At 34.5% G+C, this 71507-nt stretch overlaps 5 protein-coding genes and 1 pseudogene across 17 annotated transcripts; 5 read left to right on the plus strand and 1 right to left on the minus strand.

Moving 5' to 3' along the window:
- The first annotated feature begins 8942 nt into the window (after nt 1–8942).
- LOC132053221 (uncharacterized) lies at nt 8943–13235 on the plus strand. 11 transcript variants are annotated; one of them, XR_009414089.1, is made up of 5 exons: nt 9107–10351; nt 11027–11157; nt 11710–12019; nt 12461–12557; nt 13036–13235. XR_009414089.1 is itself a non-coding variant. In XM_059445146.1 (4 exons), the coding sequence occupies exons 2-4, from the start codon at nt 10216–10218 to the stop codon at nt 12620–12622; spliced, it is 399 nt and encodes a 132-aa protein (XP_059301129.1). In that variant the 5' UTR covers nt 8943–9074; nt 10101–10215; the 3' UTR covers nt 12623–13020. The 11 variants fall into 11 exon arrangements, 5 of the variants coding, with proteins under 5 accessions (XP_059301129.1, XP_059301131.1, XP_059301130.1 ...); XM_059445146.1 differs by lacking the exons at nt 11710–12019; nt 13036–13235 and adding an exon at nt 8943–9074 and having other exon boundaries at nt 10101–10351; nt 11027–11127; nt 12461–13020; XM_059445148.1 differs by lacking the exons at nt 11710–12019; nt 13036–13235 and adding an exon at nt 8949–9074 and having other exon boundaries at nt 10216–10351; nt 11027–11127; nt 12461–13021.
- A 5410-nt stretch (nt 13236–18645) lies between these two features.
- LOC132053224 (zinc finger protein CONSTANS-like) lies at nt 18646–20961 on the plus strand. Its single transcript, XM_059445150.1, has 2 exons — nt 18646–19792; nt 20662–20961. The coding sequence occupies exons 1-2, from the start codon at nt 19265–19267 to the stop codon at nt 20785–20787; spliced, it is 654 nt and encodes a 217-aa protein (XP_059301133.1). The 5' UTR covers nt 18646–19264; the 3' UTR covers nt 20788–20961.
- Nucleotides 20962–26420: 5459 nt separating this feature from the next.
- On the minus strand, nt 26421–32867 carry LOC132053225 (universal stress protein PHOS34-like). Of its 2 annotated transcripts, none has more exons than XM_059445151.1 (4): nt 32556–32867; nt 29386–29871; nt 28525–28616; nt 26421–26674 (listed from the first exon to the last, which is right to left on the minus strand). In XM_059445151.1, exons 1-3 carry the CDS (start codon nt 32770–32772, stop codon nt 28570–28572), a joined length of 750 nt encoding a protein of 249 aa, XP_059301134.1. In that variant the 5' UTR covers nt 32773–32867; the 3' UTR covers nt 26421–26674; nt 28525–28569. The 2 variants fall into 2 exon arrangements, with proteins under 2 accessions (XP_059301134.1, XP_059301135.1); XM_059445152.1 differs by having other exon boundaries at nt 28525–28613; nt 32556–32865.
- Nucleotides 32868–57313: 24446 nt separating this feature from the next.
- On the plus strand, nt 57314–62146 carry LOC132053228 (G-type lectin S-receptor-like serine/threonine-protein kinase At4g27290). 2 transcript variants are annotated; one of them, XM_059445157.1, is made up of 7 exons: nt 57314–58774; nt 59097–59207; nt 59374–59525; nt 60486–60696; nt 60783–61020; nt 61106–61256; nt 61610–62146. In XM_059445157.1, the coding sequence occupies exons 1-7, from the start codon at nt 57487–57489 to the stop codon at nt 61916–61918; spliced, it is 2460 nt and encodes an 819-aa protein (XP_059301140.1). In that variant the 5' UTR covers nt 57314–57486; the 3' UTR covers nt 61919–62146. The 2 variants fall into 2 exon arrangements, with proteins under 2 accessions (XP_059301140.1, XP_059301141.1); XM_059445158.1 differs by lacking the exon at nt 61106–61256 and having other exon boundaries at nt 57316–58774; nt 61610–61795.
- A 1337-nt stretch (nt 62147–63483) lies between these two features.
- Nucleotides 63484–71328, plus strand: LOC132054089 (calcium-binding protein PBP1-like; annotated as a pseudogene).
- LOC132053229 (G-type lectin S-receptor-like serine/threonine-protein kinase At4g27290) lies at nt 64724–68817 on the plus strand. The gene is made up of 8 exons (XM_059445159.1): nt 64724–65708; nt 65786–66294; nt 66391–66501; nt 66812–66963; nt 67272–67482; nt 67568–67805; nt 67891–68038; nt 68386–68817. The coding sequence occupies exons 1-8, from the start codon at nt 64951–64953 to the stop codon at nt 68698–68700; spliced, it is 2442 nt and encodes an 813-aa protein (XP_059301142.1). The 5' UTR covers nt 64724–64950; the 3' UTR covers nt 68701–68817.
- Nucleotides 71329–71507: the final 179 nt, after the last annotated feature.

Genomic DNA, 71507 nt, shown 5'->3' on the forward strand with positions numbered 1-71507 from the left:
CTAAAGGAGTATTGGGACCAAACTATTATATTTCTCCGGCTCTCAGACAAAATCCAGATAGAACCCCTCGGTACAATATACAAAAAGACACAGACAAGGTGATTTTTTGCGATCACTGCTCTACTATGACTGAGACCGTCAGAAGACTTAACCAGCAGAAAGAGACACTCATCCAAGAAAAAATGAAACTCTTGGAACAAGCAAGACTGTTAGAACAAAGACTACAAGCAGTTAAGTTTGAATTAGTACAATCCCGAGAGTTCTCCATCTCGGACAAAAATGGATGAGACGGGTGTGCATTCCCCAATGAATGCAAATAGATCCTTGTATCGGATAAAGATACAACTAGTCGGTTCAAACGGTGGCGGTAAAGACTCATCAAATTCGTTGATGGCTGTCACTTTGCCAAAAAGTGAAGATGAGGGATGTTCATCTCTCCAGACAAGACGAAGACTACCAAAGACACTGACGCAAGGAGCTACTTCTACCAAGAAAAGCATACTTGCAAAAAAGAAAAAAAATGACAACATAGAAAGTGTAGTTAAAGAGACTTTGGAAAGATTTTTCCAAACAAAAGCAGAACAAGACAAGCATGTAATCAAGAACCCTAGTCCGAATTATCTCCGAGTCCAAGGATGTCACCGATCCATAGTTCGGAAGAAGGAGATATGGTAAATTTTCGAGAATAGTGCATTTCAAGATTCACAAGACCCAAACGATTATGATTCGGGAATGATTTTTGATTCTATTGCACTACATAATTTAGAAACATAAATAAATAAATAAATAAATAAATATATATATATATATCTGTGTGTGTGTGTGTGTGTGTGTGAAAAGCAAAATAATCAGACAAAAGTAGTGGAGAAAATAGTCATGATAAGACAAAAGACTGAAAGATTCGTTGAACAAAAGCAACGGCTAGAAGACATCTGCAGAAAAAGAGAGCTTTATTAAAAGTAACTTTAATAAAGCAGCCACAGTAAATGGACAGATCAGCTAGCGGACAAGTAAATAAAGTTTTCTTTTGAAAAAGTTCACGTGACGATGGGGCCCAAAGAGCACCCGGCTGAACTCAAAAAATTCTTCAACATTTTGAAATCCGGAGTTGAAGTTCGCCAAGAGGCCTATAAATAGCAGCATTTGTGGAGAAGCAAAGACATCACCAATAAGAGCACCAACCACCTCTCTCTAGAACACTTCCATATTCCCCTTCTCTTTCATCAAATGCTCCAATCCCTTACCCTTAAGACCAAAAACCATGAAATATAAACTCCTATTGTAAAATAGTATTAAGTTTTTAATAACTACCCCCTAGTGTGAAGTAGTTTTTGGGGTTCGCCGAAAGGAAAACCTCTCTCCTTCTTCAAACCATGTAAGTTTATTTATTATGTTTTCTGTACTAATCTCCCTATTATGTAAATTATTTTGTGATTATTATGTTTAAGTAATTACTTCTTTATCATCATGAATTTGTTATTCTTAGTATATGGTTATTCTCTTAACTTCTTAATAACCTCGATGGATTAACCTGTAAATTCCTAGGTTTTAAAGAGGCCGTTTTAATGTCCAAATAATAAAGGACGATGTTGGCCGTGGTTACCGGGGTGTGGTTAAAGAAGACTGTTATTAAGAACAAAGGTTAAGAGAAAGAGATGAAAAGTATAACAAGATTCGTGACTGGACAGAAGTCTAGATTAAGTTAAAAAAAAAAACTACCGTTTATATTACTGCTCACTTTTTACTGTTCATTTTACTGTTAAAAAAACTACTGTTCATATTACTGTTCACTTTTTACTGGTCTAAATAGTTAATGTGTTTCTAGGGGCATATTTAAGTCTGGAATATTCTTTATTTTTTCTTTAATTTTTTGTACTAATCTAATATCTTCGGTATTAAAGTGTTTTTGACCATTTGATCCCGTTTTTGAATATAATGGCCCTGCTATTTTTCCTAAGTCTTTTATGAAACTTCTAGCATAATTTACTATTCCTAAGAATTTTTGTAATTCTTTAACATTATCTAGTTTATCTGGCATTTCTAAGGCCTTTTTAACTATATGAGGTTGCAATTTTATTTTGCCATCTCCTAATACTACTCCTAAGAAGTTTATATGGTTTTTACATAATTCCATCTTTTTCTTGCTAATTATTATTCCATTTTCTACAAATAATCTAAATACTTTCTGGAGGTATCCTAAATGTTCTTTCATGTCTTTACTAAATACTAATATATCATCTACATATACTAGGACAAATCTTTTGTGGTCTCCAAATATACTATTCATTTTTCTTTAAAAAATTGGTGGAGCTATCTTTAATCCAAATGGCATTACTAACCATTCGAAATGTCCTTCGGGACGGATGTAAATGCGATCCATTCTATACTTTCTTCATGCATTCGTACTGCTAATATCCCGATTTACAATCAAATTTACTAAAGATTTTTTTACTTTGTATTCTATTTATTAGTTTTGTTTTGTCTGGTAACTTATATCCATCTGTTTTGGTGTTATCATTAAGTCTTTTGTAATTTATTACCATTCTAGCTTTTCCTCTTACTATCTCACTATGATTTCTTACCATAAATGCGGCAGATCTATGTTTAGAAGTAGATCTTCTTATTACTCCTAAATTTAATAATTCTTTTATTTGTACTTTAAAGTTTTCTATATCTTGGTTAGTTGCTTCTATTGAGGCCGTTTTTAATTATATATTTGGATTTATTATGTCTAATTTACATACAATTTTGTTATTGTTCCAATGTTTTAAAGGTTTTTCACTTATAATTTCTATCTCATCTAGTATTCTTATTATGTTATCTAAATCTTTTTGGTTTTTTATTACTCCTATCCTTTCTATCCCTGTTTTAAAATTATATAATTCTGTTTCTATGTCTATTAAAGTATAATTTTTTCCTATTAGATTATCGTTGTCTAGTATTTCTTCTTCTTCTAGAATTAAATTCTTTATTTTTGTTTTGCTTTTACAGCATGTATTGTTATCTTGACAATCCTTACAACAACCCTCTTCTTTCTTTTGTAGTTTATTTTGGCGGGGTAGAGATCTTCTTATGTCGATTCTAGTTTCAGTTTTATGAGCTTGTACTGGTGTATGAGTAATATTTTTTAGAAAAATTACTCCATCTCTTGTAATCATGCAACTTCCATTGTTATGAAACATAAAGTCTAACCCGATGACGAAATCTATATTAATATTCAAGTCTCTTACCCATATTTTATCCATTTTATAACTAGGTTTATAAAATTCTGAACAAGTGTTGATAAAGCTAATGTATGCCTTATGAACATAATGTTTATATATATTACGAGTTCCATCCATTTGCATGCTGCAATGGTTTGTCTAGAACTTTTATTAAATTTGGTGGAACTATTCGTTTATTTATTATACATTTAGTACATCCCGAATCTACTAATGCTAATGTCTCTATTTCATAGTCATCTATTTTAATTCTTGCAAGTATTTTTATAGTTCCTAATTTTTTATCTTCATAACATACTAGGGCTCCATGGTCTTCTATACTCATTAGTTCATTTTGTTGAATCTTCGGTATTGTTCTTAGCGGTTGTATATTAGATAAACGTATTTCTTCATCTTCGCTATTTGCTTCTTTTTCTAATTTATGTAACCTGGTTTCTAATTCGTTTATTCTAGTTTCTAATGTCATTATTCTTATACTAATAGTAGGGTCTTCTATTTTTTTATGTCTTTCTTCTTTATGGATTTTTGTCTTAAATTCTTTTTCTATACACATGATACATCCTTCTATAAAACAATTTTTACATTTTGCTCTTTTATCTCTACTAGGAAACCATTTACAAGAGAAACATGCATTACTACCATGTATATATATATATATAAAGTCTGAATCAAAATTATTATATATATATATATATATATAAAGTCTGAATCAAAATTATTAAATTTTGTCTAATCTGTATATTAAAGTTTATATCCGAACGTAAACCGGTTGAGCAAATTATTGAAAAATGATGCATTTTGCCAACTGCTATTCCTCTTCAATGGCACGAACACGAAGCTATGATAATATGTGAATAATGATCAATAACAGATTTAGAGTATGATTTAAATTGCTCGGATGACTTGATACATATCTCCAAGTGTGATGGAATGAATGAAACTTTTTCGGGGCTTTCGATTCAAACCTAAGAATGGATAATTTTTTTAATAGTAGTGGTGGAGCTAAAAATTCTAATAAAGAAATTCAGAAAAATGTAAAATGCCACATCTTCAATTTTTTAACCGCTTTTACCCCTACACTAATGATATCTTATTTCATTTCAAGAGTATTCAAAAATATATAATACAAAAAAAAATAGTTTTTATTGCGCACTGTAACTTTCGGACAAAGGGATACAACATGTGACTCCATTACTGTTTAGATAGGATGTTTTTGGGTAAAATTCATAAATAATGATATTTTAGCTTTTATAATGGATTTCAAATTCTACTCGTGGAATTCCATGATATATTCTGAAGTTTCACTTGTAAAATTTTAAATTTTATAAGTGTAATTATTTTTCTCCTATAGAGTTTCAAATTTAATATTTTCTTTTCTCATTACTAATATAATGTGCAAGTCAATTAGCATTCATAACATAAGGGAAGGCATTTAATAATTTCGGTTCTATCATCGGAGAGTGTGAGCTGCGAAAAAATAATGTGATTCTTCACCCTTAATCCGATATCACCGTTATGAAACTTGAGAATGAATAAACCCTTAATAGGATGTGCATTTTTCTTCTATAGAGTTTCAAATTTAATATTTTCTTTTCCCATTACTAATATAATGTGCAAGTCAATTAACATTCATAACATAAGGGAAGGCATTTAACAATTTCGGTTCTATTATCGGAGAGTGTCAGCTGTGAAAAAATAATGTGATTCTTCACCCTTAATCCGATCTCACCGTTACGAAACTTGAGAATGCATAAACCCTTAATAGGATGTGCATTTTTCTCCTATAGAGTTTCAAATTTAATATTTTCTTTTCCCATTACTAATATAATGTGCAAGTCAATTAACATTCATAACATAAAGGAAGGCATTTAACAATTTTGATTCTATCATCGGATAGTGTGAGCTGTGAAAATATAATGTGATTCTTCACCCTTAATCCGATCTCACCATTACGAAACTTGCGAAGAATAAACCCTTAATTGGATGTGCTTTTGGTGTTCATAAGTTTTTGAAAATGAAGAAACCATTAGGGTGTGTTCGGTATGGGAGAAAACATTTTCCAGAAAATGTTTTCCAATTTTCTCATGTTCGTTTGGTCAAAAATTTTGAAAAACATTTTCTTTTGGAAAATATTTTTCTCAAAATTGGGAAAAATGATTTCCCTAATAAAAGTAGGGAAAACAAGTTCACAAGTTCAAACCACCAACCACCCTACCACCACCCAACCCAACCCCAACCACTCCCAACCCCCACCCACCCCACCCCCACCCGTCCCCCATCCCTCCTACCCCCCCCCCCCCCCCCCACAAAAATTTTTTTTTTTTTGAAAAAAAAAGGTTTTGACTTTTTTTTTTTTTGCACCCCCACCCCAAGAAGCACCCTACCCCCACCCCCACCCCCTCCAAAAAAAATTATTTTTTTTGAAAAAAAAGGTTTTGACTTTTTTTTGCACCCACCCCACCCCCACCCCACCCACCCCCCCCCCCCCCCACCCAAAATATTTTTTTTGAAAAATTTTTTTTTGACATTTGGTGGTGGGTGGTGAAAAGATTTTTTTTTTTTGGTAGGGGGTGTCTGGGGGTGTAGAAACCCGCAGAAGACAATAAAAAACTTTAAAAAAAATTGTTGGGGTTGGGGGGAGGGGGGTGTTGGTGTGGTATGGTGTTACACCTCGGCAATTTCATGTCATTGCGTCGGGAATAGACTAACGTCAGTTAAGTCGGACACGAGACCTTCACGACTACGAGAGGGTGACTAGCTGCCTTAATGTATATACGATAAGGTTTTTAAGTCATAGGACTTGGTGAAATCAGGTTCGTCAAGGAAATGGAGTACAAGTTATGTTTGGGAAGGATTTCATAGGTGTTGAACTAACGAATATTTAGTAAGGTCTTGAGGATGAGTTATAATGTCTGTTAGATCGTTAAGGATGTGTTACACGGATACCAAGAAGGTTCCCTAAGGATTCGAGATCAAACGAAGCGACGAGAACGAATTCGGGAAAACTGGAGATTATACGGTCATATATACGGACCGTATATTTTATACTGCCCGTATACCTGACCGTAGAACCCTTCCAGTGAAGGGTGATTTTTCTGGAGTTTTCTGGAGGAAACATACGGTCCAATGTACGGACCGTATAAATTGTACGGTCCGTATAGTGGACCGTATATTTCGGGTCGGGTCCGAGCTTAATTTTTATATATGCACGGTTTTCTCTTCTTTTTCTCACTTCTCACTTCTCCAACCTTCCTAAAACCTCTAGAAACCTCTCCATATCACACTAACACATATTCAAGAAAGAAATCAAGGATTAAACATCAAAAGTTGGTAGAATCAAGGGTATGAATGCTTCTTAAGGGTTGATAGAAGTTGAAAATCTCTTTGGTATTGGAGTTAAGTTCTTCTCAAGTGGAGTACTTGCATTCAAAGATCATCTCTACATAAACAAAGGTGAGTTTTACAATTATTTCATGTTAATAATGGTGTTGAGTAGTTGAAGAACTTGTATTGGGAGCAAGTATGGAATATGAGCTTAAGTATGCAAATAATGGTATGTTGGTTGGAAAGGTAGTTAAATTATGATTCATGGCATTATGAGTATCGTTGTGTTGTTGGGAGCTGTTTTACCTTATGAGGAAAAGTTGTCAAAACAAAGGGAATGCTGCCCAATTTTCGTTAGTCTTATTTGCGCTAGTTCAGACTTAAGTATACCTTCAACAATCTAACCTCCGTACGAACCCCTTTGTATGTAGAATTGTAAGCCGGAAGGAGAGCTCTTAGTTGACATCGTTAAGGAGAGACAAAGGTATGTAAGGCTATCCCCTTTTCTTCAAAGGCATGATTCTCGTTTCATAATTTCTTCCCTATACTTCCATGACCTTCTTACATCCCTAAAGATGAAGTTTGAAGAACTGTGAGAACTTCTTATGAGACACGTTCCATAACGATGAAGATGACAAGGATGACATCATGATACCGATGTTTCTATGCTAATGATTTCATTGATGCTATTCTTCGCCATGGTCTCACCTCATGATACTAGTCCCTTCAAGGTGGGACATAGCGATGATGATGATGCCATAATACAATCGGAGGTTCACGACCTTACGTCACTCCGATAGAGCGCACTTTTACTTGGGCTCTCATGCATGCTACGTATATTATATATGTATATGATATGTATATGTATATAGGGGACATGGGGAAAGGTGAGGCGCTATAGACGCATAGCCACTTGATCAGCTGGTATCTTATGATATCATCCCGGACACGGGATGCCCGGACGCGGGCTATATGGGTGATAGATCGGGCCGTACGTTCCACAGCAATATATTGATATATGATGATATATGGATCGGGCTGCACGTTCCGCAGCAATACATGATATGATATTTTACGAGTATGCGTACGCGTAGCTCGCCTTAAGAGGCAAGCAGTCACCAGTTATTTTCTTATCTTTACTTTATCTTCTTGTTCTCTTGTTACTTTATGATTCATGCCTTACATACTCAGTACATTGTTCGTACTGACATCCTTTTTCTTTTTGGATGTTGTGCTCGTACCCCGCGAGTGAACGGGAGAGACGACCCGGCTTCCAGAGCGGATCGGCTTGCGCAGCCTTTGTAGCCCGAGGTGCAATTTCTGACATATTCTTTTGTGTATATACTTGGACATGACGGGGTCCTGTCCCGTCTTCACGATTCCAGTTCTTCAGTTAGAGGCTCGTAGATACTCATGTGTGGGTAGCGGATGTCATGTGACCCTCATTGTATCTTCCGTACATTATTCTTTTGTTGCCATGTGGGCTTATGTATATATGCATATGTTTTACAGAATAACTGATGATCGGTCCACTGTAAGCGAGATTATATGTGCTCATGTTGAGACGATAGTAGTACGTTGAGCGGTGCTCGGTGGATAGCTCCGGGTACCCGTGATGGCCCCCTAATCGGGTCGTGACATATGGGTTCCACGCAAAGGGGGTGATGGGGGATGTGGTCGTGTCGAAAATTCAGAAAAAAAAATAAAAAACTTTAAAAAAAAATGTTGTGGGGGGAGGGTGGGTGGGGGGTAGGGTGTGCGGGGGAGGGGTGGTGTATGGGTTATGGGAGTGGTTGGGGGTGGGGGTGCAAAAAATAAAATAAATAAAAAATAGAAGGGGGTGGAGGCGTAGGGGAGGGGAGGGGGTGGGGGCGTAGGGAAGGGTGCGTGGGAGTGGGGTGTGGGTGGGGTGGGGGAGTATGGGGTTGGGTTGGAGTTGGTCAGGGTTGGGGGTGGGGGTGCAAAAAATAAAAAATCAAAAGAAATTTTTTTTGGAGGGGGGGTGGGGCCGTAGGTGGGTGGGTGGGAGTGGGGTGGGGGTATGGGGTTGGATTGGAGTTGGTGAGGCTTGGATGAGTATTTTAGGAAGAAACGTTTTTATCGGCTAAACGAACATGAGAAAATAAGTAAGAAATTGACTATTTTTCACTACTCAAACGAACATGAGAAAATAAGTGAAAATTCACTTATTTTCTGGGAAAACATTTTCCTCCATACCAAAAACACCCTTAATAGGATGTGCTTTTCTTTATTATTATTATTATTATTATTTAGAAAAGCTCAGGTTTCGACATGCCTGCTTAGCTGAATTTAAAGTTCTAGCTGAGGGCATTTTGGTCTAAAAGTCTCTAAATGAGCATAGACGTGGCTGCCAGGGCACGAGTATTTGTTCACTTTTCAAGGATTTCATTCTACGTGTCCATCATCCTCATTTGATCTGACCACTGGACAGACACCGTCTCTCCTCTTTTCCAACCTTTGTTCAATTCCACCATATTCTAGAGCTTGCTTGCTCTGTTGTAATGAACCGTAAGAATCTTCCTCTTCATAATCCATGGATCATATTTGTTTGCTCTTTCATTGAACTGATTCTGTACATGCATGTTCTCATTAAATATATTGTTTGGTAACAGTGTAGGAACTCAATCCGAATACAGAGGGGCTCTGTGAACAAAATTCCAACATAAATAATGCACTTATGTTTTGTGAAATCTTTTGGTTACCTATCAACTTACTTATGTCGTACATTGTAAGAGAAGTGCACAAATGAAGAAACAAAGACAAACCAAAGGATACTTTTGGTGAGTCTATAGCTTAATTCCTATTAGTATCCATGATACAAGTTGAATCCTAGATGTAGAAATAGACTAGGAGGGTGATTTGTTTACTGGGAAGGACCAACCATGTTACATGAAACGATTTATATTTACTGATCTATCAACAGCCAATTATAGTTTATATATATGAATATGATGAATCATTTGTGCGAACTGTTTAAAGTACACAAAAAAAGGTAGGGAAAAAGATATATGTGCACCTATAACAGAGTCCGTATAATGCAAGGGACCGATACCATGTAAGGGGTTGCTTTCTATCCAATATTCTTTATACTGGTTTGCCACTGATGATCCAATCTAAATTCTGACCTTGTTTGAAGGAAAAACTGCATTCTCTAGATTGAGTATCACGTGGTTCATGGACCTTATAAATCAAGTTTAAAATTTTATTTTGAGAAATTCCTTCTTCATATCCTGAGTCAAAATTGACTACTCTTACATACACACTCTGACTTTGTTTACTATAATCATTTCTAATCCCATTTAAATTATAATTGACCCGTGAATGTTTTCTCATGCTGCATGCCACCATATTGCTTGTTATCTTTTCCATCTTGTGACTCTGAATTTTCAAACAGTTGAGGTAGTCTAGGATTTTTTTAAGTGACATATGTAAGTGTATTTGAGATGAATAGTGCGGTTGTTCATTTTTGTTTTAACTTTAATTTGCAGGTGCAACAATTATTACTCATTAAGTCAATGCCTTATAACACACTAGGGAAAAGTTTAGCTTTCTCCTTGGAGTGTCCACTGGATGGTGCAACGTATCTTCCACTATAGAATTTTGATCAATTGGTTAAAGTGTCTCATATTACAACCATTGACTATGCAAGATGTGCCGTGTTGAGTTGTGTACAATCTTGCGACGAGCGAAGGGAGATGTTGTTCCAGATTCTATTTCTTTTGGCTTTGGCAAATCCTTAAATTTCCTTTGTTCTCGAAATGAGACAATTCATCCATCAACAAGAGGTTCATTCTTTTCCTTATTGTTTCCTTTTTGTGACTACTAGGCAATTTATTTATATGTGACTTTTTCCCCGTCACGTGGAAAAGGAATTTGTCCATTTTTCGGGGTCTCAAAGTGGCGTGGAAATGCATAAGAACTCTTGAATGGAAAAGAGGTGACCTTGATTATTTGTTAAATGGAGTTGGCTTTCAATGATTGCCATTAACTAACAAGATAATGAAACAAAATTGTTATTGACCCAACTTTGAGACAGATTAATTACTTAATACTTTATTTTAGTTTTCACTTCCCCTGAAGGTTATTTGATTTCAACAAGTTAAGATTGCTTCCAACTTATTTTGGCTACAAATTATTTGGAGAGCAACAACATTTAGCATTTTCTTTATATCTTTTGAATAAGCAAAGGACTTTACTTTTACATTGTAGAATGAATCCAAGTTAGAGAGTTATTACGCTCAAGTCAAATGATGTCATAGTTGATTACCAGAGAAAGTTATCTCAATGGACTGTTTTATGGCTCTTTAATGCATGACTACCAGTTTCTGAACTTTAACATTGTTACATCTTTCACTATTAGAATCTCTATTGCTATTTGAAGTTCTTTTATGTTTTTCCCTTTTTTGGTTGGAAGGGGGTGCACTATCTCAGAGCTCCACGTTGATTGTTTGTTTTTATAGGATATTACCACCCCGTTTTTCTACAAGGTCTACTTTCAGATGAGGGCAAGAATTTATGTTGCTTAAACAAGTTTGTTGATCTCCTGCCACATCTTGGAAAGGTCACCTGATGTTCAAGTCCATTTATATTGGTAGACTTGTCAATTGCTCCTTCCAGCTTTTTTGGAAGCGTAATCTTTCGCGTATATTGGTTAAGAATTACTCAGGAATTCGCTGATTTATGAACTAATTTATATAGATCCTTTCAACGCTGGTTCATATCAAACTCTTCAACACTTCTTAACTTCTAAGTTGCCACCTAGAAAGTTATTGCCTGATTTTCTAAATTCTTTTATTTTTCTTCAAAAGTCATCCTGATTTTTTATTACTTCTCTATGTGCCATATTTTCTGGCTTTAATTTCGAGCTTTTCATATGTTATGGCAATTGAATTTGAATATGTATATGGAACTAAACAAATGATGGTCACGTGCAAACAGTGTGGAGACTATGTTATTCAGTACGAGTGATTTAAGAAGATATAGGCGAACAGTAGGATCTATTGAAGGCGCAATTTTAAGCTTTACCCTCTGGGCCACATAGAGTAATTTAGTAATGAAAAAGGTTAAATTACTTTAGTGATTAAATGCTTAATGGAGTGCTCTCCGCAGTTACTGTATGACCTTTCTTGGTTTTTGTTTTCAGAATTAGAGTCCAGCAATGATTGCTCGACTACTGCTAATGGCAAATATTGCATCTGGATATATGTTCATGGGGACTAAGACTCCTTATATATTTACCTCATAAGTTGATGGATTGTCCTTCATCAAGAGGTGGTTCCAGAAGTTTCAGTTTGGTAGGAGATGATAATTAAGTGCAGTGCATCAAATTATCAACACCCGCATATGAGATAGTGAAGTGATTTATGCAAGTCATGTTTACAAACATTTAGTACAACATTCGCGCTCCAAATTTATGTGGAAGTATTCTGATGATCTGTTAATCTCCACTAAAGGTACACAAGAATAATTATTTGATTTAGTCGAAAATCATTTCTCCAACTGATAGGAAAAGCAACACCCCGCAAATCCTCAATGTATTAGCTTTTCATGATAAGAAAAGCTTCAGTTTAGTTGACTAATTAGGCATTATTCTGTGAAAGAAGAATAATATGGATCGAGAAAAAAGGATTTATCTTATGTCTGCCGCTATTTTGGTGTGTTCTCTAATACATTCAAAAGTTTTCATGAAGTATAATGGTTTATGTAATATGTCATGGATCTGGTTATCTTTGCCCTCCCTGCCTCCTTTTGAATTTCGTTATGAAATTCTGACTAATAAGTCCCATGTTAGTCTTTTCAATTGTTCTAAGATTAAATTTGTGGCACTAAGGAGCACTCAGAAGTGGCTTAATTTCCTCTTTGGAGGATTTCATTTTTGGTTTCTTCCATTGCAGGCAGATGTTTGGACCAAACCCAAACCAAGTGAGGCAAAAGAGTTTTTGGGGCGTTTACACAAAGCTAAAGTATTTAACATGACCAAGTACGAGAAAGGTAATTCAACAGTAGAATTTAAATTTGGACAGAAAAGAGAACATGGATATGTTGTACATTCTTAAGCTTTTTTGAGTGCTTTTCAACTTTGGCCAAGTGAACTATTCATCTTCTTGTGAAGTACACCAATCTTTTTCCTCTTATATTATAGTTGGTACAAATGGTCAGCTATAGCACCTTGCACGCAATTTCAAGCTATTTCCTTTTCATGTTTTGTTTATTTGACCTTCATTGGTTAGATTTAAGTGTCATGTAAGGGGCGAACATCTGTTTTAATACTGATGCAGTTACATGTACATTTGAGTGTACTATTATGGATCTAAACCATGATTTATAAATTAAGATAAAAGTTGTAGAGGAATGAATTGTATATCCAACAAAGAGAAAGAGAAACAAATATTGTCATTAGTTTGCATAGTCTGTTGAGATATGAGCACCATAAGCACTGGCAATTTATTCTTCCTTTATAATTATACAGGTGTGCTCAGAAGAAGACTAAACACAACATGAAGAATGCATCACCTTTTGTCAATATGTAAATAGTACTTCCGATAATTGAGCATCTAATAGCGCAAAGGTGTCATGGACATATGGAATGTGTCATTTCCCAACCACACAACTTCATGAATGTATATTTTGTTCCAAAATGTATGTGAATAATATCTAGCAATTATCATCTATGTCTGAATTGACAACTAATGTACACGTGACCACTTTTATTATCTTCAAATTCTTATCAGTATGAAGTTGATAGAAAAGTTTATAGCACGGGCGAGGTTTGCCTAGTCTTGTTCATAAGTTTTACACGACTCAAATCTATATTTCCATCAATTAGTTTTGAATAACGAATAATTAAATACTCTATTCTTTTCTTACCTTTCCTCAACTTGCCAGCTGACTTTAGCCAATAATATATAAACTCATGTCCATGTTTTTGTGTGGCCGTAATAAAAGGCCCCATTATTGTTGAAATTGGAACTTGGTACAATGTTATTGGTTATTGGTACCTTCATATCATAGAGAACATGTACCTCCCCCTTACTCTTTGGTCTTGATGCAAAGTATCTCCTATCCACAAGACCATTCCACCCCACCCTTCGACCACGCCCTCCAACCCCTCCCCCAAAACCCCCAAACACCCTCTTACTTTCTCAACCAAAGAATAAATAATATATTTTAAGAAAAAATAATATTTTTTATGTTCCAATATATGAGGTGGTGTTCGAATTTCGAGGGGCAAACGATTTTTTTCTATACCGTGATAGACTGATATGTCATTTAAATATTTTGAATTTTGTAATATATAGTACTTTTTACGTAGTTTTCAATTAGGTAAATTACATACTTTCTTATCTGTCACAAGGTAAAGATAGGTCTGCGTATACTCTACCTTCCCTAGACCCCACTTAATGAAATTTTAATGGGTGGTTGTTGTTGTTATTGTTATTGTTATTCAAAATCTTAAAAATCTATGTCTAAGTTTACTATTAAAACTAAGAAATTTGACTCTTAAAATCTGAATTCCAACACATAAATTCGAAAAGAGGGGGTACATTTCAATAAATAAAAGAGAACAAAATAATATAAAAATTCTCTCTCACACAGATTATCAAGATTTGTCCATGTAAGCAAAATCGTCGAGGATCCTTATTCGATGCCACATCAGATATGTTCACGTGGTCTAACTTCCACGTCATTAATTCAATCGAACAAAAACCTTGTCCACCGTGCATTTTTTTTCCCTTAGCCCATAACTATTTGTCTCAATAATTATTCATGATGTAGACCATGCTTTTGGGATACAATAGTTGGACTGATTTTTTTTAAAGTATTTAAAATAAACTTTAGGTTAAAATTTTATGGGCTGTTTGAGTTGGTGCAGATGTACCACTGCATTCTTTTTTAAGTATTTCCTCACAAGTATCATGTAAATTTATTTCCTCACAAGTATCATGTAAATTTGTCTTCAATAATTGAAGTAAATACCTACACATAGAGTGTTACAATTGAGATGTAAACATGATATTCCCTCCATCCCAATATGTGGTGATACATTTTACTTCTAGTTTGTTTTTAAATATAATAGTAATGGCGGATACAAATTCGACAAAATTCAATAACTTTTACTCGAATTCTATATATGTATTTAAAATTTATAAAATCTATCTAAAACCTAATAAGCAAAAAAAAAGCTGTGATCTAAAATTCATAAATTAAAAATTCTGAATCCGTCTCTGAATGACAGATTTTAAACTTAGAAATAATTTAACTTACACTTCTTATTTATCTTTAATGGCATTTTTATAGTCATGCGGAGGTAATAACTTAAGATTACACGTTTCAAAAGTATTTTTGACATGCATCCGTTCGTATTTAAAGTAAAAAAACATAGTAGATGCAATAATACTTCATCATGACCTACTTAAATTTATAATCTTCCTTCGTTAACATGTTTTATAAAACTTTTTATCCAAGATAAGATAGAGCAAGTGGATTAGGCTTACAAATTATTTTGACGCCCTTATCCAAGTCAATCTTTTTCTTTTCCCCTTATCCAAGACAATTTATTTATTTACTAATTGGCCAATAATCCAAGACAATAATCATAGGAAAGGCCCATATTCCAAAGACAGATAATGAAAATTTTAGAGCCATAGGCAGCAGGTGGGTTTCACATGGCTAAATCTGTTATGTGGGCCAAAACTGGCCATGTATGCAAATGTGACTAGAATCAAATTTCCTTGATCATTATAGAACGTCAGCCCCTACGCTATACATAGCCACTTGCCATAAAGAGAATATTTTATTTTTCTGTTATTTTATTTTTCTGTTTAGAGTTATGAAAGCTACCTACTATCTTCTTCTAATTTCAATTTAGTAGGCGTTTGGATAAATTTAGTTGAAATTTGAAAAAGAAGATTGAATAAAAGATAAAAGTTAATATCTAAAAGTTCTAGTTGTATTTAGATATATACTTTATAGTTGTATTTAGATATATACTTTATTTGAAAAAATCTAAATTTTGTGAGCGAGAAAGAACTTTTTACTTGAAAATCATCTTAAAAAACTAATCAAAAATTATTTCAATATACAACCAAATAATAGTTTAAAATAAGTTGTTGAAAAAAAAAAAAAATCTGATGTTCAAACGGGACACCAAAAAATGGAAAAATTCAGTCCCTCACAAAATAGGGATGAATTAGCACTAGGGGTAGGCATGGTATGGTAGATACCGATTACCATATCGAAATAAAAAAAAATTATACTGCGGTGTCACTATTATGGTATTTGGTATGCATTTTTAAAAAGTTTGGTATTCGGTATTAATAAAGAAAATACTGAAATATCGAATACCATACCGAAGTATATAATTACATATACAATTCATATATCTTAGTATTATAATACTAACAAATATATAAATTAGTATTATTAGAAAATTAATTGTTTAAACGTTGGAACTTTGACTACTCTATCTTGATTTAAATGTCTTTTTTGTGTAATTGATTTACGAAGGAGATTGCTTGTACTTTCTTTTGAATATTTTTACATGTGTAAGGTTTTTAGTACATAATAATTGAGACGTTTCTTAAGCAGTGGAAGTCATAATTCTCCACGATATGAGTATATGTACCAATTTAATGATTTACCGTACCGTAAAATACTGAAACAGAACTTTAAAATACCAAACCATACCGAATTAATTTGGTACGGCAATGGTATAGTATTTTTAAAAATCGAAAACCAAAATTACCTTACCGAAGTTTCAGATACCGTACCATGCCCACCCCTAATTACCACTAAAGGATGTGATGTAGCGGATGGGATTGCTCCTCCACTAACCAGAGATCTCGGGTTCGAGCCCTGGTTATGGAAAAATCCTTAGCAAAGAGCGTTTCCCAAAAAATAAGGCCTATGCGTCGCGAATTTGAATATAGTCAAGCTCTAATACGAATATCGAACACCAGATAGGGAAACAAAAAAAAAAAAAAATAGGGATGGATTGAATTTGAAGGGTATGAATTTAAAATGTTAGTTCCATTAAGTTATTGTTCTAAGCTAAAAATTTATATATATTAAATTAATTTCTTAAAATGGGTTTCATCTAATATTACTGAGTTCGGATGAATCCACAATTTTATTGGACGGCCGCTTCTACTCACAAACAACAAAAATAAGATATTCTGGAGCTCTTCCTCTTTGAACAAGTCCTATAAGATGTGAATTTAAATTAGTCGAGTCAGTGAATTTCGAATATCAAATAATTATTATTTTGAAAAAAATGTAACTATTAAAAAGGCTAAGATGGCAGAGAGATTATTTTTAATTATTTAGCAAAGAAAGAAAGTGAGACTAAATTATTTATCTTGACACTTATTAAAATTCTGTGTTCATCTTCAAGACTAACTTTTCCACTATAGTCCACAATATTTTTTCAGAACCAAAGATAAAATCTAATTCAAAGATGACCACTCCATTTTTGTTGTAAAGGAGTCTGTACCAATGGCTTTTACCTTTGTTTATATTTCATATACTTGTTCAAACAAATCTTTTGTCTGGCCAAAAAAGGGTGAGGAAAAGAATATTGTTATCACTTTATCGTCTCTTCTCCCTTATCTTTGTAAAATTATTATTTTATTTACCATCATTATCATTTCCTCTTAGAGCATTCAATCTTTACAACTAAAGCAATAACAAATACTAGTGAATTGCATGCTGTACCAAACTAATGACACAATACAGGATTTTAGCAAAAAAGATATTTGAACTTGTGTGCGGCACAAAAATTCATTTGTATTGAATTGTGAACATACAAACTAAAATATTAATTTTCTTAATGAAAATGACGTTTTTAAAAAAATATTCTATGCCAAAAGGCTGCAGATGACTCTCTCACTTTGCATAGAAGTCATCTTCCTTAACATAATATCACAATTTTAATAGACACTTATACATCATTATCAATCTTTCTAAACAGTAATGTCCAAACCTACCTGTGTACACTTCAACTAATTTTTCAGTATACCTATTACATGTCACCAACACAAATGTTGGGTGGTTGTGTCCATCGAGGCTTGGACAAATAGAAATTATTATCGATCTTCTAATATAATTGGGATCTTTCTATCTTCAGTACGACACACCTTACCTTTCCTGCGTCCTATTACCCCCCTAAACTTATTTAAAACGGAATAATTACTCCCCTACACTGCTTGATGCAACATACACTCTCTGCATACGTGTATTTATTTGTTTTTGTTTTTTATTTTTTAATTTTTTTTAATTTTTTTTTACGTGTCAATTGTTTTTAAAATAAAAATAAAAAACTGAATTTTCATTAAAAAAAAATGAGTTTTAAAACTTTTTTTTTTTTTTAATTTGAAAATTTGATTTTTTTTAAACCCATTTAAAAAAAAAAAAAAAAACTAAAAACATGGATTAAAAAACTGAATTTTCTTTTAAAAAAAGGATTTTTAAAACCCTTTTTAAAAAAAAAAAATTGAAAATTTGTTTTTTTTTTAAAAACCCGTTTTTGAAAAAAAAAAAAAAAAACTGAAAAATGATTTTTTTTTTTTAAATATGGAAAAATGGATTTGTTAAAAATATGGAAAACTTGATTATTTTTTTAAAATGTCTTAAAAAATCTTGATTTCATTTTCTTAGGACACTTTTATTTTTCAAATAAAATCGGGAAAACACAAAATGTGAAAAAAACTGAATTTTTATAAAATTTTGAAAAAATTAATTATTTTCTTAACATGTGGAAAACCCGTTTTTTAAAACTAAATGGAAGACTAGATTTATTTTCAAATTTTTAAGAAAACGATTTTTAAGAAAAAAAAATTAAGTTTTCCTATTTGTCTGAGAGATAATTGAATTACTCTTATATTAATTATAATTCATTAAAACATAATCCTATTTGTTGATATTATTGTTACTCTTATTATTATTTATTCAAAAAAAAAATATTTTTCACTCCTAAGCTAAACACGAAAATATTTTTCAAAAAGAAAATTCTTGGTAAAACAAGTCATTTCTCAAAACAAAAAAAAAAAAAGATTCTTAACATAACTTTCTACATACCACCTTAGCCTATATTTAAGCAACTTGATTGTTAGTATTTTATTCAAGTAGGTGCTAGGATACAGCACCTAGAAGTGTAATAGCCATAGAAATATTTATACAAGAAAAAAATAAAAAAAGAGGGAACCAAGCCCCAAACCAGGAAACACACATACCTTTAATTTTCAATTCCAACAATACAACTTATAAAGATCACCACTTAACAATCTTTCCATCTCTATTTTCAATCTCTCCCCATCCAAATTTCTAAAAAAAACTCCAAAATCCCTTCAACTTTTGTCAAAACCCAAAATCATTCAATCACAAATTTTCTCCAAAACCCCTTCAACTTTCAAAAAACAAATCATTCAATTACCAAGTACTCAAATTTTCTTCGAAATCACTTCCAACTTTTTCCAAAAATCCAAATCACTAAATTACTCCAATTTTCTTCAAAATCTCTTCCAACCGTCTTTAGAGCAGTATAGCTATCCTTCTTCTGACACAACAACGCAATTCAAATAATTTTTCTTTAACGCAATTTGAACTGGTATCAAAAGTAAGTACTAAATAATTTCTTTTTCAAAACCCCAAATCACTCAACTAACCAAATTCCTCCAAATTTCCTTAAAAAAATACAACAAATGAACAAAATGAATTGTGAGTTATGTGGAAAAAACAGAGCAAGAATGTATTGTGAATCAGATCAAGCTAACCTTTGTTGGGATTGTGATTCCAAAGTCCACTCAGCTAATTTCCTGGTAGCTAAACATTCAAGAAATCTGCTTTGTCATTCTTGTCAAAGCCCAACTCCATGGTCCGCTTGTGGCCCAAAACTTTCACCAACTCTCTCCGTTTGCAATTCTTGTCTCGAAACTTCGTGTCAAGTCAAAAACGGAGAAAGAGTTGAAGAAAATTATCAAACGGAAACTGATAATGATAACGATGACGATGATGATGATGATGAGGAGGAGGAGGAGGAATCTGATAGTGATGAGGATGAAGATGAAGATGATGGGAATCAAGTTGTTCCTTTATCATCTTCTTCTTCTCCGTTGCCGGCACGGTCGGTTAGTTCTTCCGGTAGTTATGGCGGAGACGGTGGTGCTATGGAAGCGGTTTGTTCTTCTCCGTGGAAGCGACCGAGGGAAAGTGATTGCCTCCATTCTGAGGTAAGTCCTCTTATATTTTTATTTTAATTTTGGATGCGATCATACCAGCACTAAGCGCGCTTGGACGAAAGTAGTATCATGAGAAGTCCTCGCGTTGCATCTCTCTTTTGTTTTAAAAAAAAAAAATTATATATTTTTATTTTTATTTTTTCATTTGGTGTCCGATACTTATTTGTTACGTGTCTAGTACTTGTTTTGGTACTGACTAATCTTAATTCGCGTTAGTAAATTTCACTTTGGAGGATCTAGTACTCAACTTTGAGATCCGACTAAGTCACATTCACGTCCGTAAGACCCAATGTAGAGTATGATTAATCTTAGATTCGCCAGGAAGAATCTTATTTTGGATGAAACACTCTTCCTCTTTTTTTTTTTTTTTTTTAATTACACAGGTGAAAGGGAGAAGAAATAAAACACTTTTTAAAAATGAATTTCATTTCAGTTTTGAAAATAGTTAAAGATGAAAAATTATTTACCATATGAGAAGTTATAAAATGGCCCATCACATTATTGGATTTAAAACGGGTTGAAATGCAACTCAAACTCGAACATATAAAGTCGAATTTGGAGATTGAAAATTATGTTTATTCTGAAAAAAAAAATGACTAAAGCTAATAATTTAAGTTAAAATACATTAACATTCACATTATTTTAAAAAATACAAAATAAAAAAGGAAAGTGGCCCGCTATTTGGTTCATTTTGACTCAAGCAAACTCTAGGGTAGATTGGATCATGACTTTAACTCGATCATTTGCCATCCCTAGTCTTGAGACAATTTGTGCACGTGCATTCTCTATTTATATATTGGATCCGCCTCAATTTTTTACTCATCACATTGTAATTAATATGTACTCTAATGTCGATGCAGGATGAAGAGACATGTTCCTCGAGTTTGAACTGCCACAATTTGTTGGAAGATAACAAGGAAACATCATCTTCAATAGGATTCTTGAGACCAAGGAAGATGCTTCGAACAAATGAATTTTGCGAGTAGTTTAGTCTTTATTTTTGCAAACTTTTGTTTCGCTACAATCGATCAATTGACTACTAGAGACATACAGAAATACAAGTTTATAATTTTCCATTCTTTTTTTCTTGATTCTCTTTGTTTGCACTTTTTAATTTTACTTAGAAGCATCACTTAACCAAGATTTCATTTTTATTTTTATTTTTTTGGGAACTTCCTATCGTGCTTAGTGTAGTCTCTTCTATCTCTAGTTGCTGCATTACAATCTCTTTCCAGTTTCTGATTATGCCTTGGGAAATGTTTTTAACTATATGGTATTTGGAGTTCACTTGCTCGGCTAATGGAGATTTGTGCTGCATAAGGCCTAAAAAGGGAAAAAATGCTTTCAAACAGGAATTTCTTCATTCTCACGTTTTGAACAGAGACCTTAGATATTTCAAATCTGCTTTGAAATGCTTTACTTGAGCTAAAGATCTTTTGGAAACAACCTCTCTACCTTCACAAGATAGAAGTAAGGTTTGCGTATGTTGTTATAAAGATTAATGTTGGATTCACAATTTTGAAGGTTTACTCATCTGACTTTAAGAGACCCAATATCGGGTAGATCATTAATTTTGATAAGCCTATCTCTAATATAATGATAAGAAATAGATTTTGAGCTTAACTCAATCACAAACTTAGCTCATGAGATGAAAATCGTCCAAAATTATATATGAAGGTAAATAGTTCACGTCCCTACCAATGTGGGAATTCAACACTTGTTTCGGGGAAAAAGAAAAAAAAAAAAAGAGAGGAAGAAACTTCCAATTAATGGTCACATATGAGAAAATATAAATTTTCTGCTAATACACGGGTTCTCCAAAAAGAATTTTCCTGCCAATTGCATAGAATTAGTCAATTTCTAACGAGTCCGTGTGTCTTCTAAGAAGACAAATAGGACAAATTGACTAGACATACATTCTATTTGGAGCTTCCATACAAGTTAAAATCAATTATTGAGAGTAAATTTGACTGCCTAAGAATTGGAGTTAAATATGGTTTGATAAATTCATTTTTCTAAAGATCATAGTCTAGAGATATTCAGGAACTACATGAAAATTAATATACTTTATATTTTTTGTCGTATCAAATTTACGTTTTAAAATGTTTGTTAAAATTCATTTGGTTTAATTCCGAGTAAACCAAAGGTAGGGGTAGGGTCTGCGTACATCCTACTCTCCTCAGACCCCACTTATGAAAATACAATGGGTATGTTGTTGTTGTTGTAATTCCGAGTAAGTCAAAATTACAAATAAATTAGAGGGAAGGGAGTATGGACATGAAGAAAATTAATTTGTTTAGGAAAACGAGTTATAGATGACTATGCTCATTCCATGGAATTTATTGTGAGCGATCAGCAGTTGTTTTACGAAAGGACAAAGACATTGAGCAACCTCCATCTTGCATTTCATTTTCTTATTTTGTAAAAGATCAAAGCTAGGAATAAATTTGCACTTGGGCTTCTGCCACAAATTATTGAATGGTTGGAAACTATCGAGAGGTATGACGGGATGAAAAGAATCTCTTCATTGTTAATCAGAGATCTCGAATTTAAATCCTGAAATGGTAAAAAGTCCTGATACAAAGCACTTTCCCTTTTAATAGGCCATATGCAGTGGATATCTAGATTAATTTGTTCAGAGAAAGAGTTGATATATTACTGTGTTTATTCAATGGAATTTGTTGTGTGTCACATATATATGGGCGCGCACACACACATTGACTAAAATAGTTATGTACAATCATAACCACTATAAGGTTAATCCTGTACGTGGCGCTGATTTATAGTTTGTTTAAAGTTTTGAAATCATTTCAAGCTACCTTTATACAAAGTAAACTTTTTTTTTTTTTTTTTTTTTTTTTTTTATACAAAGTAAACTTAAAATACAAGCATTAGATTTTTTATTTTTTATTTTATATTTTCCACTGCATATTCCTTCTACCCCATTTTATGTGGTGCACTTTCCCTTTTAGTTTATCTCAAATGAATGATACCTTTTCCTAATTAAAGATGATTTAATTTTAAACAAGCCATTATACCCTTAATGAAATCATTTATAACAACACAAATGTTTATGGCTTGTTTTAGATTTACTCTTATGACTTTAAGAGACCCACTATAGGGTAGACCCCGAATTTTGATCTTTTTTTTTGCGCGGATTGCCCTTCATTTGGGGTGGTCTTTTGAATTAGTATCAAAAGTAAGTACTAAATAATTTATTTTTTCCTTTACTTGTTGATGTATAGCTAAAAACGGATCGCCCCTCAAATCGGGTCAAGTATCTTTAAGTTTCTTTTTAATCCTCCCTAAGCGTTGGGTTCAAACAGTTCGATTAAAAAAAAAAATCGCATGCAGCATTAAGGCGAGAATTTGCGTAGACAAAGCGAATTTTGCCTTACGCAAATTCTGCAGCAGAATTTACAAAACTGTCTATGCAAAATTCTAGGCAGAATTTGGGCCATAAGGACAAAAGTTAAAGACCACCAATCTGAGGGACAAAAATTAAACCCCACCCCTAGTGAAGGACAATCCTGCAACTCTATGATAAGAAAATGGATTCTAAGTTTTAACTCAATCACAAAATTAGCTGATGAGGTAAAAATCGTTCAAAATTATATATGAAGGTAAGTAATTCGCGTCCCTACCAATGTGGAATTCGACACTTATTTCAGACAAAGAATAGGAAAAAGACTTCCAAGTAATGTTTGACACGAGAAAATATAAATTTTCTGCTAACACACGGGGTCTCCAAAAAGAATTTTCCTGGCAATTGCATAGAATTAGTCAATTTCTAACGAGTCCGTGTCTCTTCTAGAAGACAAATTTAACAAATTGACTCGACTTACATTCCATTTGGAGCTTCCATACAAGTTAAAATCAGTTATTGAGAGTAAATTTAACTTAGCGTTGGAGTTAAATATAATTTGATAAATTTATTTTTCTAAAAATCGTAGTCTAGAGATATTGAGAAACTAAATTAATATATTTTATATTTTATCTCGTATCAAATTTACATTTTAAAATGTTTATCAAAATTCATTTGGTATAATTCCGAGTAGACCAAAGGTAGGGGTAATTTCTACGTACATCCTACCCTCTTCAGACCCGACTGGTGGGAATACACTGGGTATGTTGTTGTAATTCCGAGTAAGTCAAAATTACAAATAAATTAGAGGGAAGGAAGTATGGACATAAGAAAATTAATTTGTTCAAAAAAACAAGTGATAGATGACTATGCTCATTCAATGGAATTTATTGTGAGCCATCAGCAATTGTTTTAAGAAAGGACAAAGACAATGACCAACCTCCATCTTGTATTTCATTTTTCATATGTTGGTAAAAGAACAAAGCTAGGAATAATTTCGTAGTTAGGCTTCTGCCACATATTATTGAATGGTTGGAAACTATCGAGAGGTATGACGGGATGAAAAGAATCTCTTCATTCTTAATCAGAGATCTCGAATTCGAATCCTGAAATGGTAAAAAGTCCCGATACAAAGCACTTTCCCTTTTAATAGGCCTATGCAGTGCAAATCTAGATTAATTTGTTCAAAGAAATGAGTTGATATAGTATTGTGTTTATTCAATGGAATTTATTGTGAGTTATATATATATATGGTGCGCATACACTCATTGACTAAAATAGTTTGTACCATCATAACCACTATAAGGCTAATCCTGTACGTGGTGCTGACTTAGTTTGTTTGAAGTCTTAAAATCATTTCAAACGACCTTTATACAAGAAAAACTCAAAACACAAAGAACTATGAACTTTTTATATTTTCTACTGGCATATTCACTCTATACCATTTCATGTGGAGCATTTTCCTTTTTAATTTATCTCAAATGAATGATACCTTTTCCTATTTTAAAATGATTTAGCTTTAAACGACCCTCCTTAATGAGATGATTTGTAACAATACAAATATTTATAGCTTATTTTAGGTTACAAATTTCAAAAGTCAGTCTTTCTTTCTTAAAACTTTGTGTCCAGTCAAATAGTAGCACATATATTGGGACAAAGGGAGTATAAAACAGGAAAATTCTAAGTTCATGGAATCTCTAATCCCCCCCCCCCCCCAACCCCCTCTTTATCTGTGGGTAGCACAGCAGTTTGATGGGGCTGTATGAGACAGGGAGTAATAGGACCACTCTATTCCAAGTGCAAGAGGGATGGCCTTCAGGTTCTAACAGTGATCAAAGTTGTGGTTATTATTAACTGGGGAAAGTGCAGCCCCTCTGCCCTGTATTCATGAACTTCTCTTTATTTGGCACTGTATACTTACTAGTCCTTTAGAAAAAGAATAATTCATTTTTTAGAAAAAGAATAATTCATTTTAGTATTTATTTAGTGAGAGTTTGACTTATTTATTTATAATAAAAATCATTATATTTCATTAAATTGGTTTTGTAATATATATAGAATATTTAAGATTGTGGGTGGGGGAAAGTGTATGGGTCGGATTTTTTATTAATTTGGTATTTAAAATTCTAGTTTAATTAAAGTTTGTATATTCGATATTATAAAATGCTATATAGAGTATTTAATTAAAAAAAATTCTTTGTTTATTGAACTTTACCTCAAGTCAAACGTTCATTTTAGTATTTATTTAGTGAGATGTTTTTATAAACAGTATTTAAGCAAAAGACCACAAAATATTAAAAGTTTATATCCACTCAAATGCCGTAGAGTATTTAATACGACAAAATTTAAATTTTTTCTTTGTTTATTTCAAGTTGACCTAGCATCTTTTATTTGTTGACCTCTGGAAAGAGTTAGTGCTTAAAAGCTATTTTGGCAAAAAATAAGCACCTAAAAGTTGAAAAACTAAAAAAAAAAACCAAACAGGCTCTTACACTGATAGTTATTTTTGCAGGCTACTATCTAAAGAGTTAGTGCTTAAAAGCTATTTTGGCTTAAAACACCTAAAATAAGCCAAACCAAACAGGCTCTTACATTGATAGTTATTTTTGCAAATTTCAGATCAATCCAGCTCCTAAGTTGAATTAAGCCACGTACCATTTGAGACGGACCTAGCAGTAGATATTACTCCCTTCATTTAAACAGAATGTCTATTTCTAAATTTTAATCTCTTCTAGACAAACATACATTCATATCTATGATTAAGATGATAGTCGGAACAAGGCAAATTCATGCAAATATAGTCTCAAAGGTAAGGATTCCATCTTGTGGAGAAGGTAGGGCTGACCCATTATCCACCTAGTTCCAAACCTTGCGCATCTGTCCTTTAGGAATTTCTCAATTTGTCAAAAAAATAAAGGTAACGTTTCCATCTTCTTCACGATGGGTTGAAATCTACCAAACCATGAAAAAGGTTCACATGGGGCAAAGCACACGTTGCCTTCACAAAACACGAAAAGGGGAAAAGGGAACACAGGTACCAACAACTCTAGGCAACATCCAAGTTCAGCTATCGACTAGAGAAATTAACCTTGTATCAGAAGAAGAGCAACAATAAGCGCAGCTGGGTCCTAGGATAAGCAAAAGGTAGTAATAGTGGTATTACCATTAGAGTACATCCATACTAGCAGGAAATTTCTAATGCATATCTAACTAAACTTGACGACAAACTATCAACTAAGAACATGAGCATAGAAATTACGTCTTGAAATAGTTTAGATTGCACCACAAAGATCACAAACACATTAAGTGAAACTCTATGAAGATGACAATGTCAGAGATACAACATCAGCTAGCAAACTGCAACAAGATGAAGTGAGAGAGAGGAGCAACCACAATTCAGTTACAGAAAGATGAGACTCCAGATATAACAAAACACCAAGTGGTTCTCGCACAAGTCGCTCAAACTTTTTGCAGCAAAAGGATTGCTTAACCCAACTTCCGCCGGGGATCTGTCACCAAAGAAGAAGGTATGTCAAAGTTCCAGCAAAAAAAGCCTCAGTTTATTATGCACACCAGAGCGACAAATATCAATTGCATAAGATATCAAGGCAAACAACTACTACTTGGTTTAACCAATTTGCATCTCTCTCATGGCAAACTGCACAGACCAAACCCCCTAGTCGCACCTAAGCAGTATGTTACTGCTTATCAAAAAAATCTTTCCTTAAGTATGCAATGATTCCAAGAGATTGTAGGTCTTTTAAGACTATGCTTTCATACGATTTTAGGTCTACCTCGTCCACATCTTACACCTTCACTCACCCTGGTTTCACTTATGGAACGACGCATCAGGAGATCGATGCAGCACATAACTGAACCATCTCAAGCGACCTCTCATTTTATCCTCAAAATGTGGTCATTTTTTATCTTGTCTAATCTTGCATGACCACATATTCAGATTTGCATCCACATATCTTGTGGATGTGTTGGACTATAGCACCCATATGACACTATTGGTCTTATAACTGTTCAATAGTACATATTTTTCACTTTAGTAAGCATCCTCCTAGCACATAACATCCCGATAGCAGTTTTTCATTTCAACCATCAAATTATGATTCTGTGTAACATCTTCATTAATCATTCCATTCATCCAATTTAGATTCTCTGTGTAACATCTTCATTTATCATTTCATTCTCCACGAACGTCCAGCCTAGATATTTGAATTGTTTGCAGTTAGGCACCGCAATCCTGTTTAAGTCCACCTCACATTCACTCTTCTTTTGCTTGCAAAATTTGCAAGTGCATATATGGAGGAACCATGGCAAGAAAAATGTCAAAGGTGATTTTCCTTCGGGAAGAAAAAAGAGGTTAAGACTTGATGAAAGAACCTATAAGTAGGGACCAATTACTGATGATACAAGACAGACAGAGAAATAAAATGCTATGTTGTATCCCCACTTATATTTTCCTCCAAACGTCTTTCACAATGTGCCCTGAAATAAAGCTCACCGCAGAGAAAAGATTCCTCTCTGTAATCTTTAATGACATGAAAAAGTTGACTTCACCCACAAATCTAAAGAATCAAATTATAGTGGCTAGACTACTCTTCATAAACATTGAACCACCACTCCATAAGGCAAATCAAGCTTAGGAAAACACTACCAAAATTTAATAAGACTTAAAACTTTAAAATATTGGAAGCTCGAATCAAATTGGCTCTACGTTAAGTTGTGGTTTCCCTTGTTAAAGTTGTTATTTCAACATTACACACCTGTCTTATTTTTCCCCAAAATGATGCTTTCACAACCAAAGATAGTTCAGAAGATTACATCTTCCTCAGAAATGCCATGCGAATCATCATGTTTGATAATTCTCATCCATTAACCAAGGAAGATTTGGGCTTATTATATAAGTAACAAATGTGCAGCACATCCTAACAAAGCTTTTCCAAGCCCAAAACCAGCCGCTGGGTTGCCAAATAAAATTATATATAGGAAGGAAGCTTTTTCTTTTATTATTTTTTAACAAGGGTCAAGGGAGAAACAATAATCAAGGGAGAAACAATAATCTAAAAACAAAAAGGAAAATATGTGGAACTTTCATCTAATCGAAGTCCTCTTACAAACTCCCATTAACGAGAAAGTAACTTACCAAGAACCCTACTGCTCTTATACGACAAGAGATAGCTTGCACAAATGAATCATGCTCTAAGTTCTACTCTTAACCAATAGAACTATCATTTGTAAGTGTGCAAGCAACAGAAGTACAATATTTCATAATCTAAAGACTAAAGTAATGAAATTTAAAATGAACGTAGAAGTGATATTTATCAAAAATAAGTAAAAAGCAATGTACCTTTCGCTTATTGTCTCTTCAAAGCACTTCTAAAGCAACTCTAAGTCATTTGTCAGTTCTCGAGCCTTTCTCTATTGCTGGTTGTAATCCTGCTTGATGGAGTTTGACCATTTAAAACAAGAGAGGCTTCAGGATATAGCACACATGTTTGAGCACTGTAATACTAAGACATGTTTGGTCCTATATCTTATTTAAAAAATTTGAAATAATATTTGGAGATTATTTCAAATAAGTGTTCATATATCAAACCGGCCCACTATTTCAACATCAAACTTGAAATATGGAATTTGAAGTTTGAAAAACAAGTTTTAAGAATTTTTCTAGTTTTTTCAAGTTCTGGCTCACAAAACTTCGACTTCCAAATACCCTTTTTCAGCTCAACTTCAAATACTAGTTTTTTCCAAATATCAACCAATTAATGTACAAACACCTACTAATTTTTCTTGAGTGTGCTTTTGTCCAAAGTTCTCATTTCAACATTAGGAATTTGTTTCATTTTCCACAACAATGCTTCCACATTTTGATACCCTTAAAGCCAAAATATTCTAACAATATTGTCGCCAAACATATCATAATTGTATAAATATCACAGATTCCCTACGAGTGACAAAGTCATATGCATAAACTGTAAAAAGCATTGCATTTCTTGACCATAACTATTCTATGGAATAATCCTAGTTTTCCTTTTGGTATAAACACTACCAAATCACAGTATTGGCAGCAGTATACCAAATTAAGTTTGACATTAGAAAACATGAAAGGATGTTTCATTTCAATGCGGAAACCAACAAACTGATAACCAGCACCAAGACTTGCATAAATTTACAATTATGCAAACATTAAGGAGTTAGGAACCGATACCTTGATGACCATCAGAAGCATCATGGTACTCGCCTTCCTCCTCGGAAGCCACAGAAACTACCTGCTTATGAGCAGCATTTCCACCGTCCTTCTCATAAGGATATCTCACAACCACAACAGGACAAACACAATGCCTAACACAATAATCACTAACACTTCCAAGCCTCCCATCATTTCCTCTTTTCGTCGCCCCAAATCCTCGACTTCCCATAATAACCGCGCTCAACCCTAACCTCTCAACCTCAAGACATAACCTCTCTTTCATATCATGATCCTTCACAATATGGATTTTGTATGGAATTTGTGCCTCAACAAGTGGCTGAGCCAAATCAGAAGACTTAGCACTAGTAAACGCATCGAAATCATCTTCGAGCTTTTTCTGAGACTCTTCGTTTTCAGTATCGACGATGGAGAGATCAACGGAACCCCAATCAGCACCATAAAGGACGGAGGTAGGGCGGACGTGGAGAAGGATAACAGCGTCACCTGGACATCGAGATAACTTTTTAGTAAATGACTCTATTTTTTATTTCTCTCGCAACTCAGGGACATTTCAGACCACGGTCTAAAGTATCTTTTGAACAAATTAAAAATCTTATGAGACATCATTAGATTACGGTCTACAATTTAGCAAGTTATTGAAAACATTAGACGACAGCATATTATTGGGAAATTTTCAAAAATATACAGCTTTTGAAAATATTTACGCCATGTAGCTCAATATACAATATTGTACAACATTATACCGGGGGGAAAAGCATTATACATAGTGAATCAACCTTGTATAAAAGTGTCTAATAGTATATAAAGGGTGTTTATACACAAATATAGGCTAAATCGGGTGTTTATACACAAATTATAGGCTACGTGGCGTAAATATTTTCAGAAATAGAATAGAGCGTAATTTTCCCTAAAAAGTCTCCCGGTGTCCCAATTAAGTGTTTTATTTTGATTGGGCACAAAATTTAGAGGAATCTAGTGGTCCTAAATTAGAAATGTGTGTAATGTACTAAAATGTCCTTCGAATCTTGCAGTTATAAACTTGTCATGTAGGATGTTTGAATGGTAAACTTACTAAATATAGAAAGAGACGCTCTTTTTCGGATAGATCAAAAAGGAAACTAAGACACTTAAATTGGAACATTTAATTGATTATTGGGGTCACTGAAACTCTTCGTTATGAACAGAACCCCAATCAGCACCGTATAGGACAGAGGTAGGGCTGACGTGGAGAAGGATAACGGCCTCATCTGGACGGAGGTAGTGTTTGACAGACCAATTTAATGTTACAAGTAGATTTTCAAAAGCTATATTTGCAAACACTAAGGCTAAAACTTAAATGACCATCTAAAATAGGTCCCAACATTAAGTGATTATTAATGGCGTCACCTGGACGGAGGTAATGGTTAACAGCCCACTTAATGGCGAAAGCTGATTCATCACTTAGATCAATACTTTAAAATAAGGCTACAATTTAAATTTTGTTGTTTGTAAGGTTAAGCAAATATTAGAATTCAAATTTAATGTTTTCCGGAAGAGTAATTTTTGAAAAGCTATATTTGCAAAACTTTTAAAAAAAAAAAGAAGGGCTAAACCTTAAATGATAATCTAAAATAGGTCCAATATTTAAGTGATTATTAACGGCGTCACCTGGACGGAGGTAGTGACTAACAACCTACTTAACGGCGAAAACTGATTCGTCGCTCAGATCAATACTTTAAAATAAGGCTAAAATTTAAATGATAATCTAAAATACGAATATTTAAGTGATTCGTCCAATGTTTCGTTGTTTGTAAGGTTGAGCAAATCTTAGAATCCAAATTTAATGTTTTCCGGAAGAGTAATTTTTGAAAAGCTCTATTTGCAAAACATTCAAATAAGGCCAAAACTTAAATGATAATCTAAATTAGGAATATTTAAGCGATTAACAGCATGTCACCTGGACGGAGGTAGTGGTGGACAAACCAATTTAACGTTACGAGTAATTTTCAAAAATACTCATAACGTGTATAATAGAGTACAACAGGTGTTTACACACAAATATGGGCTAAATCGGGTGTCTATGCACAAAGTATAGGCTACGTGGCATAAATATTTTAAAAAATAGACACAAAGCCTAATTTCTCTTTTTGCAGTACTTTAAAATGAGGCCAAAATTTAAATGATAAACTAAAACAGGCCCCAATATTTTAAGTGATTATTAACGGTGTCACCTGGACGGAGGTAGTGGTTAACGGCCCACTTAACGGCGAAAGCAGATTCGTCACTTAGATCAACGGCGATACAGATAAGCCATATTCGCAAACTTTAAAATAAGGCCAAAATTTAAATGATAATCTAAAATAGGAGTATCTTTTGAGCAAATTAAAAACCTTATAAGCAAATTGAAAAATCTTAGGTTCCGGTCTAATATTTTGTTTGCAAGGTTGAGCAATATATGCACAAATATTAGTCATCAAACCTAACGTTATGAGCAATTTTCCAAAAGCTATATTTGCAAAAACTTCAAAATCAGGCCAAAATTTAAATGATAATCTTAAAACAGGAATAGTTTACGGCGATACAGATAAGCCATATTCGCAAACTTTAAAATAAGGCCAAAATTTAAATGATAATCTAAAATAGGAATATTTAAGTGATTATTGAAAACATTAGACAAGCAATTATTCGACTCCAATCGGAAGAGTAATTTTCCAAAAGCTATATTTGCAAAAACATCAAAATCAGGCCAAAATTTAAATGATAATCTTAAAACAGGAATAGTCTAACGGCGAACGCAAATTCAACACTTAGATCAATACTTTAAAATAAGGCTAAAATTTAAATGATAATCCAAAATAGGAATATTTAACTGATTATTGAAAAACATTAGACAAGCAAATATTAGACTCCAAATCGGAAGAGTAATTTTTCAAAAGCTATATTTGCAACACTTAAAAAATGAGGCCAAAATTTAAATGATTAACAGCGTCACCTGGACGGAGGTAATGGTTAACAACTCACTTAACGGCGAAAGCTGATTCAAAGCTGATTCAATACTTTAAAATTAAGGCTAAAATTTAAATTTTGTCAGATTTAATGTTTTCCGGAAGGATAATTTTCAGAAAAGCTATATTTGCAAAACATTCAAATAAGGCTAAAACTTAAATGATTATTAACGGCGGCGTTACCTGGACGGAGGTAGTTATTAACAGCCCACTTAACGGCGAAAGCTGATTCATCACTTAGATCAACGGCGATCCCAATTTTGCGCTTCGCACCGGCGGTAGGTGTTTCAGTTGCGGTTGTTGTAGGTGGTGGAAAACGCGGTGATGAACACTTGATTTTGATGTTTGCGAGGTTTGGTATGTCGCCGGAATCCGCCGTATACGGTGGTTGTTTCTGCATTTTGTTACGTCGGAGTTAGGGTTAGGGTTTTAAGATCACGATTTGAGTTGGAAATTTTTTGATGCGATTGCTCTTTGATGGTGATATGTGTGATAAAAGATCCGACCCGGTAATAGAGTCCGTTTTCATTTCATTATGGGCCTACTATTGCCTTTAGGTATTTTTTTTTTTTATTATTATTATTATTATTATTTTTATTTTATTTTTTAACTTAGTTGGAATTTTACAAACCTTCGTCTTGGGTGCAAATTTGCTGCCTTGTGATATTTTTATTTTTTTTTTTTAGAATGAGCGGAAGTGCGAAGTTTAATTCATGGGTTTTTAGGATAAAAAAAAATTGAAGAAGAACAATTTGAAATTGCTACTACTTAAAGACAATAGTAGGCCCAACATTTCGGGCACAAAAAAAGTGAAATTTTTTGCTGGTTTATATGTTTTTGAATTACAATTTAGTAAATGATTTTATATCTTGTTATTTTGCTATCTCTTTTCTAACATTATTAAGCCAGGTATTTTTTTTCTGAGTATAAGGTTTGCGTACATTTTATCCTCCGTAGACCTCCCTTGTGGCGTCACACTTGATTTGTTGTTGTTGTAATTTAGTAAATGATCTTTTTTAATTTCTCTTACAACTTATGGATCATTTAGACCACGGTTTGAATATTACTTTTGGTTAAACTGAAATTCTTTTGAAAAAATGATAGATCACGGTTTAAAATTTTATATAGAAAATATTGTACGATACTTTAATAATTTGTTTGCAAGGTTGAACAATATATAAACAAATCCGACATCTAATGTTATTCGAAAAACTAATTTTCCAAAAGACTATATTTGCAAAGGCTAAAATTTAAATAAATGATGCCTAAGAAAGAGAGATTTACGTAAGGGATAATTACGGGACGTAACTAACTACTACTATCTACTTATGTAGGTAGCTACAGTTTCAATTAATTACATTCCATAGCTAATATTTGTATCTTAATGACACTTAATAACTATTAAAATAAAATAAAGTAAAAAAGAAAAAGGGAAGAAAGAAAAAAGCATTGGAAATGTAAGTTCTTTGACTCTCTCTCTCTACTTACCTACCTCCTTCTTCTTCTTCTTCTTCAACTATCTTCTCTCTCTAAAAATCTCCATTTTCTTTCTCTGTACTTACCCACCTTCTTCTTCTTCAACTATCTTCTCTCTCTAAAAATCTCCATTTCCTTTCTCTCTCTAAAACACACATCCGTTTTCTTTCTCTCTCTAAAAACACACACAACAATTCTTTCGTTTTTAGTTGTTTTTTATGTGTATTTTGTTGAATATCTTCTCCCATTTTTTTTATTTTAACAAAAAACGTTTCTGATATTGTTAGGGTTCTTGAACAAGCTTCGATTTCGTTTTAATGGCGGAGTTGTTGGTGAAGATGAAGATGAAGGATAACAACGGCAGTTGTTGGTGACGGCGATGTTTTCATAGATCTGGTGGCGTCGGTGTCAGAGCTGGACAGAAACAGTCAGATCTGGCCGGAAGTTGTTGTATTCACGAATACGACGATTTTATTCACTTTTTTGAGCTTTTTTTGTTAAATTTTTCGATTGTATTCATTTTTAAGGGTGTATTTGTTAGCATAAGCGTTGTTCGTTGTTGTTGTTGGGAAATTTCCGTCAGATCTGGCCGGAATTAGTGGTTGGTGTTGTTGTATTCATGAATGAGACGATTGTATTTGTTATAAAATAATATTAAAAGTACATGACACAAGAGATATAGTAAAGAAGTTGAGAGAGTTTGAGAGATTTTTATTGCATCAATCAATTCATCAAATGGACCTCCTATTTATAGGAGGAAAATGGTGGCCAAAAACATGATAATAGCTTTATGTAATGAACTTAATTGGATTTCCTTGGTGACCAAGTATTCATGGTTTTCAAGTATATTAAATGGATATCCATCACTAATATTTACAACGCTTTGAATGTCCGTTAATAGATGATGTGCCTCGTTAAAACCTTATTAGGAAAAACCACCGTGGGAAAAAGTCTAATGAAGGAAAAAATCATACATTATCTAGTAATACGCTTTGAATCATTAAAAATCTTACCAAGAAAACCCAATGGGACAAAACTTTGGTTAAGGGAAAAAAAAGTACAACAAGTATTTCACTCCCCCGACGAAGGCCAAAATTTTATGTCGGAGTCTTCGCATTCCAATCTTGAATATCATCTTCTTAAAGTTGAAGTTAGCAAAGATTTAGTGAACAAATGAGCTGAATAGATTTGCACATCAATATCACCATTCTTGAAGATAATATACTCCAATCTTGTATACCAACTTATCATATCTTGAGGTTGGTAGAGGATTTGTGATCGGATACAACGAATGATGGTTTTAATTTTGATGATCCGCATCTTCATTCCTAAGATAAGTTGCATCATCTCCATATGATTTCGTCACGCTAAGTACATTCTTGACTTACTTTTATAAACTATCTAATATTATCATTCTATGGTTTGAAAGGCGTATAATAACATGGTTTACGTAATCCTTCAAGGAAATAGATAACATATCTGGACTCAACTCTTATCTCGATCGGATGAATGCCCTCTATATCCAAAACACTTGACAATATTTGTTAGGACAAATACATTCATGCCATACTTTCATTAGCAGTATGCAATTGATCTTATTTCAATATCTCCATATAGGAGTAAATTATATCATGCTCGTAGTTATAGCAAGATATATAAGTGCATCAATTGCATAAAGATATGGTACTTCAGGACCAATTCAATTTTCTTATTTCAACTTCTTTCAACAGATACAATGTAAATCGCTTTTAAAAACTCGAGCAGCTCCAATGATATTCAAGCCATCATCAACTTTGCATAATAATATGAAAGGTTCCGATTATCATAAAGAGACAAGGATAAACAGAACCATTTTTGTTCCCTTCGTCAATGAATATTTACATTAAGGAAATTTTAGTACATCAACCTTGATTCATTTAATCAACTTAAGGATTAGAAACCAGTTTCCCAAGAATTTGTATATGGGCATTTTGAATCCTTAAATTTTCATATAAATTTTGTCAAGTAAGCCCGTACAGTGACAACTTCCATCATTATAAATTGTGACATCTTCTAATGTCTGGACTATAGGTCCAATCGCTTACCAAGATGCATCATTTCACTTGAAATTATTTCTACGTCAACATGCTTTAAGAGACGTTTCGATCATCCTCACAACCTTATACTATATTGCGCGCTATATAGTATCAAAGATATCAAAATATCATTTGTATCGGTTCGCTAATTCGACATAAGAAATCTCAAACTTCATTATTTTAACAAGATACCTTTCATAAGGTTTATGAAGTGTCATGTCGTAGCTCTTCAAGAGCACGTGCCTCCTTATTATGATCATTTGCTCCTCTCTTTTCAAGGATTATTATATTTGAAACCGATTGGTCTATCATGCTTCGTACATCTTGTAGACTCCATTCCTTTTAGGAGCATTTCTTTGATGAAATATGAAATAGATGGGTCGGCAAATGCTTTTTGACTTGAATTATCACAGATCAATCGATGATAATTCACAACATATTTCTTCGGTTTATTCTCTCCCCCCTTATGTTAGTGACATATATCACCATTTCTTGGGAAAATCCAAGGTGTGCATCATGGGGTTAATCATATACGCACATCAAACGCTATAAGATGGAAATATCTAGTTCGATCCCGAACCAAATGAGGGGATAATTTATCAAAATTTATATACAAGTGTTGTTGTAAAAATGTAGATATCTCGGACCAACATAGCGTTCGTTCTTATAAGTAATGGTTTAGCCGTATTATGGAGGCATCTAATGCCAAACCAACTTAGATATAAACCAGCATTATCAAGATGAATTTTTTTGATTACATGTTTTGAAAATTATGCTTCCAACTCAATTATTTGAGCAAGCAACTTCGTAAATGTCAACCGGCAAGTTGACAATAAATGTAGTCTCATAGATGCATCTATTTAGGACATCGCATTACGGGTGAGAACGGGCCCACATTACCTTTTATAGAATTTAGGGGATTTAGTCCCAACATTAGCTGATGTAATAAACTTATTATAAGAACAAGCAACATGAAAGAAATTTTGAAGAATCTTCTAGTTTTTCAATATATTTCGAATACTTGATTAGCACATCAGATTTAAATCAGGACGACCAAAATGGTCTGGTCAACTGATAAAATTATTTGTGCCCGTAAAGTTCAAGTTTACCATGACGGGTGCTTTTTATTTTAATAAACTTCTAGTTTACTATTGCATGAGATTGTATGTCAATAAAAGGTTTATCATAGTATATGATCTCATTATGCTTGGGTAACATTTCACGTGCGTATTTCTTACTCGTAGTAACTTGATGATATTTAATATTGATCATTTGTAGTCTAATATGATAACCATTATTATTGTTAGTAAACTTTAGAGTCACAATTTGTTTCCGAACGTAACAATTACGATCTAGGATAAATGGTGCTATACATATAACTCTTCACAGAGACAATTTATCTATAGATATTATTTGAACAATGTGGTGTCGTGATACTTGTAGATAAACAATGAAGCTCTTTGCCCTTGATTATTAGTTTGTACTACCAAATATTTTTTTAGATCGGTATCGAAGAAAATTTGGTTTTAATTTTTGTGTCGTGAAAGAAAAAACGGTGATCAAATGGAAATTTAAAGACAATATTCAACTATAAATTTTGAAAATAAACGTTAAACTATAAACTTCAGTATTTCAAATATATCCATCAAGGAGATTAGCCATTGACATTTGAATATTTTGTATCAAAACGGCAATCACATAGTAATCACATCCTTCAAGAAGATATACATTAATGTTTAAATGAAATCAATAACAAAACCATAATATATTAATGTGGTTATAGGAGAAAGTATTCTCTCTTTGCTTTCTTTTGCCTTAGAATGATACTTTAATATGTTTTGATGTTTACAAACCTTAACTTCATACCACAAAAAATAACATGTACATTCCTTGTATTTTATCTCTCCAGGAGATAAGTTGTGGTTTTTGTTCATTCACTTCGGGGAACGAAACGTGATTATTTAAATGTGCTTGAAATATGACGTTCATCAATAACTCGTTATTTTACTCAAACACAAAAAGACATTGCTTCAGAGTATTTCTGAGATATTTACTAATTTTTTCTGCTTCAGGATTAAAGTTTAAAGTTTTACTACTTCGGGAGTAAAATTTAAAGGTTTACTACTTCAAGAGTAAATTTTAAAGTTTTACTACTTCAGGAGTAAAATTTCAGAATTCTACTACTTCGGGAGTAGATTTCAGAGTTGTACTATTTCAGGAGTAGAATTCAAAGCCTTACTACTTCAGGAGTAAAATTCATAGTCTTACTACTTCTAGTAGAATTCAGAGTCTTACTATTTCGTGAGTAGAGCTCAAAGTTCTTACTACTTCGGGAGTATAGTTCAAAGTTTGCTACTCGAGGAGCAAATTTATGAGTTTAGTACTTCAGGAGTAAAGCATATAATATTCAAAATATTTCTTCTCAGTTGTTCTACCTCTTCTGAAGATGAATCATGATATTTTCACAATCAAGTGCATGTCTGTATTGATAAGCTTTACTAAATATTATCACATTCATTTCAGGAAATGGATCTATATTTATAGCTTTTATCAAAAATCTCATTACTTCGGGGAATGGAATATATCATCCGAACGTGCCCTAAGCATATCAAATCGTGATAGCTTACAACCTCTTTTAGGATATTGCTGCTTCAGGAGCAAATCGAGACATACATATAACGTAGAGAATTTTTAATTTCTCGGTTAACACATTTTCAGTTGTAATCACAACAAGTCTATGAAAATAATACCACTTCCGGTGGTTATAGGCGTACATATAATTTAGCCATAACGTAACTTAATTATGAAAGATGGCCACTCTTTTGGTGGCTTGTATATCGCTTGCTAACTCTATGGGAGTTCAAGTATATCCACAATGTGAGATATATATTCAATTTAATAAGATTGTTGTAGAACAAATTTTACAAATATAACATATAAGCAATAAGTAAATAGCATTGACTATTAATGGATATGAATTTTCATATCCTGTTTCACTATATTTGTTCTCCAGGAACAAAGTTGAGAACTTTTAGCTAGCTAATCATGAGATCGTAATTACCTTCTTTCTTAGCTAACATGTAAATCAAACAGTAGCGCCAAAAGGAATACCAATACCGATAACATGGAACGAGGATAACAGATACCTCAAGCTCACTATTTTGCCACTTTAAAATAATTAAAGACGCATACCTTAGGAAATCCTCCTAGTAATCTCACCGTTCTACGACTATATATAGCAGCGATTTTGTTTCGATCTCATAATATTTGCTCAAAATGACGGAGGCGCTCGTCTCGATAACGTGTTATAAAATAATATTAAAAGTAAAAAAGATATAAAAAGTTGGGGAGAGAGAGAGATTTTATTGCCTCATCAATCCATCAAATGGACCTCTCTCTTTATAGAAGGAAAATGGTGGCAAAAAACATGATAATAGCTTGAAGGCCATGTAATGAACTTGGTGGCCAAGTAATTTCCTTGGTGACCAAGTATTCATGGTTTTCAAGTATATTAAATGGATATCCATCACTAATATTTACAACAGTATTCACTTTTTTGAGTTTTTTTGGTTAATATTTTAGATTGTATTTTTTTTTTTTAGGGTATTTTTGTTAGTTTTTGGAGTATATATGTTTTTATGTATTCAGTTTTACTCGTTGTATTCGTGAATACGGCTTGGATTTTTTTGAATACGGACGGTCATTTCATGAATACGGTAAAAAAAGAAAAAAAAAATCATTGTATTCATGAATACAGCGGGACAAAAAAACGAATACAGCGGAAAAAAAAAAAAGTAGCTATGGCCATGTAAATATTGAAAATGTAGCTATGGAAAATTCTAAACCCCCAAAATGTAGTCATTTATGTAAAATCCCTTTTACGTAACTAATGAGCTGGCAGCCCCAATAACAAAGTCCGTTTTCATTATGGGCTTAATCCTTAGACAATAGTAGGCCCAACGTTTTGGGCTCAAAAAGTTTACGTGGGGTGAAATTTTTGTCAGCTATTCCTTTTCCAGGACAAAAATTTAATAGTAAAGGAAAAATTACGTGATATAACGATTTACATATTGAAGGAAAAAATATTTTAACAAGATATGTTCATAATTTGTCCAACATTTGACATGCTAGCTTTTAGAGAAATCACATATAGAAGTTAGATCTCCACTTTCAAGCTCTAAAATTATGAATTTTGCGTCAAAGATCAATCGAAGGCACCCAAATCACTCGTTAATGTTACCCACTTGTATGGTAAAACAATTAAGGGTGGTTGTTCGGTATTAGGTTCGATATTTTCAAAGTCGGTATATCGGTGATTAAAAAGTAGATATCAATAGTGTAATCAAGCTTCGGTACAATAAATCTCGGCTCGGTTCGTAATTTGATTTTCGGTTATTTGTGCCCACACCTAGAGAAAATACACTACCATAGCCAAAATAGCCTTGATTTTGATGTTCGCGAGGTTTAGTGGCTGCTTCTGCATGGTTAGGGTTTTAAAATCAAATTGAGTTGACTTTTTTGGTGATTGTTCGTTGACTGATTTGGGCTAGTGTGTCCCCTCCTTGACGGTGATAAATGGTGAAAGACCAAAGGACAAAGTCCGTTTTCAATTGTAGGCCCAACATTTATGGGCTCGAACGTAACATGGGAGTAGTTATTGGGCTGATCATAAATTATGGGCTGAGCACAGATACCGGATTTTGGGACCATTGTTCTTTTTTTTTTTTTTTTGCGCAAATTGCCCTTCATTTGGGGTGGTCTTTAATTTTTGCCCTTCATTTGGGGTGGTCTTTAATTTTGCCCTTCAAATTGGTAATCTTTAATTTATACCTCGCGTAACACCCGAGGTTGTGGGTTCGATTTCGAGGTAAAAAAAAAAAAAAAAAATCGCTAGGCGAGAATTTTGCAAGGCGAATCGTAATTTTGCAAATCGCGATAAAAATTTAAGGCGGAACTTACTGCTGAAGTGGCAAAATTTAAAGACCACCATTTTGAGGGTAAAAATTAAAGACCACGAAGGGTAACAAATTGCCCCGTTGTTTAAGTTGTAGTCAAGTTCAATCCTTTCTAAATTTATCCATTTCGGACACGACTTCATAAGAATGAAGTTGGTAAAATTTGTGTACGAAATTTCAAATTTTATCGAAGTTGGTAGGTCACATACATAATCGAACTTGAGCCACACATGACTACTGAGTTCAGGCATTTGTGCATGCACTTCGGACACATATGGTTTAAGTGAGCCATTCTTTACTTGCATTTCAATCATTTATGACTAAGGTTCAACCAATTTATGCATGTACTTCAACCATTTTTGCGACCACATATGACTGAAGTGTAGTCACTTTTGCCTTCACTTTAATCACGTATGAATAACGTTCAATTAATTCTTGCATGCCTCCTCCCTTAGCGAGAAGTCTTGGGTTCGAGCCCTTGATATGAAACAACGAATTTTAATAATTTAACACACGAGCAACATCAACCATCAATTTGTCAAAGCAACAACAAATCTGACAAACTCACATTATCATATTCAAGAATCTTATTTTTTTTTTCTTCACAGACTAATAAAAACAGCATCATATTAAGATAATATAAGAACTACAATAACATCAGGTTCTTCTCACTTAAGAACCTTTCAGTCTAACTGTATCTCATGGCTGAAAAGCTTGGTGGGGATGGTTTAATAGGCGAGTTATGTAAAGGGTTTCAGTTAATAATTAATAGGGATAAAAAGGTCATTACATTTGAGTCTCTCAAGAAGAATCCTGGTTTGTTAGGACTGCAAGATTTGAGTGATGATGATCTTAAGAGTATGCTAAAAGAAGGTGATTTTGACGGCGATGGAGCTCTTAATCAGATGGAATTTTGTGTGTTGATGTTTAGATTGAATCCTAAGTTAATGGACCAATCTCAGTTTTTGTTAGAAGAAGCTCTTCATCAAGAGCTCAAAGATTCTGACTTGTCATTGTAACTTTTGTCTTTTATACTTACCTTTAATGTAATACTTTGCAAAAACATTTACAGAAAGTTGTATCTATGAAGAAACAGTCTGTTTATTCAGTTCTGTTCATTGAAACTTCCAGATACTACCAAATCTTGGGTAAGTGGTACTATGAATCTTCAAGAGTGCAGGGAAGCATGCTTGAAAAATTGTTCATGTATGGCTTACTCAAAATTAGATATTAGAGGACAAGGAAGTGGATGTGCCCTTTGGTTCGGTGATCTGATTGATATTCGGCAGGTTTCAAATGGTGGCCAGGACCTTTATATACGGATTGAGGCTTCAAAACAAAGTGCATGTTGTAAAAAAATCTTTTCTTTTTTCCTTTTACTTTTGTAGATCTTGTGTCAATATGTTATTATACTAGCTTATTTTTCTCTTTAACAGCTCGAAGGCATGTTGTTAATGCAGTCTTAATTAGTCTAATCATCGTGGCTATGCTTTTTGGTTGATTCTGTCATACCTATTTTAACCTACTATCAAAATAGTTTACAAGAGGTAATTAAGTGGTCATTTAAAGTTAAGAGTCGCCACCTAATTATTTATGGTGAATTAGGGCACCTAAGGTTAATTAAAGTAATTATCTAAACTCGATTTGTTTTTTAAAGTCTACGAAACCAAAAAGACCTGAGTAAGGGTTCAACTAACCTAGAGGGAAGGTATTAGGCATCCTCTAAGTTCCATTAACAATGGTTAACCGACCGGACTTAGGTGAACTAATTAGGCTAAGAATGCAAGTCGATATTTTATGAGATTTGAAAAAATAACTTGTGAATGTTACTAAAGTTATAAATAGAGATATAGTAAGAAAAAAAGTAATAATTTCCCTAAAACTTTAGCTGTAAATAAAATAATGAATGTATGAGATTGTATGGCATTTGATAATTATTTAGCGAAAAGGAATTACGTTGACTAATAATGAAAACAGTTGTTTATGAGATTAATTTTGATAAATTTTTTAAAAAATTTATAGGAAGAATATTAGCTCAATATTAATTGTATAAAGGTTGTTAACAAATGTGTTTAAAATGTTAGGGGAAAACTAAAGAGAATGGTTGAATTAGTTCATTTTTTTTTATTTTCCAAAATAAGCTAACATTAGCGTGGAATTTGTGACGTTTTAAAGTTCCTATGATGGTAAGAATGGGTCTTGGTTCGTTTAGCTCAAAAGATATAGTCATGCTATTTCGAAAATTAATTATTCTATTGAAAGTACGTATTGTAAATACTATAAATAGTTCAAATATAAATAGAAGAGATGAAATTTGTAGCATTAATTATTAGTCTTCTTAAATTAACTACCTATCATTCTAAGACCTTCATACTAATTCCTTATAATTCAACTAAGCTAAAAAAAACAAGCAAAAGCAAAGGGTTAGTCAAATTCGCAAGTTAACTTTGAAATAAAATAGAGGCATAAAATAAATTAAATGGGCCGTTGCGGACAAACTGCTATTGGGCTTCAGCCTTGATTTTATTCTTCTTTGCGGCGGGACGTCCGGTGGGCTTTGGCCGGAAATTTTATTTGTTGCGGGCCCGGGGTACACAGAGAGAATAATGCTCTCGTTGGGCCTTATAACACCGAATGCGAAAGACGAGTGAGTCCCCTCGGACTTGTATGCAATGATCATGCACAAAACAGAAGAAAAGGATTAGTATCCACTCAACGAACAAGGTAAAACATGTAAAACATGAACTTAAAATGGACCAGTGATGATGTATATAAAACGTGTATTTGTGTATATTTCGCATATATTCGTGATTCAGCTACTGTATACTTGTGACATAGGCAATTATCTATGACTAAATGCAACCTCAATAATGGAGGAACATCAGGTTAACAATATGTAAAAGCGAGAACAAAATGGCTAAGATTGCGGGCATATAAGAAATTTGGATATAGCCAAAGAAAATTTGGGCTATTTCAGCCCAAAATAGGCGAAAAATGCAGCGATACACAGTGGACCAGCTGTAGCTCGATGTGGACAATTAGCAGCAGTGAATTCCGACAAAATGCAGTAAGAGACTCGTTGAAACATAGCAACTAAAGGTAACTTCTACGTTGGCCAAATAGGGAATGGGAATTAAAATTAAAATAAAGCGGAGACTCAACTTATCATACCGAAACCTCCATCTTTGGCAGCATAAACAAACGAGTTTTAATTCCGAAAACGATCCATTCTATCTTTACCATTTATACTTTCATTATTTTAGTGACGATGCGAGGTATTTCAAAGAAAGAGCGAAATAATTCAAAAGACATAACAATTCGAAAATACAGGACAATCAGTCATTGCACAAAAGGGCTGTTTGAAACTAAACTTCTAGCATCATTAACTGTAAACTAAACCATATCGAAGCTTTATACCAGACTAATGATATGGATCGATCCACCCATTGGGAGAGACCAAGTAGAGTTACGGACTTAAGAGAAATCACCAATGATTAACTAAACCGAAGCATACTAATAATTACTAGATGGAAGCACATGGTTAATATCGGGGTTCAATATCATCAGCATACAGCAGCACCCATACACTTCAATCACGTATATAATCCAACTAAACTAGCAAACAATCCAAGCATAGGTATTTAGGTAGCAGTCTTGACTAAATAGCATGCTAGAATTGATGTGGAATCTATCAAACCCAACAGCTCATGTGTTTGAATAAAGAATCTCACATTGACAGTACCACATAGAGAAACAGGGATAACGTGCTTCTCATACATTTCTAAATTTACAAACATGAAGATCCAAACAGGGTTACGCATCTAACCTTACATGCTAAATATAACTATATCGATCAAGCACATAGCTAAACCGAGGAATTTTAAGTGAAATGGACTATAAATTATGCATATTTCGACGGACTGTATATTGATCGGGCTTAGGTCCTACAGCAGGAAATTAAGGCTAATATACTAATTACAGTAATACTACGCTAACATATAACTGAGTACTTATTTAAACTAAAATTAAACTAACAGATATGCTAATCACATAATTAACAGCAAACTAGACATACAATCAGGCTCAGAACAGTATGATACTTCAGTAAAATCATAAACTAAGTATGACATACATTATACATTCAACCCAAGACTGATAATATTAACATAACCACATATCACATGTCTAAACATCATCAACAAACAAACACTCAAAATTCATGGTACTTAACCCGTAAAAATCTGAAGAAACTCCAACAATCTCAACATATAATAGAACGCGAACACATCGAAAACTTAGATCCGAAATAAAGAGAATGCACTGACCTGTTTTGTGTACAGTGAAATGGGGTGTCGAGGGTCACGAATTTAGGCTCGAACTCAAACAGACCCAAACCCGATTAAAATGAGTAAAGTTTCAGACCAAAAAAAAATTAACAATAATAATATGTTGGCAGTCCTTTCTTTATAGTGAGGCTATGGCTGTTTTTCCCCAGATATGGTGACTGAAAAAATGTAAATATTTCGGAGGAGTTAAGGCGGCTGAAAAAGAACCTCCCCAAATCGATCTCATGCCTTTGTATTTATAGTATCAAGATAGGGTTTTTTTCGTTCAAAATTGGGCGGGATGTTGAACTAGGGTTTTCAAAACGAATTCAAAGTGAACCGTTGAAACGTTCACGTGATTTGATTCGGGTGTTACCCGAAGTCATTCATGTTCTTTTGGAGTTGTTGTATTTTGAAGCAAAAAGGAAAACCCTTTCTCTGTTATCACGAGCTTAAAAAGATGTTAAGACGTTTTTGTATGGAAATGGTAAGGCAAAGTCTTTGAGGGTGAAAGGAGGGTTGTATTGTAACTGAGAATGGACGAGGGAGAGAGGCGAGAGGAGAGGGAAAGGAAGAGGGGAGACGGCGTTAGAGAAGAAGGAGAAAGAGATTAGGGGTGAACGGTTCAAGCGATAAAAAAAGAGTGGGCGGGTCGGGTGATTAAATTTCTGGTCTGTGTTGGTCCGAAAATGTGGGCTGGAAATTGAGTTGGGCTGATTTATTTAAACGGATTGGGCCATTAATTTGGCTGAACTTTCATGGTCCTTTCCTCCTTTAATTAATTTATTTTTTGAGCTTCTAATTTAACAACTAGTACAATATATACTATGTAAAGACGAATGGTAATTAGTATGTGTAAAGTAAAATTAATTTAACGCGTACAAATCCTAAAATAAAACGATGACGAACCATTTAAAATTTGTAATAAAGTAATACTATTAATATTGATAGTAGAATAATGAAAATGAAAGTAATGATATTAATAGTAGCAGAAGTAGTAGCGAAAATAAAATACTTAACTCGTTAATAAATTTAGAAACCCAAAGAAATAAATTAGAATAAAGGAGGGACAAAATTGGGTGTCAACAGGTTCCCTTTCGCTACTATCTTTTTCGGAGGAAGACGAAGGTTAAAGGTGTGTGCAGTAGAGCTAATTCATTTGTAAAAAATTTGTTACTCTCTTGGTCTTTAAAGTCTTAAGTATGCATTGTAATTCTTTTCCTTTTTCTCTGTTACTTATTTGCTTGCATTGATGTGACTGTTATAGCTGTTGGTTCATATCATCATGCGGAATACTTTCAATGAGGTCGTTTGTTCCAAGTAGGGGGCCCGTTTGGCTTAGCTTAAAAAAGTAGCTTATAAGCTGAAAACAGCTTATAAGCCAAAAAAAATAAGTTGGGTAGCCCAACTTATTTTTTTAGGCTTATTTTAAGCACAAAATGGCTTATAATTTGTCACCAAACACTCAAAAAAAAATCCTGAAAAACTTTTATAAGCTATTTTCAGCACCTTATAAGCTAAGCCAAACGGGCTCTGGACTAGAACTTTACTGATGGAATTTACATGCTTATTTTTTAAATATTTCTAAGCCAGGATCCTATTCCAATTAATTTGAATGATATTTTACCAACATCCACCTTCTTGGTGTCAGGGATAGTACTAGGACGAGATAACTGGACCCGATTGAAGGCCCCCAAGAAAGACCTAGAGCTACCGTTCTTTGAATTGGCAACAATGGTTAATGCTACGATAACTTTTCATCTAACAACAAGCTTGGTGAAGGAGGGTTTGGACCTGTTTACAAGGTACACTTCCAAATCTGAAATTGGAATTGCACGTGGTCTTCTCTATCTTCACCAGGATTCAAGATTGAGAATTATTCACAGAGATCTCAAGGCAAGTAATGTGTTGCTTGATTCGAACTTCGAAGATTTCAGACTTTGGTTTGGCGAGAATCTTTCAAGGAGATCAGTGCGGATACAACACAGAAAGGGTAAGTTTGTTTAAGAATCTTTCAAGGAACTCTGTAAGTTTGTTTAAACAGGCCATAAATTATATCACTACTATATCCATCTCTTTCATGTAATTTTGCTTGATAATTTGCGGTGGCTATATGGCTCCGAATCACGCGCGCTCTATGGTCTATTCTCGAGAAATCGATGTCTTGATTTCGACTTGCTATTGTTGGAGATAGTTCGGCAAGAAGAATTGATGCTTCCATCATCATCATCATGGTCTTAGAGGATACGTAAGATTGAAATTCTAGTTTCTTCTTTGTTTGAATAATTCTTGAGTGGCACCTAAGGGTGTGGCCCGATTGGTCAATGAATTGGGTTGAGAACCATGAGGTCTTAGGTTCAAATTCAGCAGAGAGAAAAACGGTGATTTCTTTGCATCATCCTAGTCTTGATGAACGAGTTAATGATACTATTCTTGGCCAGTTAGCGAGTGTATCCGTGGAATTAGTCGAGTTGCCGCAAGCAAACCCGGAAACTACGTTATCAATAAAATAATAATGTTAATTATTATGAGTGGGGAACTTAGTTACAAACGACATATGGATTTTTCCGTATTACTGTTCGGGCATGGAGACTCGGACGAAGGGACACCCTAATTAGTTGATTCCTCGCTTGAGTACGAAACGAGTTCTATGTCGGAGATATTGAGGTGCATTCATGTAAGTCTGTTATGTGTCCAGCAGAGTCCGGACGATAGACCAAATATGTCGGCAACGGTTCGATGTTGAATGGAGAGAGTACACTACGCAACCAAAAGAACCTAATTTTCGAGAGATATGATACCATTTGAAATTACTTGTATCGAATTCGTTCGGATGAGGACTCTTATACCGCAAATGAAATTACATTTTCTCGTTTGGGGCTCGTTAGAGAACTTCTAACATTATTAAAGCTTATTTTTTTCGCATTTTACTTTATTTGGTGACGATGATGACATGAGTTGAGCGTAAATAAAAGCAGTAAGGATTCATATAGTCGATCCCAAGTGATAGCCAATTCCAAATACACCTTGTAGTTGGTGGTGGTCGTTAAGCTGACCACTGATATCTAGAAAAAAATCCCAAGTGTATTCCAATTCCAAATATATCTTCCCTTTATTAACACTATTTTTCTTGGTTTTCATTGTGCATTGTCCTAACAACTACTTTGAATAATAGACCATTTCTATTTTTTTCTGTTGAATTTTACTTTCTTCAGTGGCTACATCAAGAAAATTCAATTTCAACGACTTTTTGACTCTTATGGCTGAAAAAGTAGAGTTGGTGGGGATGGTTTTAAATTTTAATCATTCGTATTTGAAACTAGTAGATTTTTCCAAGTGTTTTGAAATAAAATGTATATATTTGAAGTTATATAAAATGTACGACAAGTCACAATATTTAATAAGTCAAAATAATTAAGAAATGTGATTAAAAAAATCTGTTTGATTCTCCAAATAATAATAGTTTCACATAAATTGAAAAAAAAAAAAAAGTAGTTTCTATGCAAAAAGAGCTTTATGAATTAGGCCTAGTCAACGTCTAAATGCAATGAATTTTCTCTTCTCAATTTTTTCTCTCTTGTTATCAGAGGCGGACCCAGGATTTAAAGACGATGGGGGCACCACCAAAGGCAGATGCACGTTAGTCGAAGAGATGTCACGCAACACCATCTTAAAATTTTACTAAAACACCCATAGAACTAATGTACTAGCGTATAAATACAAATTAAATGGTATATCTACATGAAACTCGTTCCGCGGACGGGTGGTATGGGCACCCCTTTACAAGCAATAGGTTGTCTGTTTGAAACATGCCAACAACGCCCTCTTTTTATACATTTTTTTCAACTAGGATCTGGACACGTGCGTTGCACGTGCATTCCATGATAATTAATATAAACGTTTTAAAATAATATTATATAATATTTATTAGCATCATAAAGCAAACACATATTGAAAATTACTTTTGGCCGAATGCAAAAGAATATCCTTCGTATCCAAATTTGTGATAGTTGAATTTTTGGGAAAAAGCTTTTATATTTTATAGTGCATCTTCTGCTTCATTCGCTGTTATAGTATGTAGCTATGCACACGTCAAATTTTCTCACCTTTTATTGTAGATTAAAATTGGCATAACCTGTTTTCATTTGTTTGAAACCCACCATTTTGTTTGAAACCCACCTTATCAATCTATCAGTGGTAGATAACCTACCTAGCATGAGTATCCAACCCTAGCATGAGCATCCAAGTTGTAAATCTTGCTTTAGGTCTTGCTGCATTATGATACATCATTCCTTTCCATGCAACTCTAGGCAAAGGCGCCAATAGATGGTAATAAATTTGTCTTATGATACCTTCGTCACCTACGATATCTTTTTGTGTCAGAAGCTTGAAACCGTATTCAAATATTTTCCTAATCGGCCCGGCAAGCTTGTTTTGGCACACACGCATCTCTTCGATCCTCTGGTTCTTTATATAATACACATGAAGCTACTTTATCCACAGCCTGTCTTGCTTGTGAGCTATGTCCCGTAAAAGTTTTGATTAGAGCTGCTTTGTTCCACAAGAAGACATTAGTGAGATTAATTCCTCCACAACATATTTAGGGGTGCATACTGATTCCCATGCAACTAGTGCTTTTTTTTTTTTTTTTGTGATTACACATCAAGTTGACCATAGATAGCTTCGACAATGGGCATCAATGAGGTATAGAATCTTAGCTGGGATGGTGAAGAGTTGGGCCCAGTATGCTTGGATACCAAAAATGACCGATTGAATAAGCTGTGCCCTCCTTGCGTAGGACAAGTTCTTGGCAGTCCATGATGAGATTCGGGATGTGATCTTGTCTACCAAAGGTTGCCACTGGATGAGGGAAATTTTCTTAGTTGCCAATGGAACTCCTAGGTATTTAAAAGGAATCTCACCATAACGGTAACCTAAGTGTTGCATGATTTTATTCTGTTCAATCACTGATACTCCACCAAAATACACAACACTCTTGCCAAGGTTTGCTTGAAGGCCAGAACATAAGGAAAATTCAGTAAAGGACTTGTGTAAAGCAGTGACTGAAGCTAAGTCACCTCTGGAAAATAGTAATAAATCATCAGCAAAACAAAGGTGGCTAATATTGAGCTTGGCACATCTTGGATGAATCAAAATGACTTAACGTCCGGCAATAGGAAGTAGTCTACTAAGATATTCCATTCCTATAGCAAATAGGAATGGTGACATGGGATCGCCTTGCCGTAAACCTCTAGCTGCCGCAAATGGTTGTGTAGGTTCACCATTGACAAGGATACTATAGCTCACTGTTTGCACACACTCCATGGTCCATTGGATAAATTTATCAGGAAATCCAATTTCATGCATAACTTGTTTCAAGTAAATCCATTCTAGTGAATCATATGCTTTCTGTAGATCAATCTTAATCATACACCTTGGAGATATGCCCTTTCTTTTATACCCTTTGATTAACTCATGCGCAAGGATAATATTATCTCCTATCTTCCGATAAGTATAAAACACACTCGCGCCTCACATATAATACTAGGCATGATCTTTTGTAGCCTGTTTGCAATTATTTTACCAATTAGTTTGTATGCAAAGATCTTGAGCAACCGTGAAATTCTATATTCCTTGATTGTGGGAGGTTTTGAATTTTTGGATAAGAGTAACAAGTGCAGAGTTGATAGGTTTATGCATTTTCTTCGTTGCAAAAATTCCTTGACCGCCTCTGTGACTTCGGTTTTGACGATGGGCCAAGATTTTTTAAAAAACACTGCATTGTACCATCCATTCCAGGTGCTTTATCATCCCCAATAGCATTGAGACTATCCAGGATTTCTTTGTCAGTGATCTCGGTAATCAACCAAAGTCTTTGGGTCTGATTTAAGCTTGGTCCTCTCTTCATGACTTGCTTGTTTATGGCTGGTAAGGATGGTGCTGAAGTACCCATAAGATTCTTATAGAAACCAGTAATTTCATTTTTGATAGCCTCTTGATCTGCTAAGCGCACACCAGTAGTAGAAGTGATTTCAGAGATTTGTTTCCTTTGTGTCCTTTCTTTTAGTATTGCTGAGAAATACTTGGTGTTAGCATCTCCCAACTTGATCCATCTTGCCCGAGATTTCTGTCATATTATACTCTCCTCTATCAAGGACCATTTTCTCTAATGTTTCTTGCAATGTTGATTTCTCCCGATTAGGCAATCGGCTCGTGTACCGTAGCTAGATTTGTCTTTGTATGTTGATCAGATCAAATCTTGCCTTATCCAATCTCTGCGTAATATTTCGATACTTCTCATTATTTATGTGCTTTCCCGCTTTTGGCTTTAGATCTTTTAATTTTGCCCGTTCATGTTCCATTTTGTTTGTATTAGTATTCTCGCACCTGTGCGGCTTCGACGATGGCAAGAAATTGGTTGTGGTTCACCCCACACACATTAAAGAACCTAAAGGATCTTAATAGTGTTCGAGCAGACTTGTATAACCATGACCATAGGTGAGTGATCTTAAATATTGGGCAGCTCATATTCAACCATGACATGTTCCCATTTCATCATCCATTCAAGATTACCAAATTCCCTATCCAGTCTACTACAAATTCTGTCCCCACCTTGTTGTTTATTTGACCATGTATAGTAGTCTCCTCTCCAAGTAATTCATTTAATAACAAATCAAGAATGCATCCTAGAGAAGTCCTTAATTTCAACATATTGAACTCGGATTACCCAATAACCTGTATCCTGTGCATATAGCAAGGCATTGAAATCACCTACCATCATCCGTGGCATCGAGATCCCAGGCAATATCCCTGAGTGATTGCCATAATGTTTTCCTAAGTTCCCCTGTGTTAAAACCATAGATAATAGTAACCAAGCATTCAAAATCCTCTCTAATCCCTTTCACCTGACAGTGTATTAACTGGTCCTCTTCTCTACGTTTGTGGATTTGATATATATTAGTATCCCACAATATCCATAATATCCATATTCGCCCATTAGTAGCAGATTGGTAGGCTTCCTGAGACAACCCCGACGTGTGCAATATTTGCTAAAATCCCTTTAGCCCGATGTTGCTTTACTCTAGTCTCTATCAAACCAACAAAATTAATCCTCTTTATTTGAAGCATCTTTTTGAGTTCTTTTTGTTTATGCTTCTTATTCACTCCTCGAATGTTCCACATCATCCATTTCATTTGGAGACAATTACTCTCCCTCTATCGGGAGGGTTAGAATGTTCCCTATGAATGCCACTGCTAAATCTGTCTGGTTTTGACAACACTAGTACTCAACAAGGAAGTTATCATGTGTAAACGAGAGTTGAGTCTGTTGCCGGCATTTGTAATATTTTGTATCGCCTCACTCACCTTCTCAGGTGTAGCATTTGTTTCCATTACATCATTATGAAGCGACTTTTCTAGCTGAGTCGCAAGGACTTCCATACCATCACCCTGTTTCTGAGGTACACTATTCTCAAGTTGTTCTACTTCAGGATTCATAACAGGGGTAGGATCCCAGTCGAGTTGTTGGAATAGGTCCCTTTGACATCCACGTTGGTACCGTCCTCTTGGGAGCTACTTTCCTCTTGCCTTTGCGTTGTCTTCTCCTTTGTTCATTTCGTTGCTCAGGATCACATATATGCCCCAGATTTTGACACTTTCCACAATACATCGGCTTCCAATCATACTCCACGTCTTGAGAGAAAATTCTACCAGTTGGGTCCATCATATTAATTACATCAGGGAGTTTTTTAGTAATATTCACCTCGATGAGCATCCGAGCATAAGAGACCCTTGTTTGCTTGTTCATGCATTCATCCGCATACATAGGAGTTCCAATAGAGCTTGCTATCCTACTCAAGGAATTGCTACCCCAGGTTCATAGGAAGTTTAGGAATTTCACCCACAAAGGCGATTCGGTGGGGAAATTCTTGAGAGGAAAATCAAAAGTTGCGGTCAAGGGTTTTTTTTTTTTTTTTTTTAAAATTATGGGTTTATAATTGAGTGTATAGGGACCCGAATATAATACCTCTTGCATATCATCCATGGACTGACATTTAATGATAAAATACCCTTCTTCGTGCAGATATATATCAGGTTCAGCAATATTGATCCAATTCTGGGTCACAAAACGATGCATTGCATTATACCCAGGTTTCTCACCTATAACATACACGATAAGGGCACAATTCCACTTTAGTGTCTCCCTATCAACCTCTTCTTTCTCAAGTTGGACCACAATTTCGCCGTCAATGATTTGCGGCGGAATATAAGTCAGCGCCAAACCATTCTCCGCTGCTCTGTTACGCTGAAATAGATTAGCCTAGGTAGGCTCCGCTGCTTGTTCTTTGCGGCGGAATATGGGTAATGTTGGCTATGATTAAAATACTCACATTCTACCTTGTCTTTGAGAAATTATAGCTCCTTTATTTTTGACAGCGAACTGCACAAAAATTCGATGAAATATATCTTCCTTAGGATGTTTAGTAGATTATTGTAAGTTCATAATGTAAATATGCAAACAAGCGATAGTAATTTATGATAAACATAGTTAACAATTATTGAAATAATTTTTTAAGTTAACGAATCTTTAAAAGTCTACTGATCAATATGCCTATACAAGAAACATTATCAAATAATAACATTGCAGTTTGTTTCTTCCGTTAGGAATCATATCTATCTACAAGCAAATAATATTGAAAAACTAACTATCATATTGAAAAACTAACTTTTCTCCTAATTTTAGTATCATGAGGAAAACTCATGTAAATCCTTAAATTTCAAGAATGTACATAAAAATAAAAAATATATATAAAAAAAAAAAGAAGGGATAAACATAAAGGAGATGTAAATAGTTTGTTTTTTAAAAGAGAAATACAGTTTATAATTATGGTCATGAAATGACCCATCCAACAAAATTGTCAAAAGAACATCTTAAGATATACTTTGAATTTAAACTCTACACCTCATATCGTACATTCAGAAGAAAAAACTGTAATTGTGCAAGTTACAGATGATTTTGTAGTTTGTCAACAAATTAAAGTTAAAAATATTGTGAACTTGCAAATAATTACAGTTTTGTCTAATCAAAATTATATAAACTATGAACCCCATATATATATATATATAATACATAAAACATAAAACATATTAATAAAAATAAATGAAGAAGCATATGAAGTCAGGCCTAAGTCCATCAATTTGGCCTTTCCAAAATCCACATCGACACTTTGCAATAATACGTAGATCGAAAAACTGAGAGTAAAAAGCACAATAAATAAATAAATAAATAAAGAATACTTCAGCAAGAAATTCACCTATAGAATTCAATCCAATATCAAGATGAAGATCATTTATAAGGAGTTGATTCATTAATTTCAAATTCTCTGTCAATTAAAGAGCATCAATATTATTGAATAATAAACATGTGGGGAGAAAAAAAAGATCAGAAGATTAAAATCTAATTAACGTATCACCCAAACTCCCATATTTGGAGGATCAAGAAGAAATATATCAAAAGATGAGTAGCTAAGAAAAAGGTATTCCATACAATATCGCTAAGGCACAAAAGCACCACGGAAAGACATTCGTGAAGAAGACATCAAAAAATAAATTTGGAAGAGATCGAGTAGACTATCATACCTCCAATGAATTACGTTAAACGGATTTGTTGTCTTTCTATTGCTATGTTAACAAATGATAAGTCTCCTTATATAATATAACTATCAAAAAGATCGGTCTGACCCTTGAAATTTACTAAAAGCTTATTAATTTCTTGACAATTAAAGACTTTAAATAGAGACTTAAATAGGGATTAGGGAGGAAGGAGAAAAGAACCAAATAATTAATGATTTTGGTCGAACGAAAGGGTAAAAAGCAGAAACTGTTGGAGAAATGATTTTACATTTGCTTGTGAACGTTTGCTATATATGTTTGTATATCTACAATCTGTAATATAAAAGTGGGAAGGAGTAATGGAGTATTAAAGGAAAATAACGTGAAAATAAATTAGAGTAATGGAGTATTAAAGGAAAATGAATAATTTACTGAACGTGGACACTTTAGCTTAGAAGGGGAGAAGTCTTGAATTGTGATTAATTGGCAGTTTGGTACGTCCACCAAAGGCTGAGGCCATAATTTATCGTTTAATGGGATTTTAAGTAGTAATAAGCTTAGGATATCATTAATTAGTCTTTTTTAATAAGAGGTAATTTACTATTGGTCGTTTAACATTTAAAGCGATACTATCGTAATCTAACTTTCAACTAAGAGAATCCTTCCACTTTTAATAATATATGATATGATGATTATCAACTAAAAACGAAAATGCAAAATAAATCCTGCAGCCTAAGTTCGAACTCGGGTTGTGTGACAGAGAACAAGGGCCTAAGGGCACGCAGACCAAATGGACCACTCCACCAGATATGCTTGAGGGGTCTTTTTAATTATATGATGGATATTTAAGGTAGATACACATATTTATAAAGAGTTTTTTCCGAAGTTACCCGGGGCACATGACATCTCTCGTAATACGCTAGGTCCGCCCCTGCTTGTTATAGTCTTGCATTGTGATCCAGATTATATAATGAAATTAAAAAAAAAAATGGTGCTTTCCGGTTTATATCGAGAAAATGATCTCCCAAGTCCATTTGTAATTTGACTAAAAAAAGAAGACCTGCAAAAGTCTCCGATACAGATCTCATGTGTTATTTTATTAATGATCTCCTATGAAAATGTCATATAATTAAAATGACATTTGTGATGGATTTCAAAATCAAATCTCTCGTATCACGCTGAAAAAATGATTTCCTACACACTTACAATTTGAATAAAGAAAAAGATCATGCAAAGATCTTAGTATATGTTTTGTTTAATTATAACTTTCTTGTTTTATTTTTACTAACATCTAATTAAAAAGATTATATATTTAAAATAACATTTGTACTGAACCCCTAAACGAAATCTCCTTATCCCACTTCCAATCAACCACTAAATTTGAGAAAATATCTACTATGCCCACATACAGTTTAAATGAGAATGATCCCACAAAGATCCGTCCCACAAAGACCTGTTATATTTTATTTTACTGTCTATTATAAAAAAATATACTCCATCTGTTTCAATTTATGTGAACCTATTTTCTTTTTAGTCTCGTTAAAACGAATGACTTCTTCCTAATTTGAAAACAAATTCACTTTATAAAATGATTTAAAATTTATACAAATATTCAAGACTTATTTTGAACCACAAATTTCAAAAGTCTTCACTCTTTCTTAAATGTCGTGCCCAGTCAAATGCGTTCACATAAATTAAAACGGTGGGAGTATCATATAACTAAAATAACATTTATAATGTACTACAAAATTAAACCTCACTCATCTACGATCAACCACATCCTAGTAGGTTGTCCCATATATCCCTTTGTACTAGTAGTCACAGTTTTGATCTACAGTTTATTGTCCTTTGATTCTTGTTACTATATATTATTTCGTACTTCGACTATCTTATTTATCCGTGATATCTAACGTTTTTTTTCTCGATCGCTTTATCGTGGCTTTTCTCTTTTAGTTGCATTTTCATATTGCTTTGAGCTTTTTCTCGTCTTTTTTATTAAGGGTCGTTCGGAACAAAATTTCACTATAAAATGATCCCACAAAGACCTGTGATATTTTATTTTACCGTCTAGTGGCTATTCTCTCACCGATGGCATTTATTTCTCAGCGTGTGTAATACTATTAGAAATGGAAAAATTTAGAGTCAGTGAGTCAATATCTCACTAGTCACTATCCATGGAAGTAAAGACCTGTGATATTTTATTTTACCGTCTAGTGGCTATTCTCTCACCGATGGCATTTATTTCTCAGCGTGTGTAATACTATTAGAAATATTTAAGTCATGTCAATATCTCACTGGTCACTATCCATGGAAGTAAAGACCTGTGATACTTTATTTTACCGTCTAGTGGCTATTCTCTCACCGATGGCATTTATTTCTCAGCGTGTGTATACCACTAGAATTGGAAAAATTTAGAGTCAGTGAGTCAATATCTCACTAGTCACTATCCATGGAAGTAAAGACCACACATTTTATGATAAATTCTCCAGTAATCTCATAAGTAAGTTTATAAACTGAAAGTTCCTAGAAGTTTGCTCAGCCTTCTAATAGTCTTAGTGAGAAGAATGCATCACTTATGCTCATTGAGTAATCATTCACAATTCTGTTACTATTAGACTTATTCGAATCTGTGTATCTTGATGGGAAATAGACTCTATTATTAGCTAGCTAAATGCATCATCTTATGGAAGTTCTTTGGTTTATTTCCTATTGTGCTTGTTTACTCTGTTTAATGGGTAGAACATGTGCAGTGTCCCATAGCATCAGTCAATCTCAATCTATAAGTGATGGTGAGAGTTTAGTTTCTCAAGGGGGAACTTTTGAGCTGGGTTTCTTTAGTCCAGGCAGTTCAACGCACCGGTACTTGGGCATTTGGTATAAGAATATTTCCGTCAGAACTGTCGTTTGGGTGGCGAACAGGAAAACCCCAATTAAAGATCTCGGTGGAGAACTAACGATTAACAGCACAGGCAGTATCGTGGTTTCCAGTAGGACTAGTGGTGTTATTTGGTCAACAAATTCATTCAAGGTTGTTAAAGCACCTGCTTTACGGCTTTTGGATTCTGGGAATCTTGTCGTAAGCGACGAGAAGGGCAGTAACTCGGATGTCTATTTGTGGCAGAGCTTTGATTACCCATCTGATACACTATTACCTGGAATGAAGCTTGGATGGGATTTACGAACGGGTCTTGATAGGCGGCTCTCTTCGTGGAGGAACTCAGATGACCCCTCCCCTGGAGAATTAAGTGCTGGCATAGAGCTCCATGAATATCCCCAGTCAGTTATATGGAAGGGCTCCAGAATTTACTACCGCAGTGGTCCGTGGACTGGAGAGCGATTTAGTGGTGCTCCTGAATTAAGGGTGAATCCGGTATTCGATTACAGCTTTATATCTAACAAAGATGAAGTGTACTACACCTACCAACTGAAAAACAAGTCTGTCATTTCAAGGTTGGTCCTGAATGATACAAGCTCTTCTCGACAGCGGTATGTGTGGGTAGAAGCCGATCAAGCCTGGAGGCTTTATGCATCAGTGCCACGTGATTATTGTGATACTTATCGCCTTTGTGGTGCGAACGGAGTTTGTGCAATCAGTGACTCACCTGTTTGTCAATGCTTGGAAGGTTTTAAACCAAAATCACCGGAAAAATGGAATTCAGTGGACTGGTCGGGGGGATGCACTCTCAGCAAGCCATTGAGCTGCCAGAGTAAGGATGTGTTCGTCAAATTTTCTCAACTGAAACTACCGGATACTGCCAACTCTTGGGTAAATGGTACTATGGATATTAAAGATTGCAGGGAAGCATGCTTGAAAAATTGTTCGTGTATGGCTTACTCAAACTCAAATTTTAGAGGACAGGGAATTGGATGTGTCCTTTGGTTCCATGATCTGATTGATATTCGGCAGGTTCCAAATGGTGGCCAGTACCTCTATATACGGATTGAGGCTTCAAAACAGGGTGCGTGTTCTTTTTCCTTTTTCTTTCGTAGATCTCGTGTCAATCTGTTTTTGGTTTCTTGGATAACCGTGGTGTCCGGGCTAACTTGCCTGCACCTCAACTAAATCCATGGGATACCTGCCACCAGCAACAGGTATCAAGTAACTCTGTCCACCAAGGCTAAGGCTAGGACAGAGGAAAAAAATCACCTAGTGTTTTTGTGTTGGCTGAGATTTGAACTTGAGAACTCATGGTTCTCAATCCGCTTCATTGACCACTAGGCCACACTTTTGGGTGTTGTGTCAATCCCGTTATTATACTAACTTATGTTTCTCTTTAACAGCTGGAAGGCGTGTGGTTAATGGAGTCTTGATTAGTCTAATCACCGGGGCTGTGGTTTTTGGGTTGGTTCTCGTCTGCTACTATCTTTCTCTGAGGAAGACGAAGGTTAGAGGTGTGTTCAGTTGAGCTAATTCAGCTCTGTGTTTTTTTCAACGAACTGGTTTATACTAGAACTTTAGTGATGGAATTTACATGCTTATTTTTTAATATTTCTAAGCCATGATCCTTTTCCAAATAATTTGAATGATATTTACCAACATCCACCTTTTTGGTATCAGGGATAGTACGCAGACAAGATAACTCGACTAGTGAAGGCCCAAAAGAAGACATGGAGCTACCGGTTTTTGACTTGGCAACAATTGTTAATGCTACTGATAACTTTTCATTTAACAACAAGCTTGGTGAAGGAGGGTTTGGACCTGTTTACAAGGTAAACTTCTAAATTTGAATGTTCTGGTTGGTAGCATTAGGGCCTGAACTTCTTGCTATGTTGATCGGACTACTACTACAACAACAATAACATACCCAGTGTGGTCCCACAAGTGGGGTCTGAGGAGGGTAGAATGTACGCAGACCTTACCCCTACCTTTATGGGGTAAATAGGTTGTTCCGATAGACCCTCGGCTCGAAAGAAAAGACAGGGATGTGATAGCAAATAGCAAAGTGAAAGGCATGGTATCAAGAGAAATATGGCAGCTATGTTGCTCGGACTCTTCAAAAATATCGAGGAGTGCGTGTCGGATCCTCCAAAAAAAGTGAATTTTTTGAGGGTCTGACACGGGTGCGCCAACATTTTCGAGAGTCTGAGCAACATAGGTTTCTTGTTCTCTCTCCGAAGGGCTTGGGAGTCAGTATGTGTGAGACATCGGATTGAGAAATTAGTGGTGTTCTCCTAGTCGAAACATAAATTAGGTTAGTTAGTGCTCTCTTTTAAGTTTTGGAGCTCCGGTGTCTGTGGCTAGTTCTTCTTTCTTTCCTTTCCAAATATTTGTTGCATTTGACTTTCTTCCTACCTTATATGACATTTATAGCCTGTTTGGCTAAGCTTTCAAAATCTGCTTATCTGAAAAGTGTTTTTTATCATGAGTGTTTTTCGGAAAAGTACTTTTGGAGAATAGCAGTTTGTGTTTGGCTAAACAATTTTGAAAACACTTTTGCTATTATTAGCAGTACTTTGTGCTTGGTGAATGTTTCAAAAGTGCTTTTGGGAAAAGCTACTTTTTTTTTAACTTCTGTAAACAACTTCTATTACTACTCAAAAGCGCTTATTTTCTTTAAAAACTTGTCCGAACACCTCAATTTTCCATAACTAGCACTTTTAGCTTTCCAAAAGCTTGGCCAAACAGGCTATTATTCTGCGTATGAACTTTATTTGGTCTGTAACTTTCAGGGAACACTAGTAGATGGATGGGAAATCGCTGTGAAGAGGCTTTCCAAGAGTTCTGGACAAGGATTACATGAATTCAAAAATGAAGTAAAGCTGATAGCGAAACTCCAGCACCGAAATCTTGTAAAGCTCATTGGAAGTTGTATTGATGGTGAAGAGAAGATGTTGATCTATGAATACATGGCTAACGGAAGCTTGGACTCTTTTGTTTTTGGTTTGTATCTTTAGAGAAGAATTGCTGAAAATCTACATATGCTTGTTATCTAAGAGAATTGGACTAACTTAACTCTGAACTTCCAGATCAAACAAGGCGGGAACAATTGGGCTGGTCAAAGTTCTTTCAGATTATCGGTGGAATTGCACGTGGTCTTCTCTACCTTCACCAGGATTCAAGATTGAGAATTATTCACAGAGATCTCAAAGCAAGTAATGTGTTGCTTGATGCTGAGCTGAATCCGAAGATTTCAGACTTTGGTTTGGCGAGGACCTTTCAAGGAGATCAGTGCGGAGACAACACAGAAAAGGTTGCTGGAACTTTGTAAGTTTGTTTAAACGGGCCATAAATTATATCACTACTATATATCCATCTCTGTCATGTAATTTTGCTTGTTGATAATTTGCAGTGGCTATATGGCTCCAGAATATGCGCTCTATGGTCTATTTTCAGTAAAATCTGATGTCTTTAGTTTCGGTTTGCTATTGTTGGAGATAGTAAGCGGAAAGAAGAATCGATGCTTCCGTCATCCACATGATCATCACGGTCTTATAGGATACGTAAGATTTGAGATTCCAGTTTCTTCTTTGTTTGAATAATTCATGAGTGGCATCCAAGGGTGTGGCTTAGTGATCAATGGAAGTGGGTTAAGAATCATGAGGTCCTCAGGTTCAAATCCTAGCAGAGACAAAATACACTAGGTGATTTCTTCCCATTTGTTCTATCGTTGGTAGACAGAGTTATCCGGTACCTGTTGCTGGTGGGAGGTGGCAGATATCCTGTAAAATTAATCGAGGTGCACGCAAGCTGGTCCGGACACCACGGTTATAAAAAAAAAAAAAGCAATAATAGTTCATGAGTGGGGAACTTAGTGACATACTTACATATGGGTTTTTCTTTGTTCCCTTTTCAGGCATGGAGAATGTGGACGGAAGGGACACCCCTCGAATTAGTTGATTTCTCGTTTGAGGACGACTCAAGTTCTATGTCGGAGATATTGAGGTGCATTCATGTAAGTCTATTATGTGTCCAGCAGAGTCCGGATGATAGACCAAATATGTTATCTGTGATTCTGATGTTGAATGGAGAGAGTACACTAGCACAGCCGAAAGAACCCGGTTTTCTGAGAGATGTGATACCAAGTGAAATTACTTCTATCAGGTCTGAGTATGACTCTTGTGCTACAAATGAAATTACATTTTCCTCGTTCGGGGCTCGTTAGAGAACTTCTAACGTTGTTAAAACTAATGTTTTGCTTTTACTTTATTTGGTAATGATGATGACATGAGTTGAGCGAAAATGAAACAATAAGGATTTATGTAGTCGATCCCAACTTGTTTGGCACTGAGGCGTAGTAGTTGTTGCTGGGCTCCTTAAGCAGACCACTCATACTTGGAAAAAAAATCCCAAGTGTATTCCAATTCTAAATACATCATCCATTTATATACCACTGTCATTCTTGGTTTTAGTTGTGCATTGTCCAATAAGAAAGTACTCCCTCCAGTCCAAAATATTTGAGGATTTAGCCTCTAAAAGTTGGTCCAAAATAATTGAGGTTTTAGTTTATTAAGAAAGTATTTTTTTTTTTTTCCCAAATTTACCCTCAACACATTCTTAATTCAATGAACAAATTTAATGTTTGTCATAGTTTCAAAACCCCTCTTAATTAAGGGTATTATGGTTAATACATCTTTTAATTTTTTGGAGTAAGTGAATTACTTAATCCATTTTGGACCGAAGAGAGTAAATGTTAAGCAGAAGGAATAGTTGACATGAATCCTCTGAATCAGTGTTTGAATCTCCACTGCTAAGACCTAGTAGTCATTTTCCCCTTTGAATTACTACTTTTGAAGTTAGGATGGACTTAATACTAGAAAAGGTTAACCTGTTTATTACTCATTCAACATGATGTGATTGATGCATCATGTTTGAATAATTTTTTCTAGTGAAAATCATTTTCATCCTTCAACTTTAAAAAATCAAACCCCACCTCCCACTTCGAACTGTAGACCATTTCTATTTTTTCACTCCAATTTTAGTTTCTATGGCTTGTAGGAAAATAAAGAAGACAAGTATGAGAAAATTTTCTTCTTGTGTATTTCCTCTGTTTTGATCCGTGTATATATACAAGCCAAAAGAATAAAGGAAAATTCTATCCCTAAAACTAACTACACCGCTGTCCTATATATCATTGGCTGTGGTCTAACAAGAATTATTCTTCAACAATGTACAAGGATATAAAAGGAAATCTAAGTACAATATTTACTAGTAGGTATTAAAATCTGATATAGAACATGACTTGTATTTGGGAATTGGGCAACTGGTAAACAAAAAGACTGGGCCGTGGTTGTCCTGTAACTTGTATTCACATAGGAGGTCCAATGCCTTGTATAAGCCCAATTAAGGCTAATGAAATCAGCTTTTGTTTCCCTCTTTTCTTCGATACAAACGATGAAGATGGTGAAGATAATTTGTGTGAAACTGTTGACGAATGAAGTGGCAATCAAATTCCACATGCTTCGTTCGTTCATGGAAGACAGGGTTTTTGGCGATGGTTTAAGTTTGCCCCCGTATGCTAGCGAGTTATGAAGTTATGCCCCTAGACTTTTTATATCTCGATCGGCATACGCTCCTCCCAACTCGCTCGCGAAATTATTTTTTTATTTTATGTCCGGCGGGGTTCGAACTCAAAACCTCGGTATCAGTCAAGAAAGAAACTTAAAGCATCACAAATATGTAAAATTTAAAGGGTTTCAGCTTTTGTTTCCCTCTTTTCTTCGATTATTAATGGATAACGAAGTGGCAATCAAATTCCACATGCTTCGTTTGTTCATGGAAGACGGGGTTTTTGGCGATGGTTTAATAGGCGAGTTATGTAAAGGGTTTCAGTTATTAATGAATAACGATAAAAGGGTCATTGCATTTGAGTCTCTCAAGAAGAATCCTGGTTTGTTAGGACTGCAAGATTTGAGTGATGATGATCTTAAGAGTATGCTAAAAGAAGGTGATTTTGATGGTGATGGAGCTCTTACTCAGATGGAATTTTGTGTGTTGATGTTTAGATTGAGTCCTGAGTTAATGAAGCAATCTCACTTTTTGTTAGAAGAAGCACTTCATCAAGAGCTCAAAGATTCTGACTTTTCATTGTAACTTTTGTCTTTTATACTTACCTTTAATGTAATACATGTTTTTTTTTTTTTAAATGTAATACATTGCAAAAACATATACAGAAAGTTGTATCTATGAAGAAACAGTTTGTTTATTCAGTTATGTTCATTGTCTCTGACAATGAGTCCTATTTTTCTTTTTTTCCTAAGAATTTAACCATTCAATATCCAAAGCTCAGTGTTTGATGAATTCTAAGCTGAAACTTGGTAGGTGTTTGGTCATAGATTCCAAATATCTTAACTTGGAATTTTTGAAGTTGGAGTTGTGTTTTCGCAAAGAGAAGAGAGCACATTATTTGGATTTATGAAAATGGAATAGGAAAACAGGTTATAAGCTGTTTTCCAAATTTGCAATCCAACTTCAAGTTGGATTTGGAATTTTCATTTTCAAATAAGGTGAAAAATTAATCCGGAAAAAAGTGAATAATTCTCATGGCCAAACGGCTCCTTATAAATTCAGCTTAAATGAAGCACTTGAGATTCATATAGCCAACCCAAACTGGTTTGAGATTGAGGCGTAGTTGTTGTTATTTCTGGCAATGCACAACATAAAATCTTTCTTTCTTTCAATGCTGCTGCTGCTACTGCTTCTTCTTATGAGTAATTACAATTTACAAGTATCGCGTGTCAATTTACATTTATTTCTTAGCTTCTCGAATGCAGGTAGAACTTGGATGAACATAGAGTCAATGGGTCATTATCCATGGAAGTAAAGATGAAGGTCGAAGTTGTGGAAATGTGATTTTCTATTCAAACATCGACCTGCTGGTCAAGAATAGACTGCTGGTTGAATAAATAACATATTTTATGATAAAATAATCCAGTAACCTGATAAGTATGTATAATCCAGTAACCTGATAAGTATGTTTATAAACTGAAAGTTCCTAGAAGTTTGCTCAGCCTTCAAATAATCTTAGTGAGAAAAATGCATCATCTCTGTTCATTGAGTAATCATTAATAATTCTATTACTATTAGACTTAATCTGATCTGTGTATTTTGATTGTGTATGGTTACTAAATGCATCATCTTATTGAGATTTCGATTCGATTTTGAACTACTACTCGTGTATGCTGATGTTATAAACTCATGGAAGTTCTTTGGTATATTTCCTATTGTGCTTGTTTACTCTCTTTAGTGGGGAGAATACGCGCAGTGTCCCATAGCATTATCAATCAATCTCAATCTCTAAGTGATGGTGAGATCTTAGTTTCTGAAGGGGGAACTTTTGAGCTGGGTTTCTTTAGTCCAGGCAGTTCAACGCACCGGTACTTGGGCATTTGGTATAAGAATATCCCCGTTAAAACTATCGTTTGGGTGGCAAACAGGAAAACACCAATTAAAGATCGCACCGGAGTATTCACGATAAACAACACGGGAAGTATCCAGGTTACCAGTAGGACTAGTGGTGTTATTTGGTCAACAAATTCATTCAAGGCCGGTAAACCACTTGCTTTACAATTTTTAGATTCTGGGAATCTTGTCTTAATCGACGAGAAGGGAATCTATCTGTGGCAGAGCTTTGATTACCCTTCTGATACACTATTACCTGGAATGAAGCTTGGATGGGATTTACGAACGGGTCTTAATAGGCAGCTCTCTTCGTGGAAGAACTCAAATGACCCTTCCCCTGGAGAACTAAGTGACGGGATAGAGCTTCATGAATTTCGAGAGTCTATTGTGTGGAAGGGCTCTGAGAAGTACTTCCGCGGTGGTCCATGGAATGGAGAGCAGTTTAGTGGGGCCCCTGATTTAAAGGTGAATTCGGTATATGATTACAGCTTTATATCTAATGAAGACGAAGTGTACTATACCTTCCAGCTCAAGAACAAGTCCGTCTTTTCAAGGTTGGTCTTTTTTTGAGCAGGTTTTTCTTTTTTTCTTTTATAATTTTTTTTAATTTTAATTTTATTTTCTTTTCAAGGTTGATCTTGAATGATTCAACCTCTTCTCGGCAACGGTATGTGTGGGCGGAATCTAGTCGAGCCTGGAACTTCTATTCATCAGTGCCATATGATTATTGTGATACTTACGGTCGTTGTGGTGCGAATTCAGTTTGCATAATCACTGACTCACCTAGGTGTCAATGCTTGGAAGGGTTTAAACCGAAATCACTGAATAACTGGAATTCGATGGACTGGTCGGAGGGATGCATTCTTAGCAAGCCGTTTAGCTGTGAGAGTAAGGACGTTTTTGTCAAATTTTCTGAGCTGAAACTACCAGATACTACTAAATCTTGGGTAAGTGGTACTATGAATCTTCAAGAGTGCAGGGAAGCATGCTTGAAAAATTGTTCGTGTATGGCTTACTCAAATTTAGATATTAGAGGACAAGGAAGTGGATGTGCCCTTTGGTTCGGTGATCTGATTGATATCCGGCAGGTTTCAAATGGTGGCCAGGACCTTTATATACGGATTGAGGCTTCAAAACAAGGTTCATGTTGTAAAAAGATCTTTTCTTTTTTCCTTTTATTTTCGTAGATCTTGTGTCAATCTGTTACTTATACTAACTTATTTTTCTCTTTAACAGCTGGAAGGCGTCTGGTTAATGCAATCTTAATTAGTCTAATCACCGTGGCTGTGCTTTTTGGGTTGGTTCTCTTTCGCTACTATCTTTCTCGTAGGAAGACGAAGGTTAAAGGTGTGTGCAGTAGAGCTAATTCATTTGTAAAAATTTTGGTACTCTCTTGGTCTTTAACGTCTTCGTATGCATTTGTAATTCTTTTCCTTTTTCTCTGTTACTTATTTGCTTGCATTGATGTGACTTTTATAGCTGTTGGTTCATATCATCATCAGCAGAATACTTTCTTCTGTGAGGTCGTTTGGTTCACAGTAAGACTAGAACTTTACTGATGGAATTTACATGCTTATTTTTTAAATATTTCTAAGCCAAGATCCTATTCCAATTAATTTGAATGATATTTTACCAACATCCACCTTCTTGGTGTCAGGGAAAGTACTCGGACGAGATAACTGGACCAGTGAAGGGCCAAAAGAAGACCTAGAGCTACCGTTCTTTGAATTGGCAACAATGGTTAATGCTACTGATAACTTTTCATCTAACAACAAGCTTGGTGAAGGAGGGTTTGGACCTGTTTACAAGGTACACTTCCAAATCTGAAAATTCTTGCTATGTTGCTCGGACTCTTCAAAGATATCGATGGGTGCGTGTATGATCCTCCCAAAATAGTGAATTTTTGGAGCGTCCGACATGGTTGTGCCAACATTTTTGGAAAGTCCGAGCTACATAGGTTTCTTGTTCTCTCTCCTAAGGGCCTGGGAGTCGGTATGTGGTGAGACATTGGATTGAGACATTCATTTTGTGTTTTCCAAGGGAACAAAGAATTCTCAAGAACATACTATAACCTAATTTTGGGACCTTGCCTGTGAGCTTTCTGTGGTTACTTTCAGGGAACACTAGTAGATGGACGAGAAATAGCTGTGAAGAGGCTTTCCAAGAGTTCTGAGCAAGGAGTGAATGAATTCATAAATGAAGTAAAGCTGATAGCAAATCTTCAGCACCGTAATCTTGTAAAGCTTGTCGGAAGTTGCATTGCTGGTGAAGAGAAGATGTTGGTCTATGAATACATGGCTAATGGGAGCTTGGACTCTTTTGTTTCTGGTTTGTATCTTGAGGCTGGAAATCTACATATGCTTGTGCATTTAAGTTAGAAGAATTGGACTAGCTTAACTCTCAACTTCCACAGATCAAACAAGGCAGACACAATTGGGTTGGTCAAAGTTCTTCGAGATCATTGGTGGAATTGCACGTGGTCTTCTCTACCTTCACCAGGATTCAAGATTGAGAATTATTCACAGAGATCTCAAAGCAAGTAATGTGTTGCTTGATTCTGAGCTGAATCCGAAGATTTCAGACTTTGGTTTGGCGAGAATCTTTCAAGGAGATCAGTGCGGAGACAACACAGAAAGGGTTGTTGGAACTCTGTAAGTTTGTTTAAACAGGCCATAAATTATATCACTACTATATATCCATCTCTGTCATGTAATTTTGCTTGCTGATAATTTGCAGTGGCTATATGGCTCCAGAATACGCGCTCTATGGTCTATTCTCAGTAAAATCTGATGTCTTCAGTTTCGGCTTGCTATTGTTGGAGATAGTAAGCGGCAAGAAGAATCGATGCTTCCATCATCATCATCATCATGGTCTTATAGGATACGTAAGATTTGAAATTCCAGTTTCTTATTTGTTTGAATAATTCATGAGTGGCACCCAAGAGTGTGGCATAGTGATCAATGAATTGGATTGAGAACCATGAGGTCTGTGTTCAAATTCCAGCAGAGATAAAAACACTAGGTGATTTCTTCGCATCTGTCCTAGTGTTGATAGATAGAGTTAGCTGGTACCTGTTGCTGGTGGGAGTTGGCAGGTATCCCGTGGAATTAGTCGAGTTGCGCGCAAGCAAACCGGAAACTACGTTATCAATAAAATAATAATATTAATTATTCATGAGTGGGGAACTTAGTTATATGCTGACATATGGATTTTTCTTTATTGCCTCTTCAGGCATGGAGAATGTGGACAGAAGGGACACCCCTCGAATTAGTTGATTCCTCGCTTGAGTACGAAACGAGTTCTATGTCGGAGATATTGAGGTGCATTCATGTAAGTCTGTTATGTGTCCAGCAGAGTCCGGACGACAGACCGAATATGTCGGCCCTGGTTCTGATGTTGAATGGGGAGAGTACACTACCACAGCCAAAAGAACCTGGTTTTCTGAGAGATATGTTACCAGCTGAAATTACTTGTATCAGGTCATCTGAGTATGATGACTCTTGCACTGCAAATGAAATTACATTCTCCTCGTTTGGGGCTCGTTAGAGAACTTCTAACATTATTAAAACAAACTTATTTGTTGTTGTTTTTACTTTATTAGGTAATGATTGTTAGAAACAAATCTATTGGTAATGCAAAGAATAAAGAAATTCTCTTTCCTCTCGTTATACTTGTGGCTCCCTATTCCTTTATTCATTATTGTCTAATGTGAAATAAGAATTTTCTTCTTCTTTATATTGCATTGTGTCTTATTAAGCTGGTAAAGAGATAGCAAAAGGGAGTGGTCTCACGCACATGAGAATTGGTTAGTATTGGCAATATTTACAAGCCAAAATTAATCGCTTCTTCTTCAAAGTTCTTTTTTTCCTTCTGCTTTCTGGGCAAGTCAGTCTGTGCAAATTACAAACTTCTAACCACTAGTGCAAGTATTCAAAGTTCTTCTTTTACTTCTGCTTTCTGGGCAATTTAGTTTGTGCAAATTACAAACATCCAGCCACTAGTGCAAGTGCTTGGCAGTGCTGTGGAATCTTGGGGATCAACCGGGCTAAACGATTTGCACCATAATACAAGGCAGTGGCTTGTTACGACGCAACGTTGATTCGATACGTTGTTTTTCTTATTTTACTTGTTCATCATCAATAATGTTCTATTTAATAACAATGATGATGACATGAGTTGAACTTAAATGAAAGCAATAAAGATTTATATAGCCAATACCAACTTGTTGGGCACTGAGGCCTAGTATCGTTGGTGGTCGTTAAGCTTGACCACTGATATCTGAAAAAAATAATCCAAAGTGTTCCAATTCCAAATACATCTTCTCCCATTTATTTAACACTATTTTTCTTGGTTTTCATTGTGCATTGTCCAAACAACAACTTTGAATAATAGACCATTTCTATTTTGTTTCTGTTGAATTTTAGTTTCTTCAGTGGCTACATCAAGAAAATTCAATTTCAACGACTTTTTGCCTCTTATGGCTGAAAAAGTAAAGTAGGTGGGGATGGTTTTACTTTTAATTATTCGTATTTGAAACTAGTAGATTTTTTATAAGTGTTTTGAAATTTCCAAATACATCTTCCATTTATTTAACACTATTTTTTTTGGTTTTCATTGTGCATTGTCCAAACAACTACTTTGAATAATAGACCATTTCTATTTTGTTTCTGTTGAATTTTAGTTTCTTCAGTGGCTACATCAAGAAAATTCAATTTCAACGACTTTTTGCCTCTTATGGCTGAAAAAGTAAAGTAGGTGGGGATGGTTTTACTTTTAATTATTCGTATTTGAAACTAGTAGATTTTTTATAAGTGTTTTGAAATAAAATGTATATATTTGAAGGTACATCCCGCAAAAAGTAAAGGTAAGTCTGCGTACATCCTATCCTTCCCAGACCCCACTTGTGGGATTACATTGGGTATGTTGTTGTTGCTTATATTTGAAGGTATATAATATGTACTACAAGTTACAGTAGTTAATAAGTCAAAATAATAATGAAATACGATTAAAAAATCTCTTTAATTCTCCAAATAATAATAATTTCACATAAGTTGAAAAAAAAAAAAAACTTTTTAGGTAACTTCTATCCAAAAAGAGCTTTATGAATTAGGCCTAGTCAACGTCTAAATGCAATGAATTCTCCCTTCTCAATTTTCGTCTCTCTTGTTATGAGTCTTGTCTTGCATTGTGATCCAGTTATATAATGAAATTAAAATAAAAATAAAAAAATTGATGCTTTCCTGTTTATATCGAGGAAATGATCGCCCAAGTCTATTTGTAATTTGACTAGAAAAAACTGAAGCGCAAAAATCTCCGATACTGATCTCATGTGTTATTTTATTATCTCCTATAAAAATGTCAAATAACTGAAATGACATCTGTAATGAATTTCAAAATCAAATCTCTCAAATCACGCTGAAAAGATGATTTCCTACATACACATACAATTTGAATAAAGAAAAAGATCTTAGTATATGTTTTGTTTATAAATTTCTTGTTTTATTTTTACTGACATCTAGTTAAAAAGATTATATACCTAAAATAACATTTATAATGAACCGCTAAAAGAAATCTCCTTATCCCACTTCCAATCAACCACTAAAATCGAGAAAATATGTACTATGCCCATAAACAGTTTAAATGAAAATGATCCTACAAAGACCTGTGATATTTTATTTTACCATCTACTGTAAAAAATAAATATCATAATTCAAACCTCACTCATCTACAATCAACCACATCCTAATGGAGAATATTGTTTTTCTCTCTTTGCTTATATTATAAAAATAGGATTTACAAGTATGGGAAAAAAAAAAAAAAAGAGTAGAAATTTAAAAGGACGAATATACCCTTGGCTATGACAAGGCCAACATTAGAAATTGGGAGGTTTAATAGGTGAGTTATGTAAAGGGTTTCAGTTATTAATGGATAAGGATAAAAGGGTCATTACATTTGAGTCTCTCAAGAAGAATTCTGCTTTGTTAGGACTTCAAGAGTGATGATGATCTTAAGAGTATGCTTAAAGAAGGTGATTTTGATGGTGATGGAGCTGTTAATCAGATGGAATTCTGTGTGTTGATGTTTAGATTGAGTCCTGAGTTAATGGAACAATCTCAGTTTTTGTTAGAGGAAGCTCTTCATCAAGAGCTCAAAGATTCTGACTTTTCATTGTAACTTTCCCTTTAGCCTGTAAAAGGCTCTTAGAGATTGTGAATTTTTATCTTTATACATGTTAAACACATTGAAAATATATATATACAGAAAGGTGAATCCATTGAGGAAACTATGATGGCACTTGTTAGTTTTATTGCTCATCTTTTCTTGCTGTTTCTAGCTTTATTCATGTAGTATGT

Source organism: Lycium ferocissimum, chromosome 4, assembly GCF_029784015.1.
Source record: "Lycium ferocissimum isolate CSIRO_LF1 chromosome 4, AGI_CSIRO_Lferr_CH_V1, whole genome shotgun sequence".
NCBI lineage: Eukaryota > Viridiplantae > Streptophyta > Magnoliopsida > Solanales > Solanaceae > Lycium > Lycium ferocissimum.

Bases quoted from the DNA above. Each gene is read 5' to 3' on its own strand.
- LOC132053229 (XM_059445159.1), top strand. From the start codon at position 64,951: ATGGAAGTTCTTTGGTATATTTCCTATTGTGCTTGTTTACTCTCTTTA. The intron at 66,295-66,390 runs GTTCATGTTGTA...TCTCTTTAACAG, and splicing joins GATTGAGGCTTCAAAACAAG to CTGGAAGGCGTCTGGTTAAT. The intron at 67,806-67,890 runs GTAAGTTTGTTT...GATAATTTGCAG, and splicing joins GAAAGGGTTGTTGGAACTCT to TGGCTATATGGCTCCAGAAT.
- LOC132053225 (XM_059445151.1), bottom strand. From the start codon at position 32,772: ATGCAGAAACAACCACCGTATACGGCGGATTCCGGCGACATACCAAAC. The intron at 29,872-32,555 runs GTAACGCCGCCG...CTCGATGTCCAG, and splicing joins TAATAACTACCTCCGTCCAG to GTGACGCTGTTATCCTTCTC. The intron at 28,617-29,385 runs GTATCGGTTCCT...AACTCCATCAAG, and splicing joins TGCTTCTGATGGTCATCAAG to CAGGATTACAACCAGCAATA.
- LOC132053228 (XM_059445157.1), top strand. From the start codon at position 57,487: ATGCATCATCTTATGGAAGTTCTTTGGTTTATTTCCTATTGTGCTTGT. The intron at 59,208-59,373 runs GTGTGTTCAGTT...TTTTGGTATCAG, and splicing joins GAGGAAGACGAAGGTTAGAG to GGATAGTACGCAGACAAGAT. The intron at 60,697-60,782 runs GTTTGTATCTTT...CTGAACTTCCAG, and splicing joins CTTGGACTCTTTTGTTTTTG to ATCAAACAAGGCGGGAACAA.
- LOC132053221 (XM_059445146.1), top strand. From the start codon at position 10,216: ATGTGCCGTGTTGAGTTGTGTACAATCTTGCGACGAGCGAAGGGAGAT. The intron at 10,352-11,026 runs GTTCATTCTTTT...TTGTTTTTATAG, and splicing joins AATTCATCCATCAACAAGAG to GATATTACCACCCCGTTTTT. The intron at 11,128-12,460 runs GTCACCTGATGT...CTTCCATTGCAG, and splicing joins TCCTGCCACATCTTGGAAAG to GCAGATGTTTGGACCAAACC.
- LOC132053224 (XM_059445150.1), top strand. From the start codon at position 19,265: ATGAACAAAATGAATTGTGAGTTATGTGGAAAAAACAGAGCAAGAATG. The intron at 19,793-20,661 runs GTAAGTCCTCTT...ATGTCGATGCAG, and splicing joins GTGATTGCCTCCATTCTGAG to GATGAAGAGACATGTTCCTC.